General features: G+C 40.2%; 2 protein-coding genes across 2 annotated transcripts; both read left to right on the top strand.

Moving 5' to 3' along the window:
* Nucleotides 1-14,372: 14,372 nt before the first annotated feature.
* Nucleotides 14,373-30,524, top strand: mier2 (mesoderm induction early response 1, family member 2). Its single transcript, XM_034223609.1, is given in 13 exon segments — nt 14,373-14,418; nt 16,407-16,601; nt 17,601-17,714; nt 17,812-17,920; nt 19,286-19,365; nt 24,066-24,135; nt 24,397-24,548; nt 25,203-25,284; nt 25,419-25,513; nt 26,195-26,325; nt 26,947-27,083; nt 29,353-29,609; nt 29,611-30,524. Coding segments are annotated over 12 exon segments (1,449 nt in total). The 5' UTR covers nt 14,373-14,418; nt 16,407-16,544; the 3' UTR covers nt 29,776-30,524.
* Nucleotides 30,525-40,074: 9,550 nt separating this feature from the next.
* On the top strand, nt 40,075-70,529 carry plpp2b (phospholipid phosphatase 2b). Its single transcript, XM_034223551.1, has 6 exons — nt 40,075-40,632; nt 60,102-60,253; nt 61,011-61,273; nt 62,111-62,168; nt 63,554-63,730; nt 67,360-70,529. The coding sequence occupies exons 1-6, from the start codon at nt 40,578-40,580 to the stop codon at nt 67,522-67,524; spliced, it is 870 nt and encodes a 289-aa protein (XP_034079442.1). The 5' UTR covers nt 40,075-40,577; the 3' UTR covers nt 67,525-70,529.
* Nucleotides 70,530-72,089: the final 1,560 nt, after the last annotated feature.

The following is a 72,089-nucleotide window of genomic DNA, read 5'->3' as shown; positions in this document are numbered from 1 at the left end:
ACTCAGATGTGTATTTACCTATAGAAACAAAGTTGTTTCGGTCCTTTAGGATTCAAACCAATTTAGAACTGTTGATGAAAGTCCCACCCAGTCTTCCAGTCGGTCTATTTATATGTTGTGGTCAACAGTGTCAAACGCAGCGCTGAGATCTAATAATACTAATACTGAAGTTCTGCCACTGTCTGTGTTTAAGTGGATGTCATTGAAGACCTACAAGAGCAGTCTCAGTGCTGTGGTTTGGACGAAATCCTGACTGGAACACATCCAAACAGTTATTTAAATGCAAGAAGACAAGAGTTAATCTTGGACTTGTCTTAAGTCGTTTGCATGAACTTCATATAAAGTTTTTTCATCTGGCTGCTCTGTCTTGCTTTCTGTCATTTATGGAGTTTCCTGATGGACAGAAAGCAGAAGAAATCTAACTGCTGCTAACAGTTGCTGGCGTTAGCTAGTTAGTCGTTAGCACAGTAAGCAATACTGCCAGGATAAGGAGTTAGCACCAGGGAACTGTTGGTTTTACACCAATATTACAAAAGGTTTGGGCCGGGTCAGAACCGTATAGCCAGACGAGCAATCTTAGCAGCCTCTACCAACATCATGGCAAAAGCAAAAAGAACGAAGAAGACTGACGAAATAAACTAAGAACAGAAAATGTGAGTTTCCAAGCTACAGGTCGGCGGAGAAAGACTTAATCTAGGTGCTTTAAATTGTTTGCAAGAGCTTTGTGAAATAAGAGAATAGACGGACGCCGAGCTGGCCTTCTTGCTGTTGGACAAGTAAGTAATTTTGCCTGGCTTGCTATGTATATCTAAGTATTTGTTTCACTTTTTTGATGTTTTGCTGTTAACAAAGTCGTTGACTCAATAGTTTGGTGACTAGTTCTCCAATATTCCCAACAGCTGTGTATAAAGTGAACTGTATTTGAAACTATGGGTAAAAAAAAACTACAGATCATAACATATTGTTTCGTTAAGGGAATGTTCAGAATCCTTTAATCCCATAAAAATGTGTCTCTGTCACTGAGGGATGATCTCAGCCTACGGACTACAAAGTGTTCCTCATATGCAATTATCATCTACACAAGCGGCCACGGCAGTAATTAATCCTCTTTTCAACCACTGTACACAGTATTTTGGACATTTTCAGGGCATCTGCGGGGCATATGTTGCTCACACACACACACACACACACACACACACACACCAGAGTCCTTGGCCTGTAGTGCTGCAGTCCACATGTGTTTATAAGTCTAAAATGATGGTCCAGCACCTTGCTGCAGACTCACCTCCCACCCAGCCAAACAGGCATACCACATCTGTCCTCCTGCCCTTGTCAGTGCAGTGGCAGCTTCATTGGGGCAAAGCATCCGGAGGGGTCCAACAGCAGCATGCTTCAGCAGTGGACGAGAAAGGGCAGCTGTGATGGCCATGGTTTGCTTATTGACGGAGTGTGAAGGGAACTAGGGAGATGTGAGAGGGTGGTAGAGGTCGATGGAGGGTTACATGGAGGGAATGTGGAGTGAAAATAAACGAAGAGGGTAGCAAACAGTGGTGCCAACAATGGTGTGTCAGATCCAGGTCTGGCTAAGGTTTATGGGCCGTTGCATAAACATTGAGGAATTGTCTGCCTTCTGAGATCATCCTCTCCAACAGTTAGGCCTTTGGGTCGGACCACCAAAAGCCAAATATCTCCACAACATCTTTCCAGCAGAAGTAAAGGGTAACTTTAGTATTTTTGACCTAGACCCTATTTTGCCATGTTTTTGGTTATTGTTGACTAATGGTGACATAGAATTGTGCTGCAGATGGCAAACGCTAAATAGCTACAATAGACAATAGAGCATCGTCACACTTGCCGAAAAGTGCTTGCTACTGTATATCACATTAAGAATGTACTCTGCAGAGACATTTTACATTTGTTTTACCTTTTGCGTATCCATTCTGTTTGTTATTGGGTCCAACCAAGTCTTACTTAATGAGACGTCTTCTGCAAACTCATGTTTTTTAAAGAAGCTTAATATTCAGACAGGACACTAAGCTTATTTTCTGTATTCAAACATAACAAACTCAACACTCCTCTCTCCAAATCTCACTATCGGCAACAAGTCACATGAAACAAAAACAAACATAGGGAAATAAAGAAGAATGTATTAATCTGTTTTTTTTAGTTAGCCACTTAAAATAACAAACTAAAGCATGTCAGTTGCAAAATCAAGCACTTTCAGTTGACGCACATTGATCAAATGCTATTGCCCAATGTGATTAAGCTGCAACCTGTTTAGCAACTGCCTTATGCAACGTCCTTGCTCAATAATGGACCGATTCCAAATGATGTTGTTCCCATAAGTTAGATGGACAAACATGGAAAAATACCACAGTTACCCTTAAAAGTAGATCCAACAGATGCACAGACTCATGCTGCACACACAACTGCTATAACCTTTGTTTTGCTTTGGACTTCTGGCTTGTTCTCCCTGGAGTCTAAAGGAAAACAATCAAAGCACTAACACAGGAAAGTGAACACATGTCTCCAACACATCCATCATCTTAACAAGCCATTACAGATGCCTAAAAACTATTCTGATGCCTAAACATTTCTCAAACATAATGCATGTTCAAGATAATATCCTTAACATATCTTCAAGAGCTGGCATCTTATTTTGTGGACTTAGGTATGGCTCCGGCACATACGCTACTCTGTGACATTCACCAGCACATTATGGTCATCACCAGGACAACGTTTAATCAAGATGGATCGAGCAAAAACATATCTAGACATGTTCCCAAAGAGTTCAGGGCCGGTTAGACTTTATGTTTTCTCTGCAGCTCTCACCCCGATGGATTGTTTTCTATGGATGCAGACCAAAAGATAAAGACGTGACCTATCAGTGGACTGCCAGCTCTACGAGCCCGTCACCACGAAGGCACTCGCTCGCTTTGGCATTCTTGCTGCCTTGGACAATTTCAGTTTAAATATAGCCATAGAGGGTTGGAAGAGAAAAGTATTGTTGAAAATTATAATCAAGAAAATCACAGCCTGCGGAGGTTGATTTTCTCACAGTGAGCTTGTGTAACTGGATATGTATTATTTAAGAATGGCACAGTTGTTGTTACAATTCACTTTGAGAACAATCTTGCCTCATGAATATATGACATTAGTCATTAAAGAGGCACTATTATGCTTTTTGTTGGGGTTCCCTTTCCTGTATGTGCTATATAGGTTTTAAGCATGTGAATGGTCTGCAAAGCCTAAAATCCCTGTGTTCCCTCAGCGGGAGTTTCTCTCCCATACACTCCCCCCCCTGCCTGAAACGCCTTCACTGGACTCTGTTGTTTACTTCCGCAACATAGTGACATCACTATGTAACACTCGCGCTTCTATGGGCTAGCGCTCCAACACATTGTACGTGATAGGCTAAGGGGCGGGACATCTCTAATCAGTTGACCAATCAGAGCAGACTGGGCTCTGGTTTCAGACAGAGGGGGAAAAGAGGTGCTGCAGCACAAGCGTATAAACAGTAGAGGCACAACATATTAATATGAAACCTGAGAATCAGCATAAAAGGACTCCATTAACAAATCTGGCAGTTGAAAATCAAACTGTACAGCACGTTTCACCTCGTAGCATCTTGTGATTTATGGGATTCACGGCCTAGAAAACCAGTGACCGTTGAGTCGTGATGTAATATTTCAAACAGCCCGTATCCCCTCTCAGAGAGTGGAGGTAAAAGGGGGTTGGGCATGATCGTGGGTTAACCGTGGATTCAAACAGTAGACTGGTTGTGTGCTGTATCTATGGCACATGTGTGTACGCAGCCGTGAGTCCTGGGTGTGAAAGCAGCGTGTGTATGGGCGTCGGTAACTTAATGACTCCACTTACTGGCCTAATTCACACTCAGTTTCTTGTGCATATTTGAAAAAAAACATCATGCGGAGGAAACCCCATCGACAGAGAATCAGTTGTGTCAGTCAGATTGAAGGTGAATGCTTTTTTTAGGGTTTGATGCTTCCTCTGAGTCAAAATAATGTTCTGTCTATCCTTTCATCCCGCAGACACCATTTGGCATGTTTTCACAGCGGCAATTTGAAAGCAACACCTGAATATTTTTCAACCCTACTTTGCTCTTGAGCTACATGAAGTGAATTAGGTCCTAAAATGGTAAATGTAAGTAGAGGAGTGGTTTGGCCAGAGAGTCCCAAACGTGGGGGTTGAAGGGTGGGGAGAGAGAGAGAGACTAAATCAGGACATGGCAGAGCTGCACACAACTTTCCACTCCTGTGTTTTTATTCGAGCTCTTTGCGTCTCACAGGAAATGCCCTCCACTTTTTCCACGAAAACCTGTTCTTCTTCTATGGTAAAAGGCAGGCAGACTATTAATAAAAACAACAGAACCATCTGTTAGGGGATGACTTGAGCAACTACATTTTTCCATCAAAATAATTTATGAAAAGGGGATGCTAGGTAAGTTTCCAATAAATGATTGTCCTAGATAGTTCAATGATTTGAATTCTGCATTTACTCCTGAGAATAACTATTGTATAGGGCCATGTGCTCACACTTTTGTGACATTGTTTTGCCATGAAACAACTTGTACCCATGATTCAGATCCTGTGCTCTACAAACCACAGCCCAGCCAGGCGTCTGATATTAGATGTGGTGAGTTCACACGCACAGCAGCACAATACACGGAAACCCAAGTCTCCTGAGTCCCATGATATCACCTTTGAATGTAACCATCATTGTAGCATGAATTATTAGAGACCATAAAGCACAGCACTTGCAGGCTTGGTTCCTCTTGTGTGACAGAGCATCAGCACATAAAACATACCAGCTAGTGTCTCTTTTAGATGAGAAATGGGGCACGTATTGTCATATTCAACACTACACGGCTTTTCCTAAAGACTTATTATCCTGCGTATGTACTTGTGTGGCTAGGAAACAATTTGTAATAAAATATTCTTTGCTGTGAAGGCCCAGGGGGAAGCGTGCTTTCGGCTGCATGACCTCCTGTGTCTCTGGCGGTGTGTTGGTTTAGCAGGGAATCCGAATAGAAACCCAAAATCCCAGTTAATCTGTCACAGCGCAGGGAGAACTGGGCACTCCACAGCCAGGCTATCTGGTCATCATCTCTGTGCTGCTGTCGGCCGCCCCGCTGACACACAAACATCCTGTTTACAGAGGGAGTGGGTGAAAGACATAAAGAGAAATACCAACGTGAATGGTCTGTAAATGAACTAGAAATGGTGTTGGAACATCTGGGGAAAAAGATTCTATGCAGGACTCAAAGGTGCACATATTCACAAGAATTTACTGTTTGGATTCGGTGTTTACTCACTGGTTTATTCAAACTTCATTTCTTTCCTTGCAGAAAATGCAGTGTAGACGGAGAAACATGGTGAGTCATATTAGTATGCATGCAGAAACCCGAGAGCAAACAGAGCAGCCGGCAGACTGAACATTAGCCCAATTATGACTCCACTGCACTGCTGGTAATCTCATGTGCAATCTGAGGCACAAAACACATGCACCAAATGGAGCCAACAGAAAAATACCCTCAGGATAATCTAATGTGTCCTAAATTATCTTTAACATATTGACACTTGATTATGTTGGGTGCAACATGGCAACGTTTTTAAATAGAGATATAGGAGAATTGTTGCTTTGTTGAAGTTTTGCATCTTTTGAATCGACCCATGCACAGGACAGCATTGCCCCCTTGTGGAACGGTAGATACAGAGCTTGAACTGAAATCATACACCGTTTTACTTGAATTGGGCATAAAACAAAAATGCAGACTGAAGAATAAACATATCAATGACATATGTATATAGAACAAATAACATATCATACAAGAGGAACCACACAGCGGGAACAGCATGTAGGACACATGTATACAGTGTATGGATGTGGGTTAGGTTGTTCCTGTTTTGAAGTTACTGGCTTAAGAAAAATAAAACAAGTGTTTCAAGATAGCAACTTATTGATTATGACAGAATGTGTTTGATTTATTTATGTCTCTGTTTTTAAAATAGACATTCAAGACATTTGTTGCATTGTTTCACCGTATAGTATTGTATTCTTGTCTCTTTAAGACCGATGTAGTATTTCTGGTAACATTTAGAGGACAAATAAACAATTACTGACTGTAACTTAAACAAAAAAAGAATGACCAAGATTGAAATCAACCCCAGGCTTTACTGCTCCCTCTAAAAGTTACATTTTGTTCTTAGTGCATTATGTTACTCTCACAGCAGTTTTTGTTCTCTGTAAGTGTCTTTTAAATGTAATTCACTTACATTTGGATGTTTGTTTTTGTTACAGCCACTGATCTAGAAAAAGAAAATAGATGCAGATGCATAATATGTGTTGACTGCAGAATGACTCAATTATTTCCCCACCCTCTGATTGAACCAAAAGCATCTCACTGTTGAGTCTCATTTAGCTAATTTACTTCAAGTTTCAAGGTCTTTATTATCATATGCACAACAATTACAGCGAAGCCACAGTCACTCATTAAATATGCATAACAAGGAAAATCAAGCTAGTAAAAGAAAAAGGTGAATCTAAAACATAAAACAGTGCGAGTTAAACAATAGAAACAAACAGGAATGCATTACATGTATAATAAGAGGTACATCTTGAGGAGGAGCAGTGAAGTTGTCCTTGTTAAAAGTATTAGTGCAAGTTTATCGTAATTTCATATACATTTCATACAAGTTTGTATAATAAAAATACGTGTCTTTGTTCTCCTCTGGTTTGTTATCACGGGTGAGCTGCTGTGGTGAGGCTCAGGCTGATGACCATGCTCTGTGACAAAATGAAAAAGAAAGTAATGTTGTCCAGCCGAGCAATGATTAGTCATTCTCAGGAAGTAACATGAGTAATGAGGAAGAAGCTCCTTCCTTCCAATCTTTTATGAATAGTTTGTCTAATAAGGAAATAAATTCAATGGTATTTCATTGCTCCATTGAAAACCAACATTTGGTGAAATGGCTGATTATTCCTCTTCTGTCTCAAGAAGAGTATTAACATGTCATATCAGTGTTGCAGTACAGCAAAGTGATTCATGAACTGAATAAAACCTATTATGAGGAGGCTGTGGCGCAGTGGGTTCGGATCAGGGGAGCACAGGTTCAAACCCCACTGCAGTCAACATGTCGTTGTGTCCCTGGGCAAGACACTTCACCCCAAATTGCTCCTGTGGGGATTTCTCACAGTATTGAGTATGCAAGTCGCTTTGGATAAAAGCGTCTAACAAGTAATATGAAATGTAATGTATTATTCACCCTATAGAAACATTTGCTTTGCACAAAGAACAAAAGAAGTATAAAACAACCACATAAATACATCTATATCAGCACATACAGCCTACTGTAAAAACATCATAAGAAAACATCATATTGGAAATAAATAAAGGACTTCAGGTACACGATGAAAGCAGAACTGCATAACTAAATAACATTATTACCACACATATATTCAACAACACAAACATTTTATTTTGTTGAAATGACTCAACATAGTTTAACCATGAACAGTCATATACAGTATGTGTCACACGGTGGCATGTATGGTGTCCCATGGTATCAAAATGTGTGACATATGGATGACATTTTGTGGCAGACTCTTGTGACAGAGTCTCTGGAAATTAGTCACAGATGGATTTGCCAGGAAAGGTCACCTCCTGTTCCATCAGGTTCACACTGAACAGGAAGCTCTTCATCGTTACTGGCAATAACATTAGCACATTTCAATAATTCGTTTTTAAAATGTGCTAAGGCCTACAGGGAGAATGATCACCAATCTTACACACACTCATATAGCAATCTTAAAGCCTCTTACGTCACCACCATCTTCCCACGTAAACACTCAAATACTGGAACTGTGTTTGTCCTGGAACAAAAGCCTGAATCTGCTCATGGATTTAAGATAAGATAACGTAACCTTTCTTTAATTTTTCACCTGAAAGGCTCTGAGTAAATTGCTTTTGTTTGCTTAAACTAGAGGGTAATAACTAACACCAGAGTGATTTTGGTGTGATTATGACCATCCTGGGCAAAGTTACAGAGGGGGTGCCATATCCGGTTGCCATAACACCAACTCTGCCAGATTTAGAAAAAGGCCCCTTTGAATCACTGTAGGGAAATTCAGGTGTCAGAGCAGCAGAGGCAATACAAGTGAAGCACAGCATAGGATGGGGAAGAGTTCACACAATGGTAATAAGAATAAAATGGAACAAATTAAATTAAATCTAAATTTATTTAAATAGAACGTTTCATAGACATCAGATGACACAAAAGGCTTCACAAACAAAACACAAAAAACAAAACAAAATGTAACTCTGTGATAAAAGAAATACCAACACAAGTCAATAAATAAAGGACTGGCTCTTAATTCAAAGTAACACAGCCAGTAAAGGACAAATAAATACCTTTTTGAACATTAAAGTCACATGTCACAGTAGCACAAAATACAAATATGGACCTGAAAATGAACATAATTCATCCCATTTAAATCCCATCTGGACATTTCCTTTTTCATCAAACAAACATCTATTTATCTGTCAGCCCAAGAGTCTGCATATTGAGGGCGAAAAAAAGCATATAAGAGTGAAAGAAAATAGGAGTAACCTCTGCACACATATTGTTACGGTCTGAATGTTTACAGTTTGTATTATATTCAGTGTGTCAGTGTGATCTGCATTCCTCTCCACTTTCTGCTCTATCTTAAGCAAAGAGAGTTCACACAGCACAGGAATGTAACTATCACTGGGTCTGTGGCGTTAAGCACAGGCTGAATAATGAGGACAGCCATGAAGGAATGTGCTGTTTGTGGGTACAGAAACAGTCTTAACCCATAAGAGCCCGGACCCGTTTCTACATAATTTAGACCAAATAGACCACATAGAACACATTTCTGACAAGTAACCCCCCCTAGTGTCAAATGCAAGGCAGGGCAAGGCAAGGCAGGGCAAGTTTATTTATATAGCACCTTTCAACACATGGTAATTCGAAGGGCTTTACAAAAATAAAAGACATTAAAGAAATGGCAAAGATCTGAAAAGTTACATATATGTCACATTGGGCGTTAATGGTAAAGTAATTCTTATTAAAACTTAATTAATGAGGATGATTTTTGGTTCAAATTAGTTTTAACATTCTCTGAACTGAAACGTTTAGAATATATTAACTAAATATCATTGAATCAGGTAATTTAACTGAGCAGATCATAGTATGTCTAATTGTGACATAATATGTAATCTCCAGATTTTCTGAGAAATGTTAAGCTTAATGTCCCGATGTGACATTAATCTCACAGCAAAATTGTTCTTATTTCATATCAATTTGATCAATAAATGTTTTCCAAACTGGTTAAATGTAATAAAGGACATGTTATGTAAGCATTATATTTCTTAAATGGCTTGAATCTTACCTTTAGCAACACAAAACTAGCTTTTAAAATGTAGCTAGTTCTGTGGCACATGGACATCTTGGACATGTTGTTATGGGAACACAAAGTCACATGACCTGGCCCATGACCCACCAGACTGTTCAGTGTGTGTCATACAGGGACTTCATGAGATAAAATAAAGGCTAAAGCTGGATAAGAAACTTTCCAGAACATTTAAATGTCATGTGACATCTGTGTCACCTTCCGGGCCAAAATACAATAACCATAACAGTCAATATGTGTGATGGATTCATGTTGCTATATAGCATTTTGGTGTAACGAATATAAAAAAATAGACTGCAATCATTTTGAATAATGATTCACTCTTGGAATGACCGATTGTACTCAATTCTACTTAATTTAATGTTTTTGTTGCTATAGGCTCATGCCAATAAAGTATATTGAATTGAATTGAAGAGAACTGCCATCAGCCCCTGGGCAGAATCTCTGCTTATCATCACTGGGAGAACAGGTACCACAGCAGGCTATCATGGGTCAGCATTCATTCTCAGTTTCCCATGATGCACTGCTACATCTTCCCTTTTAAGAGAACTTAGTCTATAGTGCACAGTTACATTTAATTAAGACTGGATTCGGAAAAAGATTGGTATACATAGCCAGCAATACTGAAAAAGGCATATATTTAAAAAAACAATATGGTAGAAAAGCCTTCCTTTAATATGACGTAAATGCAAGTTTTCCCTTAAAGACATTTGAATGAACTCATGATGGTTGTGTCTTTACCACCAACTCAATGTCTTTTCTCAATACTGATGTTTTCATATTCTGCAGTTTTGAATAACTGCACAATCTGACATTTAATTTAGCTTGAGTTCTATTATAGATGCTACACTGCTCTATGATGCAGGGACACATCTATTTACCATTAATATTTACACTTCTCACCAGAACTTTTTATAATTCCTTTTTTTCCTAAACCTTTTTTGGAAAGCCTTGAAGTTAATCCCAACCTTAAAAAACAGCACTTCCACAAAACAATCCCAACTCAAGATTCGCTAACTTGCTTTCTCTGGAGCTCCCAATCATAGCACTTTGTATTCTATTAAAAATCTCAGCTGTTATGATTTTCTTCAATGCATTTTTTAGGACTTATTATCTGTGTTTACGAATGGTGAAGGCTCTTGTAAGGACCTTCAGTTTATATTATTTTGTCAAACTTTTATCTTCGAGGTCAATCCTTTAATTTACAGCCAATATAGACAAGATATAAATGCACTCAATCTTCTGAATGACTGATGGGAAGCATAAGACATAGCTAGCTGTTGGACCTTGAGTCTGGATTGTGTTATCAAGCTATTTTCCCCTTTTTTGTGATTTAAACATTTCCTCTGTATAATTTGTCTCAATACTTGTCATTATTGCTTCCAAATTTGTATTAATTAATTCTTAATTGTTTTAGTCAGCTTCCTGCAATTGTTGAATAGGTAACTAGTAAAATAATAGAAAACATTTATTGTAATTTATTCTCTTTTTTAATCGGAAACTGTAAATCTTTCAAGCCTGTCCCTTGTGCAGTCCACTTTTGTAATAGCAATAATGGGTACAATGGTAAGCTTGATATTTACACCACATTTGTAAAACTAAATGACAAGAAAAACGACAAGTAAATCATGAAAACACACAAAAACCACCCCCAAAGCTCTACAAAAACATCCAATTGCTCTTCACACAAAACAAACGCCCAGCGTTAAAGACCCTGAAGACACACACAACAGAGTGTTCTTGTTGTAAAACCACAATAAAACCCTTTCACTGAGGGTCAATAAAGAGCCATTAAACGCTCATCATCTCACACACAGATCAATTCAAGAAGCAGTTATGTGGGTCATATGTTGACTTCTAAAGTAAATTTGTCTTCCACTATGTTGACAAAGGCCAGCAACTTTTTGTCATCCTGACCGCTACACATCAGGACGATTGTGTGGCTCTGAATTGACTTCCAGTAGTTTAACGTCTATTGTTCCCGGCAGAACATCCTGTTCATCCTTTAGTGTTCAAATCTTTATTGTTGAATACCCCAAATGTCAAAACATTCTTTAAATTCATTGCTTTGAGGAATGAGAGAAAACCAGCTCAGGTACAAACAATCTCATACAAATGTCTAAAACTAGAACAAATTCAACACAGTTAGAAAACCCGGAGCATGCATTCACACTCTCCCTCAAACACATGTGCTTTGTTCAGTTTTCTGTGTGTATTTCAGCCCTTTGTTGAACACAAACATGATATTTTCTCTGCAGTACCTTTTGACTGAGGTGATGTTGACAGCTGGAGAGTTTGAACGTATGGAATAACATTTTGCTTTAGGAGAGTCCTAAGCCCATTCTAGGGATGTGTTATAATTGTGACACACATTTAACCCAATAATATACATAGACACAAGAGTAAGCATACTACAGCCCCTAGTTTTGCTGCTATAGGCTTAGACTGTCGGGGGACACCTTACTTCTTCCTTCTCGCTGTCTGTACCTCTCATGTTCCGAATAACCCAGCTTCCCCCAAGTTTCTTTTTGGTGTCTATCTACGCCGGGATCCTGAGTCGAGGCTAATCCTGTTGCTGTGGTCCTGTGTCCTGGATCATCTATCCTGAGTTCTGGATTTGAGTCCTGGACTTCGAGTCGTGGCTGAACCTGTCACTGTGGTCCTGCCTGACTCTCATCATACTACTTCCCTGATGGCTCCCACAGGATTGTTGACATCCTCGTGGATTCATCTTCTTATTACAGACACATGCATTTCCAAACATTTGGACTACCTATGTTGTAAATGTATTATCTCTTCGATTTACACACGGCATCTATTGCACGTCTGTCCATCCTGGGAGAGGGATCCCTCCTCTGTTGCTCTCCCTGAGGTTTCTCCCATGTTCCCTTTAAACTGTGGGTTTTCTCTGGAAGTGTTTCCTTGTACGATGTGAGGGTCTAAGGACAGAGGGTGTCGTATTGTCATACTGATATTCTGTACACACTGTGAAGTCCACTGAGACAAATGTAACATTTGTGATATTGGGCTATATAAATAAACATTGATTGATTGATACATAATCATACAGTAACCTAATTAGAAATGCGTGGGTGTTGAAAATTATGTGACGTGCACAAAGTCCTTTTTTTATTTGAGGCTTTAGAAATGCCATAGTGACCCACTGTATTGTTACTTAAATGTCTAGAGAAACACTTGAAATAAAACACATCAAGTTCAATTAGAAACGGACTACATTTATATAGTTCAATAACATTGACTTAAAGTGAAAGAATGCTACATCTACTTGAATATTTCAACGCTTTTCACGTCAGGCTTGGAACTATGACAACAAAAAAAAACAAGGCTACTGTATCTGTATATTATATGTTATAATTTGGATTCCTAAAGCTTTTAGCCTACCATCCCATCATTCAAGGGTGGTTTTTACTATAAGTAATTCTTTTTTTTTGGACGGACACTATAATTTACATTTTGCTCTGTTCAATCTAAATTTACTTTAAAATAAAAACATCTATATTGATTCTGGCACTTCTACATCCAACTCACAGGTGTAACCTTGCTTTGAGAAAAAAGATTATTAATTTACCCCTTTTAGAAGGGAAGATAGGTCATTTGTTCTGGGAATGTCATTTTCGAGCCTGAGACCTGAAAAACAGGCTCAGGGCTTAACAATAGACTAGTAGTGCTTGTTTATAAAAAATGATGTCTCTATGCAAAAGTTAAGTATCCTTTCCATGAGTATACCTTTCTTTCTTTGCTTTCAATAAATAAATAAATATTAACATATGAATAAAAAAAAACATACGAGTATCATTTAACTTTGGCAATTGTCATAACAAATATATACACCAGAAATAAATATCAATGGGTCAATATGCGTAGTTTGTTTGCACTGGGTCCCCTGTTACACATCTTCATATCAGTTAAAGACTTTGGGTGTTACACAAGCAATCTGTTAAAAACAAATAAAGACCTGTGTTATTTATTTGTGTTTGTTTACATTGTCTTTTCTTTTGACTAATATGACTTTTACACATGACTGATATCAAGCTTAGTTGGTGACAACAGTACATAAGGCAAATTAACTGAATGATCATCATATGATATACTTTGTTGTGGTTCAATAATGTCATGTGCTGACACCATACATTAACTCTGCCTCGTCTATCAGAGAAACTGTAAGCACTCAGTCAGTGGCTGAGAAAACAGACCTATATCTTTATCTGCTTTTACCATATCCTGCCTGTTCAACATATGGGGCAATATTTATCTTTACAATTGTATTTTCTCAACAGTAACAAATGATAATAAAAAAACAAGATCTACATTGGGGACAAAACAAGGCCACACAACCAACAACAGAAAAAGACAAAAAAGATAGTATAAAAGTGTATTATTTTCAAACATGTTGTTCAAACATGCAAAGGGACAAAATATATCATGAAAATAGCCATCATTAACATACATTAAACATGCTTTATTTGTATGTGCTTTTGCTTTTAAAAATATTGCAATAAAAGCAGAAATTAGGACTTGCTGAAAGTTGCCTAACTGTTAGACAAAACATAACAAAAACAGTGAAAAAAAGTATTATTGATACATTAATATTTCCAAAGCTGTAGCAAAAGGGGCAATATTTATAGCCAATCAAATAAAAAATGGCCATCAGTAACATTTATGTATTTAGTTGTATGTGCTTTTAGTAGATTGCTTCTAAAAGCATTGCAATAATAGCAGAATTGATACCGAAAGTTGGAGCGATATTTTTTGTAACTAAAGGAGATTTTTTTTCAAATGCCAGCTGTCAAGATATTCAAAAATAGCCGATTTACGTGGAAATAGTGGATAGAAGTGTGCACCTAACTAAGTGTAGCACAGTCGCTGTTGCGGCAATAAACGGAGCAGTAGAGGAGCTACAACATCCGGGCAATACTCAGCTTACACAGAAACGGAATGGCGGAGGTAAGTGAGCGAAAACGAGGAGTGTAACGAGTCAAATTAGAGAATAAATAGAGCGAATTTAACACTTTTGTCACGTCGTGGGGCACAAAAGAGTGTTACGGTGTCAGCGGCTGGGAAACCCCGGTTCAAAGAGGGGCTACGGGGGTGTTTTAAGTGAAAAAGCGGGGGGAGAAATGGAGAAGCTCTCCAGCGAATCGCCTCTCTCCGCGTTCTTAGCTTTAAAGAGCCATTCCCTCCTCCGCCTTGATAGTAAATCCGCATAAAACAAAAGGCAGGGGTCTAACACGGTGGTGCTGAACTGTTTCAGGTGCGAAGTGAGACGAAGTGAGTAGAAAAAGTTGGGAGGGATGTCACGACTTGTCGGCGGTAAACTCCAAAACGTCCCTTTCGGAAATATTGAGAAACTAGTTCCTTCTTGTGTAGCCGGGGAGGAAGAGACGTTCAGCACCAAGTCACAGGAAAGCGCCCCTGGTCAGGCACCCAATGCTACAGACACACCTTATATTTATATTTTACACTGGACTTTTTATTCTAATTTACCAATAAGTGGTGTGTGAAGAAGTTTAATGTAATTCAATGAGTGGTGGCACGCCGTTTGAACTACGGTGGGCTACATCCTCTGTCCTGTAGCCTGCTGCACGAAGTTTCTACACTTCTGTGTTAGCCTCTTATGTGGCCTCAACTTGCATGGCTGCTTCAACTACATTTGTCCCACTTTGACTTCATTATTTTAGCCGAAAGCCTGTATAGAAAACATGTTGGCAAAGTAAGAGAATGTGCTTTCACCCCATATGGAAAACTATTCGCTGAACATTACGTTTTTATTTTAAGTAGTATCACACCAAAACTAAAGCTGTAATCAGTGGTGTAAAGTAACGAGGTACGTTTACTCAAGTAGGCTACTGTACAGTTTTGAGTTACTTGACTTGACTATTTCCACTTTCTGCTACTTTGTACTTCTCCTCAACTACAACTCAGAGGTAAATACTATTCTTTTACTCCACTACATTTACTAAGTAACTTTAGTTGCTTTTCAGATTTGGATTAATGATGTGAAATGTATTCAACTCTTAAATCAGACTTTAGTTCCACCTGGAGTAAATCCACAAGCTACCCTGCAGTATACACAGTCATTCAAACTAGCTGCACCTTTACCAGCTTTGATAACACTTTCATGATCAATCATTATAATCATATATATATTATTCTTAAATGGGCAATTCTGCACAATGACTACTTTGACTCTTGGTACTTTAAGTATATTTTGATGCCAATACTTATCTACCTTTACTTGAGTAATATGTTGATTGCATGACTTTTACTTGTACAGAGTATTCCTACTTTTACATCCTCTGTCCTGTAGCCTGCTGCACAAGGTTTCTTCACTTCTGTGTTGACCTCTTATGGTTGCATTAATTACATTTGTTCCACTTTGACCTTCTTATTTTAGGCCAAAGCCTACTTTGGAAAACATGTAGGAGAATGTGTATGAAGAACTATTAGCTGTTATGTTTTGATTTTAAGTAGTAGGCCCTTTTATCAAACCAAAACCACAGCTGTTGTGGGTTCGTTTATTATTTTCTGTGATTTTCAAAAGATAAAAAGCTACAATTCAGTGCCACGCGTAGATTACAATGTTACCCCTACAGCAGGTCGCAGTTTAAGTTCAAAATGGTGGGTTAAGATAATAAGGACTTTTTTGCACTTTTCTAAAAACAGAGTACACAAAGTGCTTTACATAGCCTAAAATAGAAATGTATACGAAAAAATTATAACCCTTATAAAATTAGATACAACTTAACACATCAATAAAGTGGAGATACAATTGTGTGCCAACAAATAATAATTCAAAAGTCAGGGATCAGCCATTTGATTCTTCATGTTGTTAAGTGGCAGGAATGTATAGGAATGTACCTCCATGTTGTAATTCCTTTGCATGCTGCTTTACGTGACGGTACAAATAACTCTGTGTTTGTTTGTGTCTGCAGGTGGGTGAAAAGCCCCTGAAGAGAAGTGTGCATGTCGTGGTCTAGTGGAGAGAGGATGAGGAACTGTGAGGAAGACCCTCAGCAGGAGAAGCGGAAGTGTTAACCAGCCTTAGAGGAGTTTCAGAGGACGTTCGCCCCATGAAGATGGCCGCACAGTCCCACACTGTACGCTCAAGTTCAGCCATCTACACTAAAGTTAGTAACTGTATGAACACCTCAGACACTTTCTGCAGACGTCACTGCATCACTAACAAACCCTTAGTCACATTATTCTTACTATTCAAAATATATGCTTTGATTGAAATCTCGAAACTCATAGCTTAATAATTGACCATGGTGTTATGAGGTTGTTTCCAAATGTATCTGAAGTTTGGTTTGCAAGATTATTATACATTATTCCCAGAAATATTATGTAAACTACACCATTTAAAATCAGAGGAACAAAATCATTCATCACCTTATGTAACTAAAGGGAAACAATAAACAAACAGATTAAGTTCAGATATTCACACATTTTTTTCTGTAAACTGTTGACAAAAACCCCTCAGACTAAAAGGAGCAATGACCCTATCACCGTCTTGAAATCTTTTGGGCCAAGACCAAGCCCAGTGCATTCAGTCTACTTGAGCTAAAAGTGTACTTGAGCTAAAAGTGTACTTTAGCTAAAAGTGTACTTTAGCTAAAAGTAGACTGAAATGTGTTTCTGAAAACATTATAGGCGAGAAATAAGCAATGCAGTAACCACATCTTGATTCATATTTGATATTTTAGCTTTTTCTGCGTTTTCTCTACCTGTGGTTTAATCTTGTAAAAGTTATTTGGAGTGCTATTAGAAGTGAGAGGGAACTACTGCCGGGATATAGTGTTGGTTTCAGCGAATATGAGGAAAAACATTGTTTACAAATGAAGTTACACACTCTATCTTTAACTCCTTAAATGTGACTGACATGAAGAAGGCTTTTTTTCTGGGTTTAACTTTGAAGATATTCCGGTTTGTCCATTTGCCTTTATCAATTCTCCATTTGTTATGAGTTGGAGATGTCTTTCCCATTTGAGAGGGACTCTGCAAACTGAGTGAAAGCTAGGGAGACATTTGGGCAAAAGAAGAAAACATATACACATCATTAATGAACTGACAGTCTAGAAAATGTGGAAGTAATCTAATCTTCTCCCTCTGTAACTGTGTGTCTGAAGGCTGGGGAGCTTCCTCTGGTGGAGCTGCTGGCTCTGTACGGCTACACCATGTCAGACCCAGAGAAGGAGACCTGTCACATGACTGCCAGCCTGCCAGGCATGACACTGGACAAGGCGAGATGCAACGTGAATGGCTGAAATGCGATTACTTAATTCTGTGTTCTCCTCTGTGCTTTGATTTCATTTGCTGTTCCATTGTTGTATTTGACAGGATCAGATTACCGAGGATCTCTTTCCTGGGGAGGAGGAGGAGTCGTCAGCTGGTTATCTCACCCCCTCCGTCACCTCAAACACCTCAGATCTGCTCCGCCGCCTGCAAGGTAATAAACACATAGACGTACATTTACCATCACCATATCGCGCAGAATAAAAGGAAAGAAAATGGTGGGTTTGCGTCATTAATTCAATTCAAACGGAACAGCTTTTGACCCAAATCGATGATCTTTTCAGATGAAACCTTATGGTAGTAATAACAGAAAGCACCATTTTTGTAACATTTGATTTTGTGGAATATTTTCTCAACATTAGATTTAAAAGCAGTGCTTTTGCTGATATTGCAGCGTGTTATTTACAGCTAGGCAGTACAATTCAATAAAATGACACGCCACCAGTGCCAGGAAATTACATTTTATTTCTGTATAATATCATATGAGAACTTCCTGGTATGCTACCATGTTCTGCTTTATGTGTCTTTTTCCAACTTTGTAGTGACATTTTTGTTGCTGAGTCCACAAAATATCAAATATGTGGCACGTATGCAGCTTTGTCTGTTTGTTTCTCTCAAGCCATAGTAGAGGAGATGCCTTTCGCCTCTTTGATTCTTCATCCTGAATTGTATTTATACGGAGTTTAAAGTATTGCATTTTTTTTTCACTAAGTCCACTGTCTCTCTATAAATCCCAGTATTACCCACTACTGCTTCATTATCTCAATAGGCTTCACTTGTCGAATAATGGTTAAAACATTTTAAGACTTACATAAATATAGAATTTTGCAAATGAGGTTTCGAAAAAAGTTATATTGCTGGATCAAGAGTTTTGAGATCATTTCCAGACATGCAGGTACTGTTGAGGATTTAAATAAAACCAAAAGGCCGGATAAATTAGATTTTTTTTAAAAAAACAGTATGACACATCCCTCAATTTGTTATTTTGAAATATGCAAAGACAGATATGTAATCTTAGCCAAAAGACAAATGTGGAGACTGACATCCCAGAGTTCGATTGGATGACTCAATGTAATGTAGCAATAACAAGAAGTGCACACACAGCAGTAAAATCATTTAAACGGTAGATTGTGGGTTTTCAGATCTATCTGTTCTTGTTCAAACTTTAAGGACCATCAGCAATACCCTGAATGATCTTGCCATGTTTATCACGTTAGAGCCATTCAGAGAGCAAAGGCCAATCAGGCAGACCCTCAACATCATAACTCCTGCCATCAGGAAGGAAGCATCTTTTTCAAGAGGCCCCCAAAAGGATATCTGAGATCATAGACCTGGTTTCCCTTCCACTCAGACTCTTTGGTTCATTTATTATAAGGAAAACCACCTTTTTGTCTACTGTTTAATGTATATATATTAAAATCTTTGTATCATGTGTATTGGTTGTGTTGAATTCTGTTTGCAAACCGAATTGCTCATCAGGAAAAGATGATCCAATCCAGTCAAATATTCTGTCTTTCAGGTGGAGACAAAGACACATTAGTCAGCTCCTCAGAAGAAGACTTGGATGATGCCTTTATTCCCTCCAAAGAAGAGCACAAGGTAGGCCACTCAGGGCAAACACATATACACAACACAACAAATAGGAAACTATGAAATCGGTAGAGTGCAGATTCGTTGCCACCACTGCTGTAATGTTTGTCAGAATGAATACTAACCACAGTTCTATAGCCCCCTTTCTTAACCGCAAGTGTGTCAGATGCTTTTTTTCACTCACACCTCTAACGCAAGGAATGCACTCTCATTGTAATCCTGTTGCATCGGGTGCTGAGAGACAAAAAACCTCTCAATCACAAACAATTTCACCTATTAGTTCAAACTCCACAAATAAAGCCTTAAATAAAAATGAAATAAAACGTAGAGAAGCTGGACCCTTACATGCACACGCACGCAATCCACAGGAAGCAGGTCCGTGAGTGTAAGTCAAGCTGTTATGTGCACACACACCTGGCAGTGGAGGTTCTTACTCTGTCAAGTTGTGAGTATGCAAACAAAACTCTACAGCAGGAAATGGCACTTCAAAATATAAGCACCTGGAAATTCATTCGACTTTCTGATGATTCCTTTCAGAAAGACCCACTTTGCAACCAACCAGTTAGGAACCCCCGCCCTAAAGCACTCGCTAAATGAGACCATAATTTATAAAATGATCATCATGCTTTATGGAGAAGACATGAAACTAGCGATTAAGACCATAAACTCGGCAGGAAAAATGTACTGAGGTAATAATTCAAGTGAGAAGTTGATTTATTCATCGACAGTGGCGGCGCCAGAGTATCTTTGTTGGGTAATCTATGGTAGGGCTAACCCATACAGTGGTGGGGCTCAAGTCAGTCACGCTATATCGCCCCCCTTGACAGTGAAACGCCACGCGTGAGGTTTAGATTATTTCCCTGTCTCAATCAAAATGGAACTGTATGAAATAAAACTAGTGGTGCACGATAATTATCGACCCGATAATTATCGGTCCGATATTAGGAATTATGACGTCATCCCGATAAACCCGATAACAGTATTAATAGCCCCGATAATATACAATATATTTTTTGGGTAAGAAAAAAATACTGCGGTGTGGGTGGATTGGGATGAGGGGCGCTTGTTTTTCACTCGGCTCCTCCCGTTTTGCCAGTACTGTGGTATTAGTGGTTTAGGAAGAGGGGAGTTTTTCACAAATCCAGCGCTCCCTAACTCATGCCTGGCTGTGACGTAAATGGTGTGCGGCCGTGAAGCCAGGACAGTAAACAAACATGTCGTCGGTAGTATGGGACTATTTCAAAGTTTCAGAGTTAGATAGTTCGCTTGCTATTTGTATTAACAAATGCAATGCAGAAGTTCCACGAGGAGGGAAAAAGGCAACGAGCTATAATACTTCCAACCTGATTAGTCACCTGAAACATCGCCATCGCTACGATGGTGTGTTAAAAGCGTACGAAGACGCCTGCGCTGCTAAACTAGCGGCAAATCCAAAGCCAGCTGCAAAGGCACCGGGGCTTTTACCTATCGATGAGGCTTTTGAAAAAGGCAAGAACTTTATTTGGCAAAATAAATATGGTCACTTTGAAGAGTCAAAACTGTTCTTGGCTTTGTTTTGTTCATAGTAGTAATGCTCATGTCATTTGCTCACTACTAGTCTTTTTTTTACCACCAGGTGTGCAAAAACTACAGGTACATTTAATATATATATATATTATATTATTATCGGTTATCAGTATTGGTCTTGAGAAGCAGGAAGTTATCGGTATCGGTTTCAAAAAACCAATATCGTGCATCCCTAAATAAAACGGCACATTTGTCTTGTAGTAAATAAAAAGGGATCACTGTGAACGTATGATAGTACACGTTGAAGATCCAATGGGGATACTGAATGGCGGTTCCGATTGATCTCAATCAGTAAGGCATGACGCAGACCCAACGTTTCGTTGCTCTTCGTGGCTGTAGGTCTATTCAAATTGCATTCGGAGGCATTTTGATCTGACCATGGCCGCACTGATATTATAACGCCTGAGAATTTTCACACCTTTAGTGTATAAAACTCCCCCACTACTTAGACCAGGGGTGCCCAACCAGTCAATCGTGATCGACCGGTCGATCGTGGGGAGATTCCCAGTCGATCGCGAGATGTGTCTAAAAATAGAACAACAATATTCTGTTTTATCGTTAATGTCCTATAACATAATCTTCCTGTGCTAGAATAATGCACTTAAACGTATTAAAGCTTTGTGATTGGCCCGGCGTGACCCCATCTGTCGGGGCGTGGCTGGTGGGCAGTGGGCACTATTTCGCTGATGTTGTCCGTGTCAACAGGAGTGACAGTCCGTACACACACAAGACCGCAATTATGGCAGAAGCAAAAAATCCTAACATATATAATTAATTTTCACTCCGAGTGGGAGGATGATTATTTTTGTATCTATTGCAATTCAAAGTCCATCTGTCTCATCTGCAATGCGAGCATGGCTTTATCGAAGAAGAGTAATTTAGGAGCGGCATTTCAAAACAGTGCACAAACGCTACGAGACGGAATTCCCTCCTAATTCTGCCCTACGCTCCCAAAAGGGGAGGGGCCTGAAAGGACAGCTAAATGCACAGCAGTCCATTTTCACCCGGCCCAACAACAAGAGCAAGGCTGCTACCAGAGCACCTTATCGTGTCAGTCACGTTCTTGCGAAACACATGAAGTCTTTCAAAGATGGCGAAGTTGTGAAAGAAGCATTCCTGGAGGCTGCCGACGCGCTTTTGGGGGACAGTAAAAATAACAGAAGCATTTCAACAGGTTTTTGATATAATAAAAACTCAAGTTAGATACCGTTATTAATCAGCTGTAAGTTTTAGTTTGTTTGAACTTATTCATTATAATTATTGTCCAAAATGGTATATGAATGCAAACTTAAATTGATTATAGTCTATCTTCAATTCAGGTTAAGAAACTAGTGTTGCTTGCATCCTATTTTAAAGGCATTTATTTTTATACTCTAATAAAATGCAACAAAAAAATGGTTTGATTTGATTAATTTTGTCTTTTTTATTGCACTTTGGCAGCAGATTCCTGCGTAGCTTCAGATCTGAGTTGTCTTATTAGTAAGCCTCATTTATACTTTTGTAGCAACACTATTTTTATATCATGGCAAAGAAAGGGTTCCTGTGTCATATGTGGCAGCACTGTTCAATGGTTCTTGAAAACATGACCCACTGTAGTGATGTGTGAATAAACTCCAACTCTGTATCAACAACACTGTTGTGTAACTTCAGTTAAATACTTGTATGTGTGTAGATTAGAAAGAGGTGAGATAAAGGATCTGCAGTATTTTATGAAGTATTAATCGTACAAAGGTCAGTTGTATACAAGTAGAAGTGTGTATTTATACCTGGTAGTAGGCTGTCAGTAATGGCCTCTCTATTTGGACTGGTAGATCTTGGCAGACTGGCAACTTTAAAAGTAGCTCTCGGTTCAAAAAAGGTTGGGCACCCCTGACTTAGACTATTCCTTGCACCCCTCTTCTAGCATAAGCCCGAATGGTCTCAACCATATTGCATCAGTAACGTGCACTTGTTGTTACAGCAGGATCAGTTTGTGTGTTGTGGACACGACCCGTATATTTTCGCAATCCGTGTTCTCAACATTTAGCATTTTGTTTATTATTTAATTTAATTGAATTTGCTTACTTTAACATAATTTTTCATGGTGGGGCTAAGCCATTTCTTGGTATGGCTGTAGCCTACCCCAGCCATACCCTGGCGCCGCCACGGTTCATCGACAACCAGAGAAGTCTCTCTCATATTCCAGAGAGCACAAGTTTGAGACACTTCTGAATTGGTTTTATCCTTCAGACCTGGTGTTTGCTGCTTCCTTACATTTACTGTGACTACACCACTTCACTTCAAATGTTCCCCTCCAATCGCCAAAGCTGTCTGCCCTGAGCGCAGCCAACGCCTCTCTCTCTCTCTCTCTCTCTCTCTCTCTCTCTCTCTCTCTCTCTCTCTCTCTCTCTCTCTCTCTCTCTCTCTCTCTCTCTCTCTCTCTCTCTCTCTCACTCTCTCGATGCCCTATTGAGCCAGGAATATGTATTTGTGGCTTATGGCTGCCAGAGATAATGACAAAAGATCATGTGTAATGATTTACTTACTTTCCAATAATGTGTCTGTCTTAGACTTAATCCTTAAAGCAGCAGAGCGTTAGATGTTCCTGTGTCTCCTATACTTTGTCATGAGTTTAAATCATTGACTGCAGGACTTGCTGAATTCAAATTGATTGATTGAGGCCACATTGCCGGACTTAAATAGCATTGTACAGAAAGGACTGGCTCCACGTAATAATCATTCTGGTATCGGGGGGGAAAAACGCTTTTTTGTATTCCTGCAAAATAGAAAGTGCACATAGCGTGAGATACAAGGCTGATTGCAGACTTATACCCACAGTCTACATCTGATGAGTCAGACTAAACCCAAAGTAACATCCCAGGACATGGGACAAGATTTCAACTCAACCGTAGTCGTCACATACTTGCTGGCTTTACTTGAATGGCAATAAAATACAGCACTTAGAAATGTTTTCATTCATGCAAGCCAGAAAAAACACCCCTCCATTCCAAATCTAAAGTAGCCTCGTCCCTTTGATCTGAGACCTGGTTCTGTTCACGTCTCCCCGAAGAAGCCTGCCACCCATCATGTCTTAAAGAGTGTCTTTTTGGGTGTGTATGACCCATTTGAGAGCTTTGACAGATTGCCTTTGATTCCATTCTCAGGAGATCATGGTTGGCTCTATGTACCAGGCCAAAATCCTTCCACTCAGTTCATGTACCAACCAGGAGAGAGGTAAGCCTGTGACAAGATGTGAGGATGTTTTCATGGTTAGAAACTAGTTGAACTGCTGTTGTATAGAGAATACATGTAACATGAACTGTGTAAGAAACAGTCCCAAGAACTAAGTCATGTCAGGGTTTTAAAGCCTCTGTGTAGAAGTTGGGAAAAACATAGATTATAGGTTTTTAAGAAGTCGCTGTAAAACACTTTTCTCTTCCTAATTCCCCATCTTCTTCCTGTGCCGCCTCTCTTTACCTTCCTCTGTTCTTTCAGCCTGCAGCGGGGAGGACCAGTTGTTGTGGAAGCCGGGCGTTCTGCCGGAACAGGAAGTGGAAGAATTTTTGCTTAATGCACAGAGGCCGTTTAACCAGGAGGGGGCAGCATGCACACAAACACAAGGACACACTGTGCGGGACAACCAACAGGTAGGCAACTTCCCAACATTATTGGGATTTGCATTTGATTATTGGGACTGGGCTTTAAAATACGTTTGTGTTGCTGGCTTCACATTGTATCTTAATTTCACTGAAATACTTTCTCAATGGCTGCTCAAGAGAAGGGGGGGTTGTGAATAAACTTATAACATTTAAACAAAACCAAATTACATTTCTGAATAAGACTCATGCTGGAAATCTACACTACAGTATGCACTTCACACTCTAAAGTCGTTTCCTTGCAAAACATGTCACCATTTTCTCAAGGTAGGACAATTCTTCATTAACTGGTGATTTGTAGTCAATCCTTAATAATAAACCTGACTTAAAGTGATTTATGTATTGTTTTAAAATGTATTGTTCTTGTTTATTCTTATTCTAAAGTGTTTAAGTGGACGGGAGAGCCAGCACAGGTGCATTTGATTGCATTTGAATGTACTATTACTCTTTAATGTATATGTCAATAATCGCATGTTTCTACCTACCTCAACTCAATGCAGTTGGTATTAGATCAAGGTTTGCTCTGTGTTTGTTACTGAAAGAGTGCTTCTGTAATCCACTCAGTGTAAACAGAGATCAGGTTCTGCAGCTATTCTCTTTGTGACAGTCTGACCCTTTCCTCTCACCCCTTCTCTTGATCCTCAGGCTCTGTACGAACTAGTGAAATGCAACTTCAATGCAGAAGAGGCACTGAGACGAGTAAGCTTCAATGTGAAAGTGTTCAGTGGTAAGAATCTGCTATTATACTTATTAACAATGCACTCAAAACCAAGACCGTGATAATGAAATCCTCCCTAATATAAAAACAATTGTATTCAATTGAACTCACAAGTGTTTCTTAATACGCCTCCCTCTCTGTAGAAGAGCTTTGTGCCTGGAGCGAGGAGGAGTGCAGGAGCTTCGAGCACGGCTATCGGGTTTACGGGAAAAACTTCAACCTCATCCAGGGGAATAAGGTGAGAGCTCAGTCCTATCTCAGTCCGTAGTATAATGTGTACATGTTGTCTAATGTTTTAAATGATTATAAAAAACATGTTATTTTTCATTTCATTTAAATTAATTATTCCAAACTTCCTTTTTGTACCAATATTTGTATTCCATTTTATTTTGTCTTTTTATTATTGCACATTTTATTTGCACTTTTTATGTTTGTTTAAATATTCTTATGTTATTTCTTTATTCTTAATTTTTGTTTGTTTATTTCTCAAATGGAACAACCGTCATGAAACCTTTTACCCCCCTGGAAAAAAATAAGTTTTCTTATTTGGTTATTTGAAGGGAGGTAAAGGTATCGTGTGTTGGGGAAAAATATCCCTAGGCCCACACCTTCGACCCAGTTGATCAGCTTGTCCTGCCCTCACTGAGCACAGGCCTGCTACCTTGGGCTGCTGTGCTCTCAGTGTTCTGTCTCCCTGTTCCTGCCTGTTGGCGTCAGTTGAGGTGTTATGGTTTTATCTTGTTATGCAGCATGTTGATTCGTCTCTCAGAACTAGCTAAATACACGGGTCTGGGGGAGAGATCTTCAGAATTCTCCGGCCGAAGCTCCAAATAAACCATCAGTGTTTGCCATCAAAGTTCCTGCTCTACCCGTGTCTCTCTGAGTCCTGTTTCCATCACAACGTGTTCCTCCTCCTCAGGTACGAACGCGCTCCGTTGGCGAGTGTGTGCAGTATTACTACATGTGGAAGAAGTCTGAGCGCCACGAGTACTTCACCCAGCAGACGACCAGGCTGAGCCGCAAGAAGTTCAGCCTGCAGTCAGGGAGCATGTGAGTACTGCTGCAACAACAATGACTACATAGACTAAGAGATCACGCCTGACATGAGCCCTTTCTCATTTCTGCTATTCAGTTTAATGAAATCCCAGAATATTAGACGAGTAAGGCTTATTTCTTCTGCTCTGTTTCCCAGAATATGCTTCTATTGTATTTATTCCTGCAGTGAGGATTTCCTGCATGTTCTCATCTGAACTTCCCATTCAATCTATTACAGTCCTGTTCCCAGAACCTCTTTGAGAAACACCATTTTTAAAGCAGTTCATTTATTTATATTAGCTGTAGCTCTGTCAATGCTATTCTAAGTAGGAATCCATTGGGTATCCAAATCATGCACTACTTAAAGCTGAAGCATTACTGCAGAGTATCCCGATGAAGTCATCTTAACTGGAATTCATGTTTATTTTATTATCCAGAGAAACAGGTTTCTTTGTGCCATTTCTCAAATGTTTGTACTAAATGTGTTTCCATTCCCCTCCATGTGACCAATGTGATCAGTTCAGGGCGTGTGCATTAGGGTGTGTAACTCTCCTGCGCTGTGGGTTTAATCTGTTATTGTTGCTTGATAACTTTACACCATTGATGCTTACACTAACAGTGTTTTGTGTGTTGCAGAGAGGATGGAGAGCAGGACGGGGAGGGTGGGGAGGTGGAGGGAAGCAACTCCTCCTCAGGCTTGTCGTCTCGGGGCTCCACGCGGCAGCTGGAGTCCCCGGTCCCTCCACAGTCCAGCCTGGAACTGGACAAACAAGGTAAACACACACATGATGTGGTGACTTAAATACTGGAAAGTACATTTGCTCTCTTACAGAAGGCTATAACTAATAGTGAAGCGAGGGTTTCAGCCCTAAGACCCTAAACTATTATTCCTATGATCTCATGTTAAGGCAAGAGAGAACCGCTTTGAAACAAGCACAAAGAAGTAGTAGGAAACATATCAATTGTAAAATGAGCTGAATTTGAGTCGGTTTATTGTGGTTTTAACTGAAACTGAAATTCGAAAGAGCTGCGCATTTTTCTTTATAAAAACCATTTACATACCATGTCAGGCACATATGCATCATCTTCTTTGTACATACACTTCCACAGATTTCATTTTGTCTATTGAATGTCCTATTTTGAGTTCATTGTTTGCCTTTTTTCAAACATCACATTATCATTATCTTATTTTATAAACATTTTTCAACTCTCACCCTTTTTGTTTTTCCCACAACTTTTTTTTTTTCCTCCTGTGTTGTTGTGTTTGTGTGTGCATGTGTGTATGTGTTTGCATGTACACTCGTTGTCATGGTACTCCAGAGGAGGAGAGGAGACCCCGCCGCAGACGAACTCCCCGCTTTCTCTTAAAGCCATGAACTCGCTCCAGGCAGGCCACAGAACGCAGGCCGGGCCTGCAGGTAAACACAAGAGAAATGTAGAGACTAGAGACTCTAAATAATGTGTTGATTGGTAACGGATCTCAAAAACGTTCCTGTGGTAGATAATTCAACGCAAATTAGATCCAACAGCTACATAGCGTATAGCCTCACCTGGCTGTTCTGTAAATGATGTCAGATATAATGAGTCATTCAAGAATACATTCAAATGTTCCTACTTGACTTTTGTGTTGGTTAAAAAATAATTATATATTTGTAGTCAAATCTGGTCCAATTGTAACCATGTTGGGTCAAGGTTCAAGGCTTTTATTAGTCATACGTACATAGCTACAGTGTAGTTATGACAATGAAAATCTTCGGTCATAATAATGGAAGTTGAATTCCAACTACATGTTTGTGGGGAAAAACTTTAACTCTAATTCAAAATTAAACTTGTATTTACTAAGGACAAGTTTTGGTTGGTACTAATGGCAGCAGGGCTTATCGACAGCATACACAAACAACAGTCAAATGTATAAGAACTCTTACAATGCAAAGTGTTGAAATAAATACCACTGTGATACATGTTTCTGTGAAATATAACCACACCTTAAGAACAACTCACTGCTGATAGATTACAGATTAAGTCATTCATTATGCAACAATATACTGTATAAACAATATAATAATAATAATCATAATAATACATTGTATTTACAAGTGCTTTTCCTGGTGCTTAAAGATTCCTAATTCTCATCCAACCTCTATTCAAGCATTTTCATCTCAGTATCAAAACTAAATATCATTTTCAAGCAGCTGTTTTTACTATATGTTATACGTTTAGGTGCACTTAATGTTTTGGATGAAGCTAGTTTAAAGGGGACCTATTATGCAAAATCCACTTTTTCCTGTCTCTTCTACATCAACATGTGGAAAGAGATTCTGAAAGTTTTAGGAAAAAAGATTCTCTCTCTTTTTGTCCTGATCCATTTCTATAAAAACCTGTCTGAAAATGAGCTGATCAGATTTTGGCCACTTTATGATGTCATAACGATTTTTTTGGCTTGGTAACCATTAGCCAATCACCAACCAAGGTAACCCCCCCCCCTCACCTTATCACCTGAATCTCCTCCTAGAGCACCATTGTGTTCTTTCTAACCAGATATCTCTCAGAGGGGCGTGGGGAGTGGCTCCTTATTTTCATCTAAAGTAACAGACATGGGCCGTTTCTCAATCGCAAGTAAAACTGCTGCAGAGCAACTATTTCAAGTATACAACGTCATCGAGTGGCGCCGAAGGACTGTTTAAATGCATGTTAAATGCCCAGCATTCTGCGCCACTCGATGACGTAGTATACTTGAAATAGTTGCTCTGCAGCAGGTATACTCGCGATTGAGAAACGGCCAGAGAATCAGCACTTTTGAAACAGGGCTGAAACAGAGGGGATTATGGGATGCTGCAATGATCTGTTTGGTGTTTGGAGCCAAACACTTCAGAGACATGTTTTGTATATATCTGAATATCTGAGACCTGTAATATATTGATGAAAAACAGTATAATAGGAGACCTTTAATTGAAAACTTCAATGAATCGAACCGTTCTAGAACAGATGAAGCAACATTACCTGACCTGAGTTTCAGACGTGTTGTTGATCTGTCTCCCTCAGACGGTGCTCTGGTGTCAGACCTGTGTGGAGACGGATGTCCTCAGTTCGGCTGTCCCTTCTCCCTCCTGCCTCTGGACGATCTGCGGGACCCCGGCTCCGGCAGTTGTTGTCCCTCAGCTCAGCTCCAGCCCCCCCCTCAGTGGAGCCCTCCGTCCCGCCACGAGGACCCCCGTCTCTCCGGCCCCTGTTTCTACCAGCTGCATATGTGTGGTGGACCTTTTGTCTCTGAGGACGGAGATGCAGCGGGCGGAGGGACGCCCCCCCCCCCACGGGCTGCAGGTGGAGTTCAGCCTCCCCTCTGCCTCCCCCCCCTCCTCCTCTGTCCTCCCATCACACTTCCAAACACTTGGCGCCCTGCTGCACTCCTCCCCCGTCCAGCACCCCCCCCCCCTCTCACACAGTGATGGGACATGGGGAAACTGAGTGGTACTCTTCATGAGATGTTTGCTGGTGTTTACTCGCACCGGACGTTGAGAAACCAGGACACAAAGTGCATTTTCTTAACTTTGATAACAAGGATGGAACTCCTAAGCTGACACACTTGAACCCTCTTTCCATCGTGGAAGGACAAGTGTTAATCACTCCTTCAGGTGTCGATGATGTGTTTATGAACTGTTTGTTACAACAACCTGCACCAGGGCAGATACATTGATTATGTATAAATGTGAAGCACAGTGCAGGTGATGAACTGCAGTGGCTAGCAGTCATTTCTTAAACAGATCAATTATTTACAATGTTAACCACTGTTTCTTTGTTTTCTTATTTATCAGGGTGGAACAGTTTAACTGCAGCTCAGATTTATTTTTAGATTTGTTTTGCATATTTTTCAACAGTTTTGCAGCCGGTTGAGATCTTCCTCTGGAAATATGAGTATGGAGTCAAATGTGTCCCTTCAAAACTAAATAATTTATTTAAACCTTTTGTTTGAACGTCACCTTTAATAAGTCTGTAACTAGCTCTCCCTCTTCTGTCCCTGATGTTGATAATGTCTGTATTTCCAACCTCCTCCACTCCACCTGTCTGAACAACATTTGGCACAACAGTCAATCTAATCAATTTTGTTTTATATACGAAAAGCTTAAACCAGATGCTTCATATTTTTCCGGATCTATTTTTTATTTCTGATTTGTTGAATTTTTCATCCTTTGAAGAATGAAATTGAGATTTATAAAGGCGCGGTGCTTTGTCGTCATTTCTGAAAAACACGGTGCATATTCGGTATCATTAGGAGGCGGTTTGACATGAATAATAGCCATACAAATAAATTGTGTTAAGTCGGTGTACATGGAAACATAGGTAAGTGAATGCGATCACACTTCCTCAGGATCTCCAACTGATGATCCCCATGAGCCGTAGTCAGTTACCATTGATTTGGACAAATGGATCAGAAAATAGAGCAATTAAATGTTAAAACAAGTTAATTGGATTGAGATGCATCTTGTCTTGTATCAACATTACAAAAGATGGTGGGGTATAAAGATAATCAGAATATTTAATACAAAATGTGTTGCAACTCGTGCTTGCCTCTTTAGTCTAAGTGAGATCTGATCAGTGAACACGGTTGATCAAAGGTACATCAGTGATATTTGAACAAACGGAGAGTCTCTTTTTCCTCTAAAATGTGTCTTTCACCCACTGTAGCGGCCAAAATCATATAGAAATAAAACAGATAATTAACTTAAAATAATACAGCCGCTGAGGCACTAGTTAGCAGATCTTACGCAGGGCAATGATCCAGGTCCAGACAAGATTCTCCATTTGTGCCGTTTATTCCGATAACAAAGTACAACGAACAGGTTTCCTATATCTCTTTCCTTAAGCCTTTCCTATGGCTTTCCTTTTGCTGGCTTGAAACACCCTGCTAAAAAACCGTTTGCCTACTAGTGCTCTGGCTCCCACTTCCACCTGTCTCCAATATATACAATTACACCAGGTGCTCTAATCACGCAGTGCCCAAAACATGCCTTCAGAATAAAAGCATAGAAACTACTTTAACTTATGACACTGACTAAGAATACATTTACAATAAACACTATAAAACAGCAAGAAAATAAATGTTAAACTATTAAATAATATAAAGAGATATATATATATATATATATATAGCTCCAACACCCACCTCTGCCAGACATATTGAAATAAACAGAAGGCTCCTTTATATGAATGCATTAACATTTCCAAAAATGACATTGTTCTCCACTTAGGATGTGCAATACAGAATCTCCACTTTTTCTTACCGGTATCCACAAATTCTCGTTTCCCCTTCAATGAGATCTGTAAATCTGATCATATTCAACCTGCAGTGTCATTTCTCTAAATAAATCTGCCAGTTGCAGAATGATAAAGACTGAACCGTGGTGTGATGGCATAGATACAGTGATAAATGCATATGAAGATGGACGAAGCTAATATTAGGGGTTATTACAGCGGATGTGATTTTAACACAAGAAATAGATGAGCTTTAGGAGGCCACTTATTAGAAAATGTTCATTCACTTTTTCATAATTTCATGAATTGATTTGTGTATCCGTTCAAACATACGTGTTGTTTCTTCAGCATGTGAGTGTATTTTAGTCGCAAGTTTGAGCTATCCTATTGATTTCTGTTTCTGTCTATTACTGGTGGAGCTCTTCTTGATATTCCTGTTAAAGTCACGCCATGTTTCAGATCAATGTTTGTTTAGTGTCTGTTTACATGAGGGAGAGGCTCCAGATCAGGCAGGATAAGGCACTGAATCACTGCCTTTTAATTCATTTATTTTATTTTAGCAATGTATACATCTTACTGCTTCTGTTATGTTTGTTTATAATTATTATATTTTGTAAAGAAAAGGAAGAAACTATTAAAATGAATAAGTTGAAATGCTATGTGCTTGTATACATTATTTTAAAAGCTGATAAAGTGTCTTGTTTGTGAGATAGATGTCGTATATATCACAGTCTCAATATTAAGTGCACATAGAAGGAAAATTCACATGTTAGAAATACACACACAACTATTTTCTTGTTGCAAAAAGATATTTTTAAAATCCACAAACGTTTTAATGTACACAGGAATAGTCACCATACTATAAATGAAAATCCACATGTAAAAAAATACAGCCACAACTATGTGTTTCTTTGAATATATATCCCTTGTATGGTATTCGGGTCTGTGGGACCCGTTTTCATTATCTAGCTAAAGAAAAATTATATGATACATTATTTTTTCAAACCCACACTCAATGGCCTTGGCTCATTTTCTGTGAAGAATATATATCAGAACACATTTTCAATGACCACCCACTGTAGTATCCCTGCAATGTGTAGTACAGTGAGTATCTCTGCTGTACTGTGTGTAGTACAGTGAGTATCCCTGCAATGTGTAGTACTGTGAGTATCCCTGCTGCACTGTGTGTAGTACAGTGAGTATCCCTGCAATGTGTTGTACATTGAGTATCTCTGCTGTACTGTGTGTAGTACAGTGAGTATCCCTGCAATGTGTAGTACAGTGAGTATCCCTGCTGTACTGTGTGTAGTACAGTGAGTATCCCTGCTGTACTGTGTGTACTACAGTGAGTATCCCTGCAATGTGTAGTACAGTGAGTATCCCTGCTGTACTGTGTGTAGTACAGTGAGTATCCCTGCTGTACTGTGTGTACTACAGTGAGTATCCCTGCAATGTGTAGTACAGTGAGTATCCCTGCTGTACTGTGTGTAGTACAGTGAGTATCCCTGCAATGTGTAGTACTGTGAGTATTCCTGCTGCACTGTGTGTAGTACATTGAGTATTCTTGCAATGTGCAGTGAGTATCCCTGCTGTACTGTGTAGTACAGTGAGTATCCCTGCAATGTGTTGTACAGTGAGTATCTCTGCTGTACTGTGTGTAGTACAGTGAGTATCCCTGCAATACTGTGTGTAGTACAGTGAGTATCCCTGCTGTACTGTGTGTAGTACAGTGAGTATCCCTGCTGTACTGTGTGTAGTACTATGAGTATCCCTGCAATACTGTGTGGAGTACAGTGAGTATCCCTGCTGTACTGTGTGTAGTACTGTGAGTATCCCTGCAATACTGTGTGGAGTACAGTGAGTATCCCTGCTGTACTGTGTGTAGTACTGTGAGTATCCCTGCAATGTGTAGTACAGTGAGTATCCCTGCAATACTGTGTGAAGTACAGTGAGTATCCCTGCTGTACTGTGTGAAGTACAGTGAGTATCCCTGCTGTACTGTGTGTAGTACAGTGAGTATCCCTGCTGTACTGTGTGAAGTACAGTGAGTATCCCTGCTGTACTGTGTGTAGTACAGTGAGTATCCCTGCTGTACTGTGTGTAGTACTGTGAGTATCCCTGCTGTACTGTGTGTAGTACAGTGAGTATCCCTGCAATACTGTGTGGAGTACAGTGAGTATCCCTGCTGTGTACAGAGATTTCTCAGTTCTGGTGTAGTTTTAGCTACACAATACACACACATGTGTTCACTGTTCACACACGACCTGAATCTTGAATGTGTTGGACATGTTAAAGTGCTGAGCGACTGTGTGTGAATGTGGAGAGCAGCAGCAGGAAAAGCCCTCGTGTGACGTCATGGTAACTGTCTCTCTTTATCTCATCGGTCCTCCTGTTCTCAAGGGCAGCTTTCAGCGGCAGACAAGGAGCTCCGCTGCTAATTACGCAAGCCTTTCATTTGAGGAGAATAAATGTCAAGTGGCCATGAAAGACGCCTGGGAGAGCAGCTAAATAAAGTGAAGTGTTTTTATTATTCTGCAGTCAGTTAATAGAAAACTGATGGATTCATTAAAAGACCAATAACCAAATGACAAGTTTTCTTTCACTAAAAAAGGCAATCTGTGAGATTTATTGTCTTAAATAATGAAGGTGGTTTCCACTTAGAGTGTGACTGAGGATGTACATTCATTTATCAGGAGAAATGCTCTTTTTTTGCATTTCAGTTAACTATAAAACAAGTAAATAAGACTAGTTAGTAGAAGAACATCTCAGGCTAAGCAATGTCTTCTCTAAGCTGCATTCAGCAATAGATGGCCACTGGTTACAGAGATTAACAAACACATGTGGAAACATTTCTTATCACAATGCAATTATTGGCCTGCTGAACAAAAGTTAGAATGCAAAGATGACCTTTTACACCTGGATGTCCCCCTTTAACCTTTAATACAATCTATAATAGAGCTCAGCGCAAGTTATTTCAGGAAGACTGGGTATATTGGGAGGCGTGTGGCGCAGTGGAGTAGTGCGTTGGTGTTCGTATCAGGGGGTCACAGGTTCAAACCCCAATGCAGTTAGCATATCGATGTGTCCCTGGGCAAGACACTTCACCCCAAATTGCTCCTGTGGGGAATTCCCACAGTATTGAGTATGTAAGTCGCTTTGGATAAAAGCGTCTAACAAGTCATATATATATGTACATTCACTACACTTATAATCAGCTCCTCACGGGCGTCTCTTTAACCTATTACATTTCACCTTATTCTCCAGCATCCAATCATCGTGCTGCAGCCACACTTTAAAATGGTTCTCCTCTCTCCTGCAGTCAGCTGTGATTTCAGGTCTTCACGCTGCCTAGACCCCGGGGGGGTTCCCCACATGCTCACGGCTGCATTTCCCCCTTTAGAGATACGATTTCAGGATCGGAGTCTAATCGCCAAAGGCTTAACATTTATGGCATGTGTCAATAAATGTTCTTTAACTAAATGAAGTCTCTCCTGATTGAACTGTATAATGGAGAAAACTCTGAAGCTCACAGTGTTCCTTTCGAATGTTCTCCTGTTTTAAATACAAGAATACAAAAATACAAGAAAAAAGCTATAAATATCGAAATAAATGAATGTATAAATAAAAAAACATTTGTTGACAATAAAACAGAACACACATTATTATATATCTTTAATGTATGTTCTACATTTATTTTCAGTTACATTCATATATTAATTTCTGTGTCTGTGTGTGCTTCACAATATGTTGTTTTGCTGTCTTGTATTCTGTGGAAATGACAACATTTATAACAAGTACTTTCAATTGCTCTGAAAGTTTCAACAAGTACACGTGTCTTTAACAATATCTTTCAGTTGCCATGTTATTTTAGTTCACTTCCTCTGACCAGTCCCCCTTTTATTTGGAAGCTTTGTGTGAAGTCGACACAGTGCGAGGAGAAACACAGTGACTCTTCTCTCTTCAATACATGTTTTTAAAGCTTACAGCACCGGGAATCTCCGGCGTATTCATGTTCTGTATAAACTGTAAAGCCCCCTGAGACAAATGTCGATTTGTGATATTGGGCTAAATAAATAAACTTTGATTGACATTGATTGATGGATTTAGTGCAAGAAGAAGTACACTTCACTTCTGAGCCCTCAAGAGACAGATATACATGTTTATTAGCCTCAAAGATGGTGTTCAAGATGCAAAAGATACAAAGCTACAGTGTAGAAATGCCAATGAAATTCTTCTGACCTGAGCTCCTCCAACGATGAAACATATATAATAAAATAAGAAAAATACAAAGGCTTTGCTACTTCCTAAAACTCAGTAACAGCGGTAATATCACGCACACATTTAAAAAGCAGCACAATACACACTGGGACAAATCATCATGATAGCTGCATGGGATTGAACCCACCACCGTCTGACTCAAAGACAACAGCTCTTCCTCTCTGCCAAAGCCAAATTATGGGCTGCTGTTCAGAAATAATGACCTCATAGCCGTAATTATCCCAATCGAGATAACCGTTTTGTTGATGGAGGTTTTTTTAAATGGGAAGAAAAAGTTCATGAAGCATTAACCAAGTTAGATCCTAAACCGGCTGGTCCGGACAACTTAGAACCTTTATTTTTAAAGATAGCTGAACATTTTATTGCACCACCTCTTACTTCTCTTTTTAACCTCTCCCTCAGCACGAACACAATTCCAAAAATATGGAAGTCAGCTTATGTCCTTCCTCTACTAAAAGGTGGGGAGGCTACTTTATTAAATAATTATAGGCCCATCTCTACATTGTCAGTTCTGGCCAAGGTTCTTGAAAGCCTAGTGAGTGAACAGGTAAAGGTGTTTTAAGTAGCAATGACCTCCTATGTAAACATCAGTCAGTTTTCAGAAAGCAACATAGCACCATCACTGCGACAATGAAAGTGGTGAATGATATTGCTAATATCTTAGATAATAAGCAGAGTTGCGCAGCTCTGTTTAATGTTCTTTCCAAAGCTTTCAATACCGTCGATCATCAAATCCTGAAGCAGAGGCTGGCCAGTATTGGTATATCCAGCCATGCAGTGGGGTGGTTTGTGAACTGAAAGGTCCCAATGTGTTCAGTTTGATGGGCTCACTTCTGAGTGGTTAAACATTACTAATGGTGTTCCGCAAGGTTCTGCTTTAGGTCCACTTTTATTCTCCATATCAACAGCTTAGGTCAAAATGTGGATGAAGCAACTTCACATTTGTATGCGGATGATACCGTGATGTACTGTGCAGGTCCCTCCATTAAGGAGGCTGTTGTTAAATTACAGGCTGTTTTTAACATTATTCAGACTCAGCTCTCTGAGCTTAAGCTTCTTTTAAATGTGGATAAAACCAAGGTAATGCTATTTTCAAAAGCCAAAAAGACACCGGAGACAACTTTGGATATTGTTACTACGCAAGGAAAAGTACTTGAAGTGGTTACCTATTATAAATACCTTATATGTATAAATACCTATTATGTACCAATGACTCAGTCATTGGTACATGTTCATATATAAAGCCATGCTGGGTAAACTACCACCTCACTGATATTCTGAGAGTCGCAAGTAGCTATTGCCTAAGATCCCAGGATGTGTTTTTATTACATGTGCCAAGTGCTAGGACTGTTTTAGGCACTAAAGCGTTTATGTGCGCAGCTCCTCTAGCTCGAAACACTCTGCAAAACATTTTGAAAATGAGCATTTTAAAGTACAGCTGGATGAAATGATATGTGATACTCCTGGTACCTGTCATTGTGAATAGGTTTGTAAATTGTACCCCTGTCATTATGTTGTATGTGTCCTTTTGTTTTCTGTTGTATTTCTGTTACATGTGTAACCAATGTGCGGCAGATCTCCCTTGTAAAAGAGATCGTTGATCTCAATGGGATTTTTACCTGGATAAATAAAGGCTACAAACAAACAAACAAAAGTGAGAAAGATACCAAGGCTTAATTACATTGTTTCTAAAGGACATATTGAAGAAACCTGACTCCAGATGCCCTGGTAGCCTTAGGTTTTTCTGAACAGTAAAAAATTGGCTTTCCTGCGACTGTGGCTGCAAGGGAGTGCGGTCGTCTTTCAACCAGAAGGTTGTGGGTTCGATCCCAGCCCGTGCAGCCAACATGTTGATGTATCCTTGGGCAAGATACTTAAACCTGAGTTGCTCCCGATGGCATGGTCAACGGTGTGGGAATGTGTATGAATGTTAGTTCCGGTACACTGCTCTGTATGAATGAGTGTGAATGACATGTATGTAAAGCGCTTTGAGGGGTCGTAAAAACTGGATAAAGCGCTATATAAGTACAGTCTATTTACCATTTCCTGTGATGAGTTTCAACTAATGTTTTTACAATATTTCCTCTGACAAGTCCTCTTATAACCATAACCCTAATATAAGTAGAAGACCAGTTCGTAAAATCATACCATTGTAGATGTCCAAGAGTCAGAAGGTTGCTGGTTTGATTCCCAGCATGGCAGAGTGAATTTTGGAGAGACATTTATGCAATATTTGCTCAATCAAGCATTTCCTTATTATACTGAGAAAGCAATAATAAAAGTATATGTTTGAGGATGTCACTCTTCTGAGGCATATACTGAGATGAGGTGTCACTGTCAGAAATAGCCAGAAGGGGGCAGAAACACCTCATCTGTAAACATGTTCCCTTTAGTTGTACACTGACATATCCATGGTGTTTCCTTTTTCCTCCCAGATAGATTTTATTTTCACACTATTACATTTAATTGATGGTTGCACAGTACTAAATAGAATATTATAATAGTGACTACTTTTGTTTTCCCTTTAGATCATTTATTTTAGATGTGCATACAAGTGAAGAGGTTTTCATAGATGGCATGTGGCTGTTTTGTTTGTTTGTTCTGGGTGAATGTATCAGAAGTTTAAAAATGTCAAAACTGAGAAGAAGAGCTTTGGATCTGTTCTTCTCTATTTTAATTATGTATTACAGATGTACATTTATTTCCAGAGCTTTGTAGCTTTTAAATCTACATGATCAAATATCCCTTGCTCTTTATATTCTACCAATTGCTTATATACAGAAAGTCAAATAAAGCTTGTGTTGTGCACCTAAGATAATCAATTTAACTCAAGGGTGCTGACCTAATAGACCCGGGGTTAAACGTGGTGCTTGTCATGCAAACAGAATTAACTCTTACACACAAATGACTGCAAAGTGATATATGTGGCCAGCATATACAAGTGGTGGTCTGGTATTGAGTGCTGTGGGGGAAACATCCAGACCGCCTGGGGCAAAGTAAAGCATTCTAATTTGGAGTCATGCTGGTGTAAAGTCATGCTAATGTTGCTACAGTCCCAGCAGGGCTTATTAAAGTCTCCCTGCTTTTGTTAGGCAGCAGTTTTGTCCTCTATATATTTTTGTAATCACCCACCAAGTGTGCTCAGTGTGAGTCCAGCTCCCAGTGACATGGAGGTGTTGACTAATACGTTTGCCCCTGGCCAGTTTGCTTTTCTAGTCAGCCTTAAATCTCTCTTTCATATCTGGGAGAAGAGTGCACTCTGGGAAAAGGTTAGGTTCTCATCAAAACAGAGAAGTTAAAGAGTTGTGTATACTTCCTGTGGAGCTGTCATGGTGGAACTGCAGTACAGGAGGGGATTATGTAGGGCTCTCATCTATAAGTGAGGACGTCAGAAAATGGGCAGAGATGAGTCCTCAATTAAAGTCACAACCTTATTGCAGTGCTTTAAAATGGTATAAGCTTTGAATACAGATCACGAATGAGGTCAATTGTTTCAGGATATTAATTTATTTCATCTTTTTTTCCAAAAAGCATTATATTTTCAATTGTTATTTCATTGTACTTTCTGTTTGATCTATCTTACATGTACATCGCTTACTTACTTATTCCTGCACAATAATGTCACTTGCACTATTTTATTACTTTTTTCTTATACGTCATAACTTTATTTTTGTTGCACTGTTGGAGCAGCCTGGAATTAAAGAGGCCTTATTATGCTTTTTTGGAGTTATCACTTTCCTTTAGTTTGTTATATAGGTGCATGTAAATGGTCTGCAAAGACTAAAATCTCAATCTCGCTTTGTGTAGTTCCGTAACATTGACTGCATTATGTAGTACTCAGGCTTCTATTGGCTAGACCTCCAACACATTGTACGTGATAAGGGGCGGGACTTCTCTAAGCGGTTGACCAATCACAACAGAGCCGGCCAGCTAACCAATCAGAGCAGACTGGGCTCTGGTTTCAGACAGAGAGCTTTTTGAACATTAAAGCATGGAGACATGTCACAGTAGAGACACTATTATGAACGTGAAAACGATCATAATAGGGCCCCTTTAATATGTTCCTTGCTATTCTGCATATGACAAAAATGCATTTGAATCTTGAATCTCTAGTATTTTTCACTTGACAAGTAGTTTGTGTCAGAGGTACTCCTGTCAGGCACCTCCTCCTGGTCTGGTCTGTAAAGGGTTTGAGTCCTTTCTACTTTAAAGACATTCATAACACATTTGTTTGCAAGGAAGGGAATAAAAAACCAAGCAAAGCCTCTGAGAAGTTGTCGCTCGCTCTGTCACGCCTGTGCGTAAAAAACATTGGAGCCAGACGAGGAAGTGAGGAGGAGGGACCAGTTTGGTGGCGTGGTTTGTGCAGAGAATATACTTTAAACTGGATTCTCCTGACGCCTCCAGCGCTGTGAAACCGGAGGATCTCTCCACTTCTCATTTTCTATCCACAGCAGTAATGCGCGCAACAGGACGCGAGACTTCAGAGCTCCTGCTTCTCTGCTCAGAAACGACTTGTTAACCCGCAGTCTTTGTAAGAAAGCTACACACCTTTGCTGTCAATGTCAGCGCAGGTAGGGAAGAGGATCCCGGAAGAACTCGTAGTGCAGGTTACCAGTTTGTTTGCATAGCCTGCGCTTTTTATCCAAAGCGAGCGAGAACCGATGGACTTGTTTGACTCCTTGCTTAAGTAGTTTTTTATTTCTTAACGTGTTTTGAAGTGTATAAACGGAGACAAGATGAAGGAGAAGAAGACGCTGTACGTGTTGGTGGACGTGCTGTGCGTTGTAGTTGGTAAGTTATGGACACTAAGTACTAGCCTCTTATCTAGGAATTGCACTTCAGTGTTATCAGCAGGAAAGCTGATAGCATGAAGATATATCTGTGTGCTGACAGCAGTTTCTTTCTAATAACTCTGTGCTTGTGTGTTTTTCACCCACGACAGCAACTGCGGAATGCATGTGCACGTTAAAAAGACACAAAGAGGTTTTTAATGAGAGACACCAGAAGCTATCTCTTTAAAAGGCAAATGAAGCCACTGTGTTTCCATGCATGAGTCAGATACTGTAAAAGAACAGCCTGTCATCCGGTTTGTTTATCCAAACTGCGATATAGTGCAGGAAGAAATGTGACTTTAAAATATTACCATGGTGGAACACAAGAGGAAATATAGCATCACATGCTGCTCCATGCCCCAAACTATTCAACTGAAACCCTGCAGGACTTTACAGAGCCTCAGGAAGCTCACTGTTTGTTTATGGAAATCTGATATGTGTGTGTGTGCCCAGCTCATTCCTCTTTTTCTTCAATATTTTGTCTGCCAGGAATCCTGTCTTGAATTCCCCAACTTCCCACATACAGTGCATTTCTAAAGGATGTTTCTTCAACAGTGCTCCACAGACCATTGTTTTGCATTTATAGTTTTCTATTTGAGGGTTACTTTTTGGTTTTTCCATTGTTTTAGTAGTTCACATCATTGTGTTCATGTTTTTGTCTCCTTCTCCCTTTGAACAATGAACAAATTATACCATGTTGTGGTTAAAGGTTTTATCACGTGTCTTTTGCTGTCCAGATTTGATGAAAAGATGTGAATATGACGTTAGGAGGACCACAGGAGTCATTTACATTTTTATAAAAATTAACCATTAACATATATGTACAGAATTTGGACATTTAACCAGGAATCAATAACATATTTGACTAAATAAGTATTAAACTCACAATTATGATATACATTAATTTCTAGGTATTTCATTTGTCTAAACCTTATCTGCAATAAAACAATTTTTTTTAAATAAGTCAGTACACTAATAATATTTATATAACATTTAAATAAATATATATAGAGAGATGTCATACGATACAACAATCAATAAATGCATAATTTAAAAAAATCCACTAACAGTTTAAAACATCTGAATGCTTTAAACCCATGTACATGACAGTCCTGGTCCTCCGTTATAAGTTACTAAGAAAACATTGAAATCACAAATACCAGCAAAAGTGAGAGGCATCACTCTCAGAAAAGCCGTTTTCTACCTCAGATATTTTACATGTATGTGGAATGTAGCACCCTGCTGGGACTTTGGTTTTACTGTACTATTGCAACAATCCCTTTGCAGATGTGTTGTGTAATAGTCTGGTGTTTGGCGGCGTGCTCATCCCCTGTTGTGTCTGCATTCAAAGAGAAAACTCAGAAAAGGATGCATGTGTGGATCTGCTCTGTCGTGCAGTTTCAGCCCCTCTCTGGATTTTCAGAGAGCTTAGGGGTACCTTTTCCGTCTGTGGGAACATCCACAGACTGCTGAAGTTGATAAGCCTCACCATTTTGCTGTCACAAGTCTGGGATTGACGTCTGAGTTGGGCTGAGGTCTGGATAACTGCATCCCACCAAACCGTGCCTCTCCCTTTCCCTCTGCCACCCACGTTAGCCCGCCAAATAATCGTCAAGTCAACCCCAAGCTTATATGAGGTTGCCCAAGCCATGTAATAACAACATAGGGCTTGTAATTATGCTCACCATTAGCCCGTACGGAAACAGTTTGGACTTGGGATTTGTCTGCATTTTCAGACTATTTACATTTCTTATTAGAAAAATTCACGTGTGATTCCACCAACGCTGACTCTAATCCTGTCTAATTTACAACTTATTTTATCTTCTTATTTTTCTTCCGGGCCCTTTCTTTATCTGCACTACGTTCACCTCTGACTCTGAAATATTAATCTCCTGATATGCAGCGTGCATGTGTCTCTTTCTTGTTATGTCATTCAAATGCCAGTAGAAGCAGTAGATACGATCACTGAGGGATTTCCTTCATGCTCTGTCACTCGCACGCTGCCCTGCCCAGGTCAAACTAACAACACTTGAGATATTCCTCCTTCTTCAGTATCAAACACATGTCTTTTCACATCTCAATGGAGAAATGTGAATCAAAATGGCTGCTGAAAACCAAAAAGTGTCGTTGTTTACTTATTCCTGTCTTGTCTGATGTACCATGGAGGGCATTTAGTTGCTTTTAAAAAATCTGCCTTTTTGTTCATTCAAGGCCTACCTCCTCTTTCTCAATTCTTTCTCCATTGTATCCCTCCCTTCCTCTCTCCTCCTCTGTCTCTTTAAGCTTACACTCAGCACAAATAGACGATGGGTGTTGGCTCCGAGAGCAAAGAGGAAAGGCTAATATTAACCTCTTTACACAGTTTACACTCATAGGTGTAGTTCTGCAGGTGCAGGTTGTTCAGGAGGAGGAGCCTGCTGTATTTGAAGATGGCCTCGAGGCAAGGCATTCACACACAACTTTGTTTTTCCCTGTGTGCTGTAATGTAGGTTATGAAAACCAAATGTCTATTAAGTGTTTTTCAATTACTCAAGACAACAACAACACAATTTTCCAGTCAGATGATATTTTGTTATTTGAAAGATGCCTTGCCAGAAATATGACTGGGTTTTAGTATGTCATGCATCTGTTTTGTGTTTACTATAGTCCTCTGGATTTGAGCTCAAAGCTGAAAAGTATAAACAATAGACTTATTATAAGAGATGGACACTGTGAAGTTACCCGATGGTTTTATAAACTACGCTTATGAAGCCTGGAGTTTGGTGTTTTGATCGTCGCCATCTTGTTTTTTTGTCAACCAGATACGACATAGAGGGTGAAGCGAAGTACAAGCTAATGACTATAAAGTTACACATTTTACAATTAACTTTCAAGAACTGAAAAACTGTGAAGAGTGGAAGTTGTAAAATAAAAACACAAAGGGCACGTAGTATGGACCTGTCGATCACAATGTAGCCCCGCCCTAAAACATGCGCTGCTTGATCGTCCGTTTTACTCAAAATTATACCTTTTTTCAATTTACAAAATTAACATCATAAGGTAGAAAAAAGTCCTGAAACAAGCGATTCCGACCAAAAAACCCATTGGTAAAATGTATTTTGAATTAATAAATCAAGTAAGAAGTAATTTTCTCTTAGCCTTCTATACAGTTTGTATTCACACAAATGATTATCCGATGCTCATCCCAAAACACACAGCTATAAAACTTTTAAATCTTAAAGTTGCTACGTTTTTCCTTGCATTATTTTCCTCTTAGTAGATTTGGCTTACATGTACGCATCCCCACGCTCTGTTCTCTGACCTCGCTGATGTCTGTGAGAGTTTGTCAGCGCTGTCTCCGGGGAGCTTGGCCTCTCATGCGGTCGCGTTGGGAAGAATGATCGTCCCGAGTTCTCAGTGAAAGGCAGAGAAGACGCTTGATGGGAATTGTTTTCCTCAGGAGAGCTCTGTCATGGAAACTGAAGCCCTTTTAACAAACAGACACGTCCCCCTGAGAAATATGAGCCTGTTATTATTCTTCTACTCCTTTATTGTTGGTTTTTGATTGATCGTAATTGCACAAGGATTTCTGGTAAATCCTTTTTAAGTCATCAGTCTTAAGTGGATTAGGATCTTTTGTGGTGGCCTTTTGAAAATAACAATCATAACCACATTTGATTTAGAGACATTACAGCCATATTCCCCAAAAATAAATTCAAGACAACAGCAGATGTAATTATTTTTGTTTTTAAAGGGGCCCTATTATGCCTTTTGGGGTTTCCCATTTCCCGCAGTGTGTATAGGTTTTCGTGCATAAATGTTCTGCTGAAATCCCAAAGTTCCCTAATAGGAGTTTCTCTCCCGCACAACATGCATGATTTGAACATTAAAGCATGTACAAATGTCACAGTAGAGACACAAAATCCAAAAATAAACCTGAAAATGAGCATAATATGTCATCTTTTAAAGCTGAATTTAATTGCTGGACAAGTACATGCCAACATCTGTATTCTTCCCAGTGAAGTGAGTCAGAAAACATAAGCATAGAGAGTGAAGCCAGGGAACAGGGTTTTGGAAAATGTGGTCCTAATTTGGAGAAACGCTAACAATACCACTGGGGTTAGACAGAAGATAAACATAGAACCATTTGCATTCAGTAAGTATACAGAAGAATGACTATATATTTAGCTATGACATGCAGACACACTGGCAGAGGAGCTCAGCACCATTCATGATATTTCTACAGTTAAACTCCTCCTGCAGACATTTGTGGGTTTCAGGATTAAACCTGTGTGGCCCACGTCTTTCATCCCCTCCAAACCCAGACTCTTTGATTGCCAGATTTATCCGCCCTCCCACCACCTCTCCTGCCACCGTGTCTCCTTCTGTGATGCTTGGACCTAAGCATGCGTAAATGATGGACGGAGCGAAACAGCAGGATTAAAAATAAAGAATGGGCAGCAGCAGGATTCGGTGTGACTGGTGAAGTTGGGCGTTCCTCGTGTGAATTAGAATTCCAGAGGCCTACGCCGGCAGAGGTTGTAGGCTCAGCACATACCTTCCACATTAGTCAGTCCGGCTTGGGGTGAGACAGTCAGAAAGAGGGAGCGCTGAGTTGTTTTTGTACTGAGAGCCATCATGTTGATAGAGCTTTGGTGCAATAGGTTTCCTGCTGTCATTTCAACAACGCATGTTTGGAAGTGAAGAGAGGAAACAAAAGAGAGCAGGGCAGAAAAAAAGTGGAAACTGCAGCTAAGAGGAAAAATGCCATCCTCTTTCCTCGTCCAATTTGTAAGGGATAGTTGACAGATGGAGTAAATCACTTAAGGGTGACACTGGGTGAAACATAAAGAAGGAATAGGGCATGAATGCAAGAGGAAACAAGAGCTTTTAAAGAGGCCATATTATGCTAATCTTCGGGTTTCACAATTGTATTTTGCGCCTCTGCTGTCTCTTTAATGTTCAAAAAGCATACTGCCTGTGTTGCAGCACCTCTTTACACCCTCTGTCTGAAACCAGAGCGCAGTCAGCTCTGATTGGTCAGCTGGCCGTCTCTGTTGTGATTGGTCAACCGCTTCGAGATGTCGTTTACATTTACTGTTACATGTACACAGTCTTATATAACACCATAGGGAAGGAAAAACCCCAAAAAGCATAAAAGGGCCTCTTTAAACCCCACTAAACTAACATTTTTGGAAGGTTTCAATACAGAAGGAAAGATGGTTTGGAAAGGGGGAGAAAAATACATAAAGAAAGAACTCACACTTTATTGAACTTTCACTGGAAAGACGAGAAATGAGAGTAGAATAAATTAGAAGGGGCCAAAGTTCCAGCTGTGACCCTGAAGGGAAGTTTGAGACCAAACAGCACACACACACACACACACACACACACACACACACACACACACACACACACACACACACACACAGGCTTAACAGGCCTTGAAAATATGCATACCAAAAACCCAGACTGTATGTTTTTCAAATTGAGCGAATAATTGTCCGTCCACATGGTTTTGCAGGTGCAGCAGGTTGTGTCAGGGAAACCAGGGCAAGTAGGTGTGAGGTTCTCTCAAACCGCTGGAGCGAATTCCAGATGATCGAGGCGTCAACTTTCCTCTAGGTGGAAATGAGAGGGAGAGAGGGAGAAAGACATAAAAACTGAGATAAAAAAAAGGCCGAGCGAGAGGACATGACGAGCCTCGAATCTCAGCCCCAGAGTGCGATTGTGGTCCAAATGGCCCGTCGTAATTGCACATCTGTCAGCTAAATAAAGCACCATCCTATTTTGTGTGGGAGGACGCTGCAATCAAGAGAATGACAGACAAGGAGATGGAACTCCAGGGAGAAGAATGAATGACTTTGAATAAGAGAAAAAAAACGAATGGTGGAAGGAATGGAGGGCAAATCCCTTCTTACACTGACATCTTTGTTTGTCCGTGGTATCAATTCATGCTCACATTTCCCATGATGCTATTTAATGACATGCAGTCATCATCATCATCAGCAGAAACAGAGATGCTACTGCGAAAGAATGCTAATTTGCGGCCAGGTAAATGAGAAGCCTCGTAAAATTCCCAGAATAGAACTAAAGCTCTAAAGTGGGCCTTTCTTAATCTGACACAGGGAAGCTTGAGCTCTGCATCCTGCTACTTCAAAACAGGCTGCCATTTGGGGATCAGGCAGGAGATTTCTGACTGGCAGCTGGAGATTAGCTTCATGGCTACATTTCAAATTGGCAGCGTTTTCCTGCCTCCATCCATAAAAAGCAGGTGTCTTTTAAAAGAAGGTTCTCCTGTATCCTGTGTCAGTACATCCACCCCCATACCTTACCTCCTCCGTGTTGTTTTTCTCCTGGAGCTCTGGAGCAGGGTCAGCTTGGGTTGCGGGGTTGTCTCGTGGTATCCTGGAGACATACTTTGTCTGCCAAAGTGTCTATTTCTGCTTGTGAGCTGTGTGTGTTTGCTTTTCAAAAGAGTGGCTGGTTTGTTTCTTGCATGTATAATCCACTGAGGGTCTCCTCATGAGACACACACACACCTCAGGATGTACCATTCGTTCTGCACAATCCAGACTGTTTACATTCTTGTAGTTCAACGCTTTTAATTTCATCCAACTTGTAATTTATGACAAGTAAAATCATGTGTCAGCTGAATAAGTGCTTTACTTGTGAACACAGAAATGAAAACGTTATACTTTATTTGTACAAGCCAGGGGAGGGTTTTTTAAGGCCAGGTGTGCTGACTTCACTCGGTCCATGAAGTTTGTGGCAAACTGGCATGATTTTAGTTTGTTTAAGAGGATTTATTAGGCGCAAACACACTCGTTAAAACCTAGACATATGGCGAAGCAGATAATACAAATGATACTTTCAAACGTATCGTTGTTGATGTACATCCAAAAGCTATTTAGACTTTTCAACGCTTGCTAATTTGGAGAAGGAAGTGTATTTCATTAGCTGCTGGCTTCTCTTTTAAGTGTTTCAGTTCATTTTCCCCTCCTCGCTCTGCCGTGATTAATGGCTCCGCTCTGGCAAGTGTTAAAAGTTTCATAAAAGAGTTTGAAGTTAATACACCAAATGACTGCAATGTAGAAATAATTATTGTCTTTCTTTCATTTGTGACATTGACCATGCTGTATTAAGAAAATAAACATTCCCCCTGACTTTATCCAGGCCCATCCTACAAAAACCTTTTTAAAATATGTTACTTTCTGTATCCAGTCTAACAGGTATTTGCTTTACTTAACAAGTTGGTATTGGCCGACATAATACGTAGAGTGGAAACCGATTTAAGCTAATGTCTAATCCCTCACCATGTCTCCCTGAGCAAAGACAAATGTTTGTTTTTATGTCTGGAGATGCAAATACCGTGATAGGATTATGTTTTTAGATGGGATATATGACATGCTGTGCAATCTTGGCCTTACTGGATATATAGGAGGAGTCTGGAAATGTGTAAGATAATTTTTTGAAGATCACGGTGGTCATTGAAAGAAAGTGTAAATTCAGAGTTAAAGGTGGGGTAGGTACGTTTGAGAAACCGGCTCGAGATACACTTTTTGTTATATTCCATGGAATGCTCTTAACATCCCGATAGCAATGAATATCTTAAGTGCTTTGACAAAAAAATCCATAAATCCATAAATTCATCTGTGGAAGCCGTGGTACTGTAAAAAGCACGACCAATCATTTTAGCCGGCCCGGCTAAAATGGTAGGTGGTAGGCCATCCTACTTGCCTGTCAGCCTTCCATCTGTGCACAAACTTATCTCTGCCCTCATTGGTCATGTGCGCGTTCGTGTGTGTTGGAGGAGGGGCTCTGTAAGGAAGTGGCAGATTTTTTCCGGTTGTGTATTTTCAAATTCTAACGCACTCGAGCTGGTTTCTCCAAAATTACCTACCCTACCTTTAACTAGAATTCCCTTTCTTTAGTTTTTATACAGAGATTACATATCTTTAAAAGCAGGCAACTGTATCACTGCTGTTTAATAGTACAATTGGTCTAATTGGTTAGCTGGCCGGCTCTGTTGTGATTGGTCAACTGCTTAGAGATGTCCCGCCCCTTAGCCAATCACGTAATCAATGCGTTGGAGTGCTAGTTAATTGAGCACGAGTGTTTCGTAGTGATGTCATTATGAAAAGAGTGTGTGGGAGAGAAACTCTGGAGGGAACACTGGGATGTTTGCCTTTGCAGACCATTTACATGCACAGAAACCTATATGACACACTACAGGAAAGGGAAATCCCCAAATAGTATAATAGTGCCTCTTTGTGTTCAACTAGTTGTCAGTGATGCAGAGATGGTAAATCAGTTGTTTCCTGACATGTGGCAGCTTCTTGCCAGCTGGAGGCAGGATGCAGGATACAGAAGCTGGCACTAAAAAGCCACATCAGTAAATCCATATCAGGGCGCTCCCCCGAGGAGACAGGATGTTAGTTAAATGCTAAAGAACATATATTGTGCTGCGGTCGTCACAAACAGGACTGTGGTGGTGATGAGAGGAAGACATGTGGAGTGAGCCTTTCATAGACCCTATTTACCACGTCCTGACACTGCTGGTGGATGTGATAACAGGGATCCAGCGTCTGGTGGTCGGCCGCTGGGAAGGTGCCGTGTATCGACAGGTGTGCTCCAGCTGCTGCTGCTACACAGAGACAGGGTGTGGGCCGGAGGGGGGAGGTAGAATAAATGCTTTAGACAGGTGTCGGCTGGGGAAATTGCCTACAGGTACTAAAATAAGTTAACGTTTTTATATTACAATGATCTTTTCTTGATTACCATTTACCTCTTATGTATTTGTTTGTTTATGTATTTGTTGTTTTTGTTTGTCTTTTTCAATAACAAATGTATTTCTTTAAGAAAAAAAATATATATATGTTAATAATTTAGTTTTTGGGAGAAGGGGTGGGATTCAGTAAGTGTAAACTTCCCCCCACCCCTTTTCGGATGTGTAATTAAATAGATCATGTGTTTTATATATAATTTAGAATCAGTAATATTTTTGTATATCAATTTGACACTGCTTAATTTTGTATTGTATAATAATTCTCATGTTACATTTTTGTATTATTGTTTTACACATTCAAAATAAATCAAATCAAATGTGTCCGTTAAAACAAACAATATACTCTCTACGTGTAGAAGGCTTGCACTCCAGGTTATAATGATTCAGCTCAAGCAGGAGATAGTGAGACCGTGAGTCAAATGCCATGTGAGATTATCTAACATGAAGCGTTGGCACCGGATCAGAGTCCGTGGCTTAACTGTAGTGACTCAGAGAGGTTGTTTTATGTGTCATCACTTTGTGGTTAGGTTTAAGCTCTGAATCTACTTGGTTAGGTTTGGAAAAAAATACACCACAGACTCAGCCTCCCCATGTGATTCTGAGCGTAGCATCATAACTTCTTTTAGCTTTTTGTTTCACACGGGACACCAAAGCTCGCTCGGTATGGCTAGGCCTCGCTAGGCCTTGTTAGGACTGGCTCACTTTACTCTGCGTTTCCATTAGAGTTTAGCTGGGGCAGTAACTATAGTAACACAGTGTAGACGGAGCCGTGAGGTCATCTTCAATGAGAAGAACCACAGAAAAACAACATCAGCCGTTAGCTGTTAGCACTCAAGCTCACAGCTCCTCATATCTGTTCAAAAACTAGACAAAAGTGAAACAAGTACAAACCACAGACTGCCTGTGTCATGGCGAATACAGTCGCTGGTTTATTTATGTCTGTATAGGCCGTTGTTGTGAGTGTAGACCAGTGATCACCAACTGGCAGCCCGCGGGCCACATTCGGCCCGCCAGACATTCTCATCCGGCCCGCACGACGGGGGTGACTGTGGCGTTGGCGGAGTGGTTACTGCGTTCGCCTCCCACCCATTATTTTTTTTACAACGTCTCGTGAGTAAGGTGCAGTACCGGAGTCCAACAGAGAGGCAGCAGCTGCGGGTCAGTAGACTGCGTACTGCGAAACCTTCCCTGCTTTGAACAAGAATTGATCCTTCGTTGTGAAGAGTATGGTTAATGCGGTCCGCACCACAGCAGTAGCTGCGGGACAGTAGCCTAGAAGCAGGGTTGGGTTGTAACGGAATACATGTAACGGCGTTACCTAATCAGAATACAAAAATCAACTAGGCTAACTGTATTCAGCTGGCGTTACATTTGAAAAACGAGTAATCTGATTACAGTTACTTTCGTAAACCTGAAGTGAATACATTTTGGAATTATTGGTGGAAAAGTTTCCTCACAAAATGTAATATTCATTACCGGCAGAACTGTGTGCACACTGCACAGCGCTGCATGTCTGTGAGCGAGTGTGTCTGTGAGGCCCCGCCCCCGCACGCAGATGAGAGAGAGATCTCTTTTAAACTATATTGAAAGTTAGAAACGGAGATGGTTCGATAAAATGTGCAAGATAACGTTTATGTAGCATTTCTTTATTGCCGAGATGATGACATTTATAACGGGATCAAATCAAAGTGAATGGCTTGCTGCTGCTGAATCAGGCGCGCCGGATTCATTTTAGAAGTGGGGGGGCCAACAAAAGTGCGTGTGTATGGCCCACTCCCAAACCACGTCCTACACACTCCCCCCTCCGTGACGGAGTGAACTCCGTGGAGTGACACATGAGGCTCCCTCCTGTCAGATGGAGGGAGTAAATACAGCAGCAAGCTTTGGGACGGCCTCCCCTCTCTCCGGCAGAAACAAGAAGTACCGTAACTAAATGTAACAACGGTTTCAAATCAGCATCTCTTTTACAAAAATGTAAATGAATAACTCAAATAAAACTCCAAACATCTTTCATTGTGTTACTTTTTTGTAAAGCTCTTTTAGTTTTAAACCTGATGTTTATAAGCTTCTTAGTTCTTGCAACAGTCTGTAAATATACAACTTTATAATAAAATGCATACAATTACCAGTAGCGTGGCGTGGGGAGAAAATTAGAGGAAGCCAATAATACGTCCTTTCTTTTGGGTCGGGGGTGTGGTGGTTAATGTAATAACGTAACCAGATGAGTGATTACAGCACCCGGTATCATTTTACACACATTTGTACCATACAGATGCAGGACTTACACACGCCTGTTATCTAACCGACAGGTCCGCAAGCACTCTCCAGCCCAAACTCTAATAAGCATTCATTCACAAACTAAATCAGGAGACCTTTAACGTTTTACGTCCGATTTGCTCCTTTTTTCCTCGCTGTACACAGCTCCAGTTTGGGCATTGGCCTGTAATCAGATTTTATTTTTAGTTGCTGCTGTAACGGAAGTTTAGTACAATTATTTTTGATTAAATACTCCAAATCTCCACCCTCCATAATTGCACTTGCTTGCTACTTTCTAACGGCGGTGAGAGTGGTGCAGTGACGCTATCTATCTTCTATCGATTAGATGTATGATTCGAAAATAATAAAAGTAAGGTAGACATGTGGATATTATCCGGCTGAACAAAACATGCATTTATCTAACAGGTTCATTTTCCACTGACCTTATTTCGAGCTATTTTCCAAAATCCTATGTAGAAATCCCATTGCTTTTTTGTCGAGGGAAACCGAGCGCAGCTTACTTCCGGGTTTTAGGATGCGTCACTGCCACACTAAATTGATGCGATTTGATTGGAGGCAAGGGAAGCCAGCCGCCTCTGGCTGCCCTTGGCATGGCCCTGACTAATCACAGGTTGGCAGGGGCATGACGTTAGCCTTGTCTGATTGGTCAATCCCTCCATTTTTTTTTTACCAAGGGAAGCCAATTTCGGCTGGCCTCCTCTCGCAACAAAGAGTGCAATCTACTGTTTCACCATAACACATAGAGGGGCGCTGTTTCACTCTTTGTAAAATACTCAATGAGAATGGGGGAGAGACGGGCCGGCAGCAACACACGGCAAAGAATTTCCAAAACTAAACGAAGTGTTTTTATTTATTTATTAAAATTATAACTACAATCCAAAAAAACAGGGGAAGCCTGGCTTCCCTTTGCCTCCAGGAGAAAACGCCACTGACAATTACCTTTTTCTAGACTAAACACAGGTATGATCCTAAGTTAAAAAAATATGAGGTTATCATGAGGTTGTTAACATCGCAGTTTATCACTATTGTTTAGTGGTTTTGCAAATAATTAACCACTCTCTGTTTTTGTACCCTTCTGCGTTGAAGTAGGCCTACCTTCTCTTTGCCCAAATAATCTACTAGCGGTCTCCTTTTTTCCGACAGTTAGCTGTACAGCTTTACCCGCCTCAATGTCCCGACAACAATCCTCCATGCAGTCGGAACCAGCCTGTTTCGGTACAACAACGGCGGCGGTGGTTTTGACAGTTTCTGCGGCCGCAGAGCTGCTGCTTTTGGGTTCATCTGGCTTCGCTGTTTGAAGAAGGTCCAGGCTCCGGAAATGTGGATGTCAGGGATGTGACCTTCCAGTTGTTAAATTTAAGTTTAGATTGACTGTATTTAGTTTTCTTCTGCGCTGGTTCTTCTGACATGTTTGCAAGTGTATATATTCTTTCTATCTCTAGGTTAACGACTGACACACACAGAACAACGTAACAAATAAAGTAAACAACGTAACAAATAAACAAATCTAAGCTTTTTTATTGGTTGTAATTTAGGGTAGACCTACATGGATACATTTGAATGGTGTGACAATGTCCTATTTCATTGGGTTAAAATGTAGGCCTACATATTCTTCCTGTTATGTCTGCCTGCTTTATTGTACCTAATGCAAAGTGACCTGCTCCATCGAAATCAGTCGCATTGACCCGAAGACACATTTTGATTCCTAGCTTTCTAATGATATCAGGATTGTTTTTGTAGGCTACTCCAAATATTAAGCAAAATGTCACATTATATAATGACTGTTACAGAGTCATCATTTTGAGAAAAAGGCCTTTCAAGTGTTCTCTTCTCTGGAATCCATCGATCTGATTGATTATTAGTGGAGCAAATTATCAAAATACTACGGAGGGGAAATCTTTTTGTTTGGATTACTGCACTCACGGGAAACACCGGCTGTTGTTATGCCTGCTGTGACCCAAGTTACTCCGTTCTCCGCTTGTAATTATGCCGTTACAAGCTTCAAAGTTGTAGGCCTATTTATCATCTGAATTTTCCGAAACAAGTTTAATATTCTGAAAGCCAAGACTTTGCTTATTTGAAATCAGATAAAAAAAACTGTAACGGACCCTGCCATGTTATCTATGATTAGCACCTTACATTCATAATTTCAGCTGGAGGGAGGGGGAGCGGCGCTGAGGAACAGCAGAGTGGCCAGTGAGAGCTGTCATCTTCCCTTTACAAGCTTCAAACATGCCTGTAGCTAGTGAGATTGAATATAACAATAAAAAATAACAAAATATACACAGCTAGATCAGATCGCGTTTTAGATGCGACTTTAGAGTAGAGGGGAATTATTGAAACGGGATTTGTACAGTTTTCCGCGGCATCTGCTGCTGCGAAAATGTGGGGCAGGGCTGAAAAGTGGGGGGGGGGCAATGGCTCCCTGGCCCCCCTGCTTCCGGCGCCCTTGTGCTGAATGCATGGGGCAAGTGACTGGAAAAAGTTTTAAAAGTTATTACATCGTTTCAGATAATACATAATAATGATAATTCATTCTATTTAGGGGCGCCTTTCAAAGCACCCAAGGACACCTTACAATTCATAACATATTCCAAGGAAAGGTTTTAAGACAGTACAAAGAATGCAGTCTGGGTGATGTTTTTTATGTGGGGTGCAGATGAGAGGGAGCTGTCCAGAATGACACCAAGATGTTGTGTTTGAGTTCTTGATAAGTCATTCAAACAGTAAAATAAGTGTCTCCTGTTCACCAAAACATACCCATCTGTTATGGAAAAATAAAGTAATCCAAAAGTATTCTAAAAGTAATCTGAATACATTTTTAAGACACGTAACTGTAACTGTATTCTGATTACTTTCAGAGCATGTATTCAGTAACTGATTACATTTACAAAGTAACCCTCCCAACCCTGCCTAGAAGTGATCCTTCGTTAGCGTGAAGAGTCTGCTAAGCTTTATGCAGTCCACAGTACCTGAGCGTGCTCCACTAGCACCCCCCCCACTTCAAAATTCTGGGCTATATAAAAGTCGCTGGCCCGCGATAGTGTCTATTGGATACATTTTGGCCCTTGGACAAATGTAGTTGGTGATCCCTGGTGTAGACGGTCGGAGCATATACTGCGTTAGCTTAGCCGATTTCCATTTAGAAAACACGCATTTTAAAAGGTGTTTTGCCTGCCGTCTGTCTGCAGACTTGTCAAAGCATTAATTCATGGTTTTTACTAACCGGTATCAGTATGTTGTTACTTCGGCATCATTTTTTAAACGTGCATTACAATTAAATCACGGTCAAATATGTTCATTTTGTTGTAGTTGTAGTAGCCCCCTTGCCAGTGATTCTCTCTCTAGTTTAGCATACTCAGCCCGAATCAGCCTGGTTGTTGGCCCGGAAAGAACCTCGATTTTATGGGGCCAGAAAAACTGTGACATAGTACCCGCTAGCCGGAACTACGCCAAGTGGAAACGCAACCAAAAACGGGCCGGGCACGCTTAAAGCGAGCTCCGCGCTGTGGTGGAAATGCGCCATAAGATACATTCATATTTTGTATGCTCTATTTATTGAGAGTTAGATGACAGGATTTACACCACTTTTCTTCTCTTAATATAAGGATAGCTTAGCATAAAGGCTGGAACGAGGGGGTAACAGCTAACATTGGCTCTGTTTAAGGTACCTACCAGCAGATGTAATGCTCACTAATGTTGTTACATTTTGTTTGATTATTCTTAACATCAGAACCGTCAAGTAATATCCTCTTACTTAACCTCAGCAAAATGTCAAACTGCTGATTGTACTTATTGTCTTTTAAACTGATTAAATAAACAAGAGATACAGTATCGATAGGAGAGCTAAGTGATATACATTTAGAGCTTTCTGGCAGGCTATTCATAGACATTTTGCATTTGATATGGTTTGTTACTTTGGTGTTCGAACTGTGGTGAAGTGTTGAAACAATACAACACAATTTCAGTTTTTTGGGGTAAAACTTTGGCTCATTTAGACAGTTGCACTTTAGGGAGATGTGATGTATCCTCCTTTTAATGACATAAGTAGATATCTGTGTATACTGTGTAGAAAATAATTAGTATCTCTATTGTTTTTGTCTAGTCTACACCTAGTTTCGCCAAGGTCGGGTTACCAGGTGTCCATGTGTGATGATGTGTTTATTGTATCTATTGTTTATTCCCCTCTCAACACAAAGCTTCTATTTTACCTCCTCTCTTCCTCCCTGAGCCAATAAGACTCTTTGTCTTCATGGGCAGCATCTCTGCAGTTTGCATGTCACTATACAATGTCTGAACTCATCTCATGTCACTTTGAATATACAGTAGGCCTATGTGATGTCAGACAGCAATGATACAGAGACACACTGCCTGTCTTTGTACAGAGGCCTGTACTACGAAGCTGGTTCAACCTAACCTGGATATGTTTGAGTTAGCCGGTTGGCCTAATCCAAAACATACGCGCTCTCGCTAAACTGTACTACGACGCGGGTTATCAAGTGGATCGCTCAAGCCAGCCGTGTCCTATCTAGTTAGGTGCACGTTCACATGAAAGTGGTGGTATTTGGAGCATTCGACCAATCACAAACATGGACAAGCGTACTGACAGCGCAGCATCATACTTCCTGAATGAAAAGTCAACTATATAATTAGACAAATATGAAGAAGTTCAACTTTAAACATCCATGACTTAAACACTTTATCCAGGATAAAAGCCACATAGCTGCACCTGCAAGGTGAATACAGCTGGTAAAAGAAAAAGTGTTTGAATGCGTACATTAACAGGTTTATGATATCACTGCCCCGTCTAAGACACGAGTGGATCTGACTTTAATTACATTGGTCTCGAGTGTTTCGTCAACTTAATGTGTTGCTTAAAATAATACTTCTGCATACAGTATGTGACACTGTGAGTGTTGCACGGCCAGATACGGCTCAGCTGACTCAGATAAGGAAATATATGATACATTATGATGTGATATGACGCGGACTGTACTTAATGTTACTCTGATCCGGTTACTTATGTTGTGGCAGCTTTCTTAACGCTAATGTTATAATAGTCAGATTGCTCTGAAGATGGGAGTTGATATTCTATTAATGTTCACGTTCACACAGTCGGTGATTTTTGCCGGCCGTCTTTCCTGCAACGGCAGCTTTTCTGTATTTCCTTTCTCCTGTAATATAACTTGATCGCTTTAAACTCCGCACACTGAGCTCTGATTGGTCAGCAGGCGGTGCTTTCACTGAGTTGATCTTAGTCTGCAACCTAACCTGCTCCGGAGCAGGTTAGCTGCTCAGCATAAATTACCATGGAGATCTAGCCTGCTAAAAAGAGAACTAGCTTCGTAGGACCGGAAACCCAGAGTTTTCCCTGAAGTTAGCCGGCTAAGCGAAAATCCTGCTTCGTAGTACAGGCCTATACCCCCCAGGTGTCATTGTGTATTGTTGCTCATGTGAATTACAACATCTTTTAAGGGGATTTTTCTTCTCCATTGGTCAATTAGTGGTTTATTATACAACAGTTTAAATTATTCTGTGTCAAGTTTTTTTTCTCAGAATAAACTGAGGTTAAAAGGTCATTTTATAAAGAAACTGCTCAGCCCTAGGGCATCAAATAAAAATGCCATAATCAGGATTTTTTTTAAAGGTAACTGTATTCCCTTACAGTTGAATAAAAAAAAGAAGTAATCAGAGTACATAAAAAAGGGAGATTATTATCAGGATTACAATGTTACAATCAATACATTTTAAATACAGAATGATTTTTTAACTGTACTATTGTATAAACCTAGCCTATTCTTTAATCTAGAATCGTTAGGCCTGTACATTGCCATTATTTGCTTTGGTTTTTAATGACAGTTCTTCTTCTTTTTTTAATACTTTGTTTATCCTAATCCATATACTGTTTTAAACAAAAAAAGAGGATACATTTTTGACACAAAAATCTTGGCTTCCTCCTTTCTAATCTTGCATTGTTCCATTTTCTTACATAACACACTTAAATAGAAGCCAATTTATTGATATTTCTAGTAATTATTTACAAGATTATTGAGGTAATCCAGAAGTAACGTAAAGTAACATTACTTTCACGATTATTAAAAACGATTATCCATTTACTTTGAAAACATCCATTTATTGAAAAATGTGAACAGTATGTTTTCAACAGTTGATTACCCTGAACTTTAAGTATAATTCAACTGAAAAACCAATACAACAATGTATTTTTAAAAAAAATCGTTTATTTCGATGTGTTGTTTTCATAATCGTTGCAAGCCAAAATCGTAATTGCGATTTCAAATATGATTAATTGAGCAGCCCTATACGCTGATGTAGTTTTCTATTTGTTTCAGGGTGGTTAAACTGGGTGTTACAGAGTGTTCACCTCAGCTGAATCCTGATCCACCGGCCTGTTGTATATTTTCCTTTTCGTCTCAGTCTTCAGTGTGTGGACTCTCGGTCTCTCATCAGTCAGTCTCGCTCGAAGTCCTCCTGGAATTATGTCAGCTGCAGCCTTTTTCTTTTTTAAAGAATGGGAGGGGTGCAGTGCTCATTTACTCAGAAATGTAATACCATTGGTGAGAGTACTTTTTTAAAGTGTGTGTGGTGTTTTTTCATGGCTGTTTTTCTTGCGTTTAGTATGTGGCTGTAAGGCATTTCCACAGTGGCCCCAGGCCTGTCTGTCTGCCCATTATACAGCGGTCATGGATATCAGGGTGGAGAGTGCATTCCTCAGCAGGGCTGCAACTTATTATTCAGGATTTGTTCATCTCAAGTTTTACTTTATCTGAAGTGTCAACGATGGTGAATCAATTACCCATTCTAGAGTTGTATTACCATTTTTGTATTTTCAAGTAACTTTGAATAAAGGGATAGATGAGCGATATCTGTTTGTCTACTGAATTCCTACTACACCCTAATTCTTATTATGAATAACACCATTAGATAAGCGTAATACAAATGTGAGGTTTTAGTCAGTTACAATGTATTCTCATTGTAAAATTATAACTTTTACTACAGTAATGTATTATTGATTTCTATCTTAGATCTAAGGTTAAGGTCAGTTACAATGGTGAAAAGTTTGAGCCATTAAAAGGTTAACAAATACATTGTTTTTATTCTTTCAAGCTAATTTAGACAGAAGTGGCGAGTACATCAATTCAGGTCTTCTTAACGCACTTAAGTCTTGCTCCACTGAAAATATTTTGAGTATGTCACACACACCATTTTAGACCAGAAAAAAGGGGAAATACAAGTAAGAGGTTAAGGTCAGGAACAATGGATTCCAATGGTGAACACTTCTACAATTGTACAATCAAGTTAGGTCTAACTAATGCATACTATATCTACTCAAGTATTACTGCACCCAAAATTATTCAGTTTGAAACACACGCCATTTTAGGGTTAAAAAAGTGTGTAAAAAGTTACAGTTCATAGTCCGTTACAAAGGACAACAAAGGTGAAACATTTTTGATCCTGGGGAAGTATCATAACATCTATATTAAACTTTAAAACTAGTAACATTCACACTTCTCTTGTGTCCGTCTACCTCAGTACGCTCAGAACAGTCTTTTTTACTTAAACCTTCCTTATTCCACGAGGGGTTGAAGAGGAAGATCAAACATGAATAATGTATTCATCAGCACGAGCCTAATACCTTTTATAGAACCCTTTGAAGAACATACAGTGTGTCTTTTACTCATTTTCACGTGCTTGTACATCTACCAAATGCAGTGAGTGTGTGTGCGTCAGAGAGAAAGAGGAAGAGGGTGAGGGATTATTTCTGGGATGGATGTTTGCGAACATCTCAAGGACATAACTTGTGCGCTCAGGTCAGGAGCCCTGAGCAGCTATATTTGGTCTTATTATTTGCACACCGCCACATCAGTCAAAAGAGCGTGTGTGTGTGTGTGGCAATTTGTGTGACGTCTCGTAAGTGTGTGTACACTCTTGTGTCTGAGTATGTGAGTGATGTGTGATTTTTACATATGCCCACAAGCCTGTGTATATAAATACTGTTTTGCTCTGTTTATTTTTGCAATTCCCTGCTGCGCATTTTCTACCCTGACATTTGAACGACTGAATGTTTCTTTCTCCTTGTGGGCTGTTTTCATCATTATGATTTTGGACCTTGAGGTCCACAGGCAGAGAAAACAATTTAGCTATCCTTGGAGAAACATTTTTACTCCCCCGAAAGAAGAAGTGATGTCATGTCTGAAAAGCTGCTTAAAACAGGGCAAATACGTTATACCAAAACAATTTCTCAACAGTTATGTCCACTAACTTTGTTTAACCTCGCTCCTATTGGTTTCTCCAATAGCACAAACACTCCAAATAAAGTAAGGAATATAACCCATCAATAATTCTCCTGCTCTGTTTTGCTCCAGCGGCACTGCCCTTCATCATCATGACCATCATTTTCAAGCCGTACCAAAGAGGGATTTACTGTGATGACGAGAGCATCATGTACCCCCTGAAACCCGACACCATCACACACGGCATGCTGGCGGCCGTCACCATCTCCTGCACCGTCATCATCGTGAGTTAAACTCCATCATTTACTCTCTTCTCACAGGGAGATTTACAACGTCTCACCTCAGTGCAGCCAAACTCAGGCGAGGTGAACAAGACTTCACTCATGTAAGGCGTGACTCTACTGGAAAAAACATTGTTGTTCATGCAATGGTTAATTATGCTTCCATAATATTTCTTCTTAATGACTAGTAGAGAGAAATCATCCAAAATACACATCAAGTTGTTGATTTGACTAACTTTTGCCCGTTTGCGTCTTTGGATTTCTCCTTAAGTCACCAAAAGTAAACATCGGAAATGCCTCATTTGTACGTTTAAACACAACTTTTCAAAATATGTGTGATGCAAAATAATTAACCTTATGTAAGTTTCATGGTGATATTAAATAGTTAAAAAATAAATCTCATATTCTGACCCAGAAATGTCCACTTTCAGCATTTACATACACCATTTTATTCATTCCTATATTATTTTCTAAAGGTCTTAACAGTGAGGGATAGTTCAGATCATTTTTAACTGCAATGTTCAGATTTTGTTCTGGAAATGTTTTCATATTAGCACATGTTCAACAAGATCATGCCTCATTTGCAATGGCACCCAACCATCCCCCCTAAATAAAAGTATGTGCTGTTTGCTCCATTATCAACCTGAGGAATTGGACAAAGCTCAGATGTATGAGGAGGAAAAGTCATTTCATTCTACTGATGCGTAAAATGCAATAAAAAAAATGTCTTCTCTGTTTTTAACTTTTTGCCATTCCTCAGATTTCCTCCGGAGAAGCCTATCTGGTTTACAGTAAGAGGATTTACTCCAATTCTGACTTCAACCAGTACGTGGCTGCCCTTTATAAGGTGGTGGGCACCTTCCTGTTCGGAGGGTCTGTCAGCCAGTCGCTCACCGACCTCGCCAAATTCACCATCGGCCGCCCGAGACCCAACTTCATGTCCGTTTGTAATCCTAAAGTCTGCACCGGGTACATGCAGGTGATCAACTGCACCGGAGTCCACGAGGACGTCACAGAGTCCAGGTACGAGGAGGAGGAGGAGGAGGAGGAGGAGGAGGAGGAGGAGGAGGAGGAGGAGGAGGAGGAGGAGGAGGAGGAGGAGGAGGAGGAGGAGGAGGAGGAGGAGGAGGAGGAGGAGGAGGAGGAGGAGGAGGAGGAGGAGGAGGAGGAGGAGGAGGAGGAGGAGGAGGAGGAGGAGGAGGAGGAGGAGGAGGAGGAGGAGGAGGAGGAGGAGGAGAGTCTCATTTCTGTGTGTAGCTTAAAATAAATGTAGCTTATTGAAAGCTAATGCACCTGCAGAACTCTTGCTGTCTTTGTATCTGTAGGTTGATTGCAATATGTCTCTTTAGATACAAAATAAAATCGAAGCTACCCTACTATACCTACTTTGTACATTTAGATTATTAAACAAATATGAATCAACTAAAAATTATGATATATTATTATAGGTTGAGCTACCCAGCAGTATATATATTAATTGAAATAAACCCAACCTTAACCCCAACGTTTGGGATGAACACATTCATTCATCACTAATTAAAATACCATACTTTAAAATATATTATTCTGAAATGGGCCATGCCGCATCAAATGTTGGTTTATTAAGTTTATTTTGATGTTAATACTTAGATAGTACTTTAAGCTGCAACAGAGAATTCCAAACTTTTCTACATTTAAGTAAAATATCTGAGTATTTCTTCCATCTATGCATTCATTAGTCATTTGTCACTTTGTTTCACTTACTTGTGTTCGTGTGGAGAATACTATTCTAACAGATTTTGCACAATAATGATGCCAACAGTATTCTACAGTTTAAATATCCTGTGTGACACTTTACATTTGCTTCTGTCTCTTCTCCAGATTGTCCTTCTACTCCGGTCACTCCTCTTTCGGGATGTACTGCATGTTGTTCTTAGCGGTGAGTACATCCTCGACCCATGACTAAAAGTCCTGAAACACAGTGTAAACACTCTTCTCTGTGTACTGTAAACATGGTAACATCTCCATGTGGTCACCATGCTGATATCTCGGTGTGAATCAGGCACAGTCGACCCCCAGATGGACTCATCTTACAACAGGCTTTTGAATTTGGATCTGCACTCGAGGGCACATTTTGGAGAAAGAGAAAGAGCTCATAGAGACAGTTTGTGCCTGTGGACATAAAAGGACAAGGCAACCGTTGAGAGGAAGAATGAGGATACTGAGAGAAATAATCTGGAGGCCTCAGCTGACTTTCTTCCAGCCATGAAGAAGGCAAAGCATGTCCTGTGTTGTGTCTCATCCAGTTCATTACCCTTGGCCTCCTGTCTTTGTGTTAGAAGCCAGGCAGCAGTGCTAGACAGCAGGGCGTCAAGAGGCCAAGCCAAGCAAAACTGTTCAGTTCAAAGAGAAATCCAATGAAAATCTCCAGCTAGTGTCAATGCCCGTCCTTGGTTTAGACCTCGCTCTCATTCTTGCCAGGCAAATACTAGGAAATGCTGTGATATGCAGCTTGTGTCCTGCAGTGTGTGTGTGTGTGGGGGGGGGTGTGTGATGCCAATGTTTGCACCTTCAACAGCAGCCCAGTAAAACCCAGGAGAAGACTGTACTGGTGCCAAGTCCGTAATTCTTTTTGGCATTTGCTGTTTTCCAGCACCCCAAAAAAGAGGTTTCAGTCCATAGTCGACTTGATTCAAACTCAACACTTTTTTTTACAGTTAAATCCAATTTAATAATAATAATACATTTTATTTATACAGCGCTTTTCACAACTCAAAGACGCTTAATTTAAGACATACTACCAGCAACTATTTGCATTAGAGGGACACAATCATGCTTCATATAAATGGGCTGTTTTTGTTGGGGGGTGTTTTGAGTTATATTTCATCAAGCTTTTAACATTACAGCATGACAGGCTCTATATTTAAGCAAATATCAAAGTTAACATGCACAACATAAATGTGACTGCTGCATTACTGCCTATTACATTACATGCATTTTACATTATGCAAGTGTAAATACTATATTTACATTATCGTAACTTTTTTTCTGCTGTGATTAGACCAACGTTTTAGAATCAAAATCAGGTCTATTGCAAGTGTTTGTTAACATACAGGGAATGTGCTTTTGTGTATAACGGTACATACTTAAACACAGTTTTAACTATTCTAAAAACTTTTATAGAATCCGAAAATATGTGCAAGAAATGTAAATTTCACGCAAAAGAACAAACAATAATTATATGTTAAAACACTCATGACATTTTTTTCCTGTCTCTTCTCCCCTCAAACCCCCCTTCCTCTCCTCCTCTTCCTCTTCCCCCAGCTGTACGTGCAGGCCAGACTGGTGGCTAAGTGGGCCCGCCTCCTCCGGCCCACCATCCAGTTCTTCCTGGTGGCCTTCGCGGTGTACGTTGGTTACACCCGAGTCTCAGATTACAAGCACCACTGGAGCGACGTGCTGGTGGGGCTGCTGCAGGGAGCGCTCGTTGCTGTGCTTAATGTGAGTCGCCACGGCAACGCCTCTCAAGGCCAAACATCGCGAAGTTTAATAACTCCTGCGTTATATTTCCATCATGTCATACAGTCGTAACTCCTGTAATGGTCTAGTGTTGAGGTTTGAATATACAAAGAGGAGGAAATTGAATATTGACAATAATGTCAGCCCATCAGCTCGGAACTACTCATTTTTAAAGGGGCCCTAATATACTTATTTTCAGGTTTCATATTTTTATTTTTTGCCTTTACTGTGTGTGAGAGAAACTCCGGGAACTTTGGGATGTTAGCCTTTGCAGACCATTTACATGCACAAAAACCTATAAGCACTACAGGAAAAGGAAATCCCTAAAAGCATAATAGGGCCTCTTTAAAAGTAGAAATAATGCTCATATTTGTACATTTAATTGTATATAAAGTAGCTCCAGCCTCAGACCTGATGACCTCTTAACTTTGAGTCTTTCTATTGTGGTTTCTTGCTCTTAGCTAAGTAAACATGGGTGGGTGCAGATCATAAAAATGACTTTAATGGAAATCTCTCCGTTAGTGATACTCCCTTTTTTAAAGTAGAGCAACCGCTGAAGAGTCTATATTTCAGTTGTTTTTCAATCAGGCAGTAAAAGTCCATGTAGACAGAAAAAGCATGAGGGGAGTGAGGTGTGACAGCAGAAGAGTGTGTATTGACACACACACACTCACACTGGCAGGTTCTCATGCAATACTGTGCTCTCTTCATCCAGCTGGACTCCTTATTGTTTGGCCTCTTCCCTGTTTAGCGTGAGCCACTGTCAGCACGGTGAAACTCCTGCAGTGGTCGAGTGTGTTTTGGAGTGTGTGGCCGTGAATGTGTGTGTGTGAATAATTGGGAAGTGAGCCCGCTCTTTTGGCCTTCACAGTGTTGTGCGCAATTACAGCCCCTCCTGGGCATAGGCTTTTATGTGTGTGTGTGTGTGTGTGTGTGTGTGTGTGTGGTGTTGGTGTGTGTGTGTGTGTGTGTGTGTGTGTGTGTGTGGTGTGTGTGTGTGTGTGTGTGTGTGTGTGTGTGTGTGTGTGTGTGTGTGTGTGTGTGTGTGTGTGTGTGTGTGTGTGTGTGTGTGTGTGTGTGTTGTGTGTGTGTGTGTGTGTGTGTGTGTGTGTGTGTGTGTGTGTGTGTGTGTGTGTGTGTGTGTGTGTGTGTGTGTGTGTGTGTGTGTGTGTGTGTGTGTGTGTGTGTGTGTGTGTGTGTGTGTGTGTGTGTGTGTGTGTGTGTGTGTGTGTGTGGTGTGTGTGTGTGTGTGTGTGTGTGTGTGTGTGTGTGTGTGTGTGTGTGTGTGTGTGTGTGTGTGTGTGTGTTGTGTGTGTGTGTGTGTGTGTGTGTGTGTGTGTGTGTGTGTGTGTGTGTGTGTGTGTGTGTGTGTGTGTGTGTGTGTGTGTGTGTGTGTGTGTGTGTGTGTGTGTGTGTGTGTGTGTGTGTGACCATCTGTGCGACCATCTGTGCTCAGACCTGTCCAGATGTTTGCATTCACAGTTTCCAGCCACGCCATCACATGCTCCAATCTTTTATGGGAAAGGTATTTCCCATTAGATTAGATTTAGTTTTGGGGGAAATGTTTTGTCACAGCAGCGTGTTTACAAGGCCTTGCACATTGGAATGCACAATACAAAGATACACAATAAGATATTATACACTATAATCAGGGGTGCACATAACTGTTTTGCCCTGGTTCTCAAAGGAGCACCTGGAGATGTTGCTTGGTGCTCATCCTTAAAATGAAATAAATAAACCGGTCTTTATTTGTCACACACACGGCACAGAACACACAGAACACACATGCAGAGGCGAACACAAGACAACATTAGCACGACCAGTAATCCTACAAGCTGTCATCACTACCCTCCTGACTGTTCTCCTCACTGTCTTCCTCTCTGTCAGACATGGTAGCTGATGATGTAGGCCTACTACTTTCTCTCTGGTTGAGTCTGCGATTAGCTGCTTGCATCCACAAGTCAACAGCTGGGTTTGGGTCGAAAGTCCAGTTTTAAAAGGATGTGTTTGGTTACTGTCCTATAGTATGTTGGAATGATTTCAAACCTGTTTATCCCAATAATTATAAAGGAGTGCCTTGAAAATATGTGTTTACATAAATTGTGACCAAACCGTTTGAACTTAGACTAAAGTGAACTATCTAAACACTCAAGAGTCCTTTACCTCACTGAGCTGTAGTTATCAGTCTATCGGTCTGACTGGAGAGGACTCTCCCTCCACATTATTGTAGAAACATCTTCTTCTTATATCCGCAGCTAGCACCAGATTCTAATAACAACAGCGCCGGTACCGGTGCACCCTCCCTCTCTCCCTCGCTCACTCGCACTTTGGCTGTGAGCTGCGGGCGCCAGATAAGCCAACATCCCCCATTTCATCGTACAGGGCAAATGAAACGTGTAACCGAGGTGAAAAGGGTGTTACATTTACTTAATTATGAACGTTGTTACATCAAGGCCGAAAATTAGGATGAGCACCAACGGTCAAAAATGTTTTTTTCCCTCCCAGAACTCAGTGGCGAGCCGTGAGTTTTATACCTAGGCCCTTTTTATTTTGGTAAAACTAAAGAAAAATATAACTAAAAAAAAATATTATATAAATATAAATATATATAAATATTTTTTTTTTTTTAATGTTTTTAAATATTATTTTTGTAGAATATCTTAGGCCCTCATAGAGGGCCTAGAGGGCCCTGACGGCTCGCCACTGCCAGAACTACCAGCGCAGCGCCTCCACAGATCTGGCGCCCTAGGCGAAAATCAACGCCAGTGCGACGGGCCGGCCCTGAGTTCATATGCAACTCGCAAATATCTTTCTCTCTCTCTCTCTTCTCTCTCCTCTCTTCTCTCTTTTCTCTTCCCCCTTCTCTCTCCCTCTCTCTCAATGTTGGTACGCAAATGCGCCTTTTTTCAAATGACCCGGTGCTCTTTTTTTGGCCGAGGAGCGCATGCGCAACTGCGCACCAGTTATGTGCAGCCCTGACTATAATAGACCAACCTACTACCAACAAAATATAAACATAGGATACATTATGAGAGTGTGCAAAGTAATTGCAGTTTTAAAGTGGCCCTATTATGCACATTTTCAGTTTCAGGCATATTTGTATTTAGTGTCTCTACTGTGACATGTCTCCACGCTTTAATGTTCAAAAAGCTCTTTATTTTTCTCATACTGCCTGTGCTGCAGCACCTCTTTTCACCCTCTGTCTGAAACCAGAGCTCAGTCTGCTCTGATTGGTTAGCTGCTTTGTTTTAATTGGGCAACCACATAGAGATGTCCCAACCCTTAGCTTATCACATACAATGTGTTGGAGCATAGCCAATAGAAGTGTGAGTACATAATGATGTCATTATATTACGGAAAACAAAGGAGTCCAATGGAGGCGTTTCAGGAAGGAGGGGGGGAGTGTGGGGGAGAGAAACTCCCTCGGGAGGGAACACAGGGATTTTAGCCTTTGCAGACCGTTCACATGCAGAGAAACCTACACACACTACAGGAAAGCGAAAACCCCAAAAATCATAATCGGGCCTCTTTAACTTGAGTTTAAATTCAACAAAAACCTTCCTGTATAGATTGTTGTGACCACATCTAACATCCTCTCCTCTCCTCTGCAGGTGTGCTACGTGTCGGACTTCTTTAAGAAGCGTCCTCCGCATTGCACGAAGCAAAACACGGCCGATAACGAGGAGCCGGAGAGGAAACCCAGCCTGCAGATAGTCGACTTGGAGAACAGCAATCATTACAATCATCGACACACTACTGAGTGTGGTCCCGTGTGAGGGGGCAGACGATGAGGAGCGGGGGCTGCTGCCTGCAGACTCAAACCTGTGAGATAGGGTCCAGAACTGGGGCTTCTACCTTTTTAAATGTCCAGCCTGCAGGGTTTAGGTTAGTCCTGACTCTGTGGGCTGCCTGCTGCTGATGTGAGAAGCCCCAGACTGTCTTTATGAATGCTCGCCATTTGCATGTCTGTTCGAAGGAGAAAGCTAAGGTGCAGGTCTGTAGCGTGCAGCCTCCAAAACCCTCCTCACTCCCCCTGTGTCAACCACTCACACCCCCACACCCCCCCCTCCAACCACTGGACTGACTGAGGGTGCCCGAGCCCCCTCTCAAAGACTCCATGATGACCTGCTTCTCTCTTGTAAGAGAAAAAGGAGCATATTGTTGTTATATATATTGTATGTGCTTAAAGCTGCATTAAGTGAATGACTCCACACCCACAGCAACGAAGCTATGATACACCAATGCCTTAATAAGTGCTTTTGGCCACGTTTTTTTTTATCAAGTTACATGCAGAGGATCCTTGGGCTCGCTAAGTTGGATTTTATTCACCTTTATGCCACCATATTCTCATATGCTCCACTTTCTTTTGTTTCGTCACTTGTTTTTTAGACTCACTGTTTCCTAATGAGCTACAGTCTGTTTCTCAGGCCATGTTTGGAGGAAACAGCTGCACAGTTTTATAGAATGGATCAGTGAGAGTTGGGTTTCCCCTCTTTGTGGATAAATGAATGAAAACAGCCTGAAAACTGCAGAAATGAGAATATCTTTTAGTTGTATTTCACACATTTTACATACTAGGAGTTCTTTGGTTTTATGGATATCAAATACACCGCTTTATGTCGTTTTATCGATTTTTTTTATCATTTTAACTTCTATTTGTAGAGAACCAAATAAGTTAGCTGGGATGAAATTAAGAACGAGAGGAAGAAAGACAAGAATGTTTAGATGTTGGTGAAGGCACATGTTGTTGAATCGCTTCATTTTAGTGCACCTTAAACTGGCTGTGTTGCAAACCATAAGACATTTATTAAGGGTAGCAACCAGTTCACATTAGATGAGCTCATTTTCTCCATATTTAATGTCAACCTGTTGGCAAGAAAAGGCTCTCAAACTAAAACATTTTAGCTGCGAACCACCCAGAAGCTGCTTTGAAAGAGTATATCTAACATCATGGTGTAGAGGTAATCCGACGACCTGAAGTCAGCTGACAATACTTTTCTGCCAGCTTTCTAACTGCCGCACAAACAGGTCTGGGTAACTATGAGAAACAATATACTGTTTTAAAAGTGGCAACACAGGCTTTTCATGCCTGATGACTCACAGCACAATGATAACGTCTGATTCATGTTGGATCAGTGCCCAAGTGTGTACAGATAAGTCTGAATCTGACGGTCAGGACATTTACTAAGATTTAAGGGCAGATCTTACGTCCAAACTTGGTCAGGTTTACCTTCAACGGTGGTGACGTGCAGTACAGATGCCTTGAGATAACATTAAGATTGAAAAAAGTTTTGGTGATGGATTTTCTACGTCTGACCTAAATGTTTTCCTCTCCTGTGTTTATTACTTAACAAATGGTGAGAAACAACCAACGCAAACAATTTTCCTCCCGTTACATGGGGAAAAAAACGTTTGGGGTGGGATTGAGGAAATATTATCCTGGCAAATCCTTCTTTAAACCTAAGTCATTAACACAAGAGAGAAAACTAATTATTGCAGACTTAGCGAATGGATCACCCTTATTTTCTCATTTGCCCTTAAGGGCTACCGTAGTGAGGCTCTCGCTAAATTCCAACTTTAATTGTGGATGATGTTTGTTTGTGTGAAATGGACTGCAGACGTAGAAACCATTGATGCAGATAGCTTTAATTTCTGATACCACTACTATACTGCCAATCAATTTAATTAGCAATTTGGCCTCTATTTTCGTCTGTTTTTTTTATTTCTCAAATACGTATAATCAAAGAAGGATGAGACAACCGTTATGAAAATGGTGTTTAATTTATTTTAAAGCTTTATTTACTCTTGGTAATGGTTGGAAATGCCAGCGCTGTTAAAGTTTTTGTGCAATCACCCCCCCGCTTGCCACTATGAGCCACAAATACTGTACTAATGCTATGAGACATGTTTCATGTTGCGTGAAGGATGTATATATATGTGCTTGTATGTTTTTATTTCGCATGTAGGTGCGATTTTAATTTCCCCTGTACAGTGTGCTTTCGCCCGTTCTTTTTTTCTTTTTCTTTTTTAAGACTGTAGAAGTTGCCACACAAATGGATTCAATTCCAGGCCCAAACATAAGCCAGATGCCTTGGCGGCGCTGCTGATAAAGGGGTTACATATCCAACTGTGTTTTTGAAGCTGCTCCATTCCCACTTCAAAGAACCGTCTCTGCTCCTTTCCCCCTTCCTGTGTTGATGGGTGGGGTTAATTTGTGAGTAAGGTACAGTTGTTGTACACCATGCAGAGCCCTGAAGCACTGACACCAGATCAGACAGACCACAGACCTAATGGGGGCAGAAAGACGGGAGAATCTCACCTGGAAGTGATTGTGAGGCCCTGACTCTGAGCTGGGATTGGAGAGGGTGGGGTTCTTTAGAGGGTGGAGGGTATCCCGTGGTGAACTTTAGTCCCTGGGGTCTTCTACACATTAAAAATCCAGATTTAGAAACAGCTGGATCTGGTTGTGGTGAAGTGCTGTGTGAGCCCCCTCCCCTACATATAAATCATCTGTATATTACTGCAGCCGGACTAATAACACAAAACGATGAGAATGTAGAGACTTCACAGAGTTTGATGCACCTCCACCACATTTCCATCTCACATGTGGCTCTGTGTGTTAATATGCTTTATTGAATTAGTGCCTTAGAGTTTCAGCACTGGTTGGCCAATCTCTTGTTTGTGTCCACAGGTATGATTCACGTTGTTTGCTTTTTGTATATAGATTGTATCTATAGGCTCTAAAGCAGATCATTTTAAATAAAGATATAATCCACGTTCAGTCATTTTGTCTTAATTTATATATGTCACTCATGATGGATTTACATGAGGTTTCATTTCATCAAGCACTCATATCTACAGTGCTCATTAGATGGTGATGATAAACACATGTCCTGCAGTAACATCATTTCCCCCTTTTTAAGAAATAAAGGGTCATAAACAACATTGTTGCATCATTGAGATTTCAAGATGTTCTTGCTGAGTTCACTATAACCCTGATTGCTAGCAATATTTCATTTTTAATGATGCACAATCAAAATGATTCAACCCACAAACCATAAAACACTTGAAATCAGTGCTGCAGCAAGGGAGGATGACACTATCAGTTTGATTTAGTGTTCGTTATCTGAAGGTAGTTTATCACATAGTGAATCCAGCAGAATGACATGTTGGAATGTGTTCTCGAAACCCGATAACAGATTAATAAAAATCTGTTTACTTGGTTTTATCAGCACAGGTTTTTAAATATCCACCTTTTTAAAAAAACGTTATCCAAACTACTACAATGAAGGTAAACTAAATGTTGTATTGGTTTTATATTTTGGTTTTTCAGAAACCTTGGTCTTGTCAACCTTCCTGTGGTGGATCCACAGATCACATGTGTTTTTGTTATTCAAGCTGACTGACCCTAACATTGTAAAATTGGGGATATATTTTCTTTGCTTAAGCGGTCATTCCCGCAGGCCATATTTTACAAACCAGAATAATCTTTATTGATTTCAAAAGAGGATGGTGAGCAACCTTACAATAGGGTGTTCGGGCAAAATGCGGCAATTTATTTTTAAACCTTTAACTCTGAGGATTGTATGTTTTTCTTTTCTGAATGAGAGATTGTATTGTATGTAAAACAATATCCATCACAGAACATTGGATAATAAAAATGTCAGTGTTCCAATGTAGTGAATGTTTCAGTACTCGTGCAGTGCTTAAAGATTTACAGTTTCACCTCTGGAGACTTGGTTAAGTGATTCATGACTTTCTTGTGCATTAGACATTTGTGTATAAAGAATAATTAAAACCAAGAGCTGAGAATCAGGAGGGGTTAATTAGGACGTGCCTGCTGTCTTGAGGCAGGAGAATGAAGCCTACCATGAAAATAAACATATATTTATAACGATATAAACATTGGACTCATGGGGACGCTTGTGGGAGTTTCATGGCAGCGGTATTGAAACCACTGCCATCCCTAATTTAAAACAATATTACTCACTCGCACGTTGTGAAAGTTGTCGCACACGAGGGGCTATTTTTTACCGTGATGTCAAAACAACCGGCAACATTAAGGTGTTTTATTTACGTGACTATTCACCCTTTTAGCTGTTTCCTCCTCGGGGTGATTTACAAATGTGAGTACATAGCTTTTCTCATTAATTTCTCCAGAGATGCATAATATGGCTGAATATATTATACTTAAGGTCTAACAGTTAATTTACCTTGTTGCAGTATGAATGATGATCTCTTTAACCAGGCTGCTAAACAGCATATCCGCCCGTGGTTGTACACACTATCTCTCTATCTATAACCCTTACAGATATCACATCCTCTATCTTCCTGAGGGTTA

This window comes from Gymnodraco acuticeps, unplaced genomic scaffold (genome assembly GCF_902827175.1).
Source record: "Gymnodraco acuticeps unplaced genomic scaffold, fGymAcu1.1, whole genome shotgun sequence".
Taxonomy (NCBI): domain Eukaryota; kingdom Metazoa; phylum Chordata; class Actinopteri; order Perciformes; family Bathydraconidae; genus Gymnodraco; species Gymnodraco acuticeps.
Note: the sequence above shows the minus strand (reverse complement) of the source record. Positions and strands in the feature narration are given on the sequence as shown.

Bases quoted from the DNA above. Each gene is read 5' to 3' on its own strand.
- plpp2b (XM_034223551.1), top strand. From the start codon at position 40,578: ATGAAGGAGAAGAAGACGCTGTACGTGTTGGTGGACGTGCTGTGCGTT. The intron at 40,633-60,101 runs GTAAGTTATGGA...GTTTTGCTCCAG, and splicing joins CGTGCTGTGCGTTGTAGTTG to CGGCACTGCCCTTCATCATC. The intron at 63,731-67,359 runs GTGAGTCGCCAC...TCTCCTCTGCAG, and splicing joins CGCTCGTTGCTGTGCTTAAT to GTGTGCTACGTGTCGGACTT.